Source organism: Topomyia yanbarensis, chromosome 3 (assembly GCF_030247195.1).
Source record: "Topomyia yanbarensis strain Yona2022 chromosome 3, ASM3024719v1, whole genome shotgun sequence".
Classification (NCBI taxonomy): domain Eukaryota; kingdom Metazoa; phylum Arthropoda; class Insecta; order Diptera; family Culicidae; genus Topomyia; species Topomyia yanbarensis.
In genome coordinates this window covers 275,280,428-275,352,516 of record NC_080672.1, presented here as the reverse complement: position 1 = coordinate 275,352,516, position 72,089 = coordinate 275,280,428, and the positions used below count along the sequence as shown (strand labels likewise).

Here is a 72,089-nt window from a genome sequence, read left to right as displayed (position 1 = left end):
AATACGCTGTATTTAAAATCTTTTTTGTAATTAAATAACAATGAATTTGACACGTAATTTTTAAATATCGGTGGTACTTAATGCACTTTATGGTACTTAATGGCACTTATAGTAACTAATTAAGTACGCGTTTTTGTACTGCGTCGTATTGAAGATTTAGTGCTTGTTCCTCGGCATATGTACTTTTTTTTTGTTTTCAGCGAAAGGGTCTATTCGGAAAAAGTCCCATTCGGCGATATGTTTTTCGGCGACATATGCTTCGCCAAAACGAAATAGAACATAATAGTAATCGGCGAAATAATCGGCCGCCATTATGAAATAAGGAAAACAATTCGTAAATCTCCGGTGCCAATTTTAATACAATAATAAATAAATCAAATGGTCGGTGATAAGTCAGTCGCAAAACATTAAAAAATGAGATAATGATATAACTGGATAAAGAATTTCTTCAGCTACATTCGACTTTTGCTAGATTTGAAATAGGAATCAATAAGCAAGAATTATGGCAAAAATAAATTTCCAATTACTATGTAAAGGATGCTTCGATCCAAACTTTAAACTCATTTTTCCAGAAATCAATAAATTGTCACTTAGTCCGGTCTGACTTAACACCGACTTCAAATTTTGGATTTATATTTACTTACATTTTAGATACATATTTGAAGCGTTTCATAATAGGGGACAATTTTTTGACCAAAATTAATTAATTCCAAAAATCGCTCAAACTTTTCTATTTTAATCATACAATAAATTCTTTTTTTGTAACATGTGAGGTATTACGATTATGATTTATGATTTATAAGTGAGGTATTAAATACAAATTTACAATAGTATTCCAATTCATTTATATTCAATCGAAAATTATGGGCGAAACCCAAACCTGTGTCCCAACTGGAGATTTCCCCCTACATATTCAATTAAGTGTGTACCACTAGTTTTACAGGAATGCCAGCAAATGTGGAATACGGTTCTATTTACTAATTATGATTACTGTAGAAAAATAGAGTAATTTAAACGAAATCTAACGATAAACATCATTGTGGGCATCTTGTGTGCATCCATATGTTAAACTTATTATGGAGAGTGCGACACAGATTCATCAATTATTCTGCCCGTTTACATTCTATGGATTGCGCATACCTTGAATGAAACATCTTTCCGCATGATTTTTTGTATCAAAATTCTAATTACAATAGAGCTTAAAGACACTCAACACCCTATATTGCATCACGATTATCAACAAAAAGCAATTTTGCTTTGTATCCCCACATCATCCAGTGGAATAATTCAAGTTTGGTTTTTTACGGTCTTGCTAAGTCTAACAATTGCGCCACTAACTGACACTGTTAAAGATTTCACATGTTCCATTCAACAAGGCTGATCTTGAACGAAGTGTTCGATAGTTGTTTGATGAATTCGTTGGCACTTTACATTAAAAATAGGCAAAACGAAACACGCCTGTGTGTGCGTACATACCCGAAATGACCTTGCGGACAGACATATCACAACTAAAGAGCGGCGCCTAGGAGCACACGAACCAGCATCATGCAGTGCCGCTTAGTACGTCGCATCTCCTCCGTGTCTTCAAGTTGCATGCGTAGAGGGATCGTTAGAAAGCGCACTATTTGGATGATGTAGCAGAATGCGATCGTGAGTAAGAACTACAACAAGAATAAATAGATGACATGATTAACTGAAAACCTTTTGCCATGTATCTACTCACAAAACTTCTTCACCATGAAGTCCATCACTTCGAAATCACTGTTTGACATGACAATCGATCCATTTCCGGTTTGGCCTTGAGCCGGAAACAACTGAACTGCTGTTGCTCCACCAAACGCCATCGTTGCGACAAACGTCGCTGCCATTATCTAAAACGAGACGATGATAACCGAACAAAACACAACCGTTGTACATTAATACTGCAAACAAAGTACATCCATCGAACAAATTTTAATTAAACAATGCTGTGAACCACACCTTGAATGAGAGCATTATGATGAACAAACACTGAATACGGTTTACGATCAACCAGATCAGAACAAACACATAAATGTAGTTTCACGAGCCTGCTTTGCCTAGATCACTTTAAGTCGAAGGTTTGCTACCGATCAGGTCTAACGGTGGCGAGTATATGCCCTGATGCCAATCGCAGCGTGGCTTTGTTTGCTCTGAACCGAGATGCATTTTTTTAATTCCACCGCACCGATCAACAGCCGTGCCAAAATACTCGCAAACGCAAAAGCAGTGCGATTCGAAAGGCACACACCGAGTCAATCGCGGTAGCGCAGCGGGGACGCTTCGAACACAGGCGACCTTGAACCACGATCCAACAGCGAGCGCACATCGTAGCGCCTCATGCCTTCAACACACCGGTTTCCAAATAACCTTGGCAAAGAGAGGCTCCGCGAGTAGGCCGAGAGAAACCAAAATCAAATGCATTTTGCGAGTAGATAGAGCAGAGCGGAGTCAGGCAGCTAGGACAGCACGGTGTGTCTTGTAGTGCTCTCGTTTGAAAATATATCGTTAAATGTACGAGGTCAGCTGCGTGTAAGACGTCAAAACCCTACAGAAAAACTAGCCCTACATTTAACAAAACGTCGAATAAAGTGGATCAGCGTAGGACGTATGTTAAACAAACTTTTCTGCGGGGCAGTGCAAAGCTGATGCAAAAATAGAAATTAAATGAATTTTTTTCAATTTGATGCAAATTTGTTATACATTCTCAGAGTGATCTGCCCCTAGCCTACAACGCCTAGACTTAGTTCACATATTACAGTTATATAGCCACAGACGCCATATTTTTCCGCGTCTGTAAAAATAAGGTGGATTATTAGGATAGTCGTTATTATGCGACGTACAAAGAGTAATTTCCAAAAATATAATAAAGTAAACCATACCAAATAAATGAAAAAGAAATATTTCCCAATTACATATTTGTAAAAATAAAGATTTTTGCTTTTACGTGCAAGGTATGACAGGCAATAAAAAATATCGAATGATTTTACATTGAATATTTCACTGATTTGAATTGAAATTACTTTGTCTTTTGTGTTTTGTAAGAGCGCTTGCTGGCTGTGTGTGTTCCAGAAAATTTGCATGCGGTGGGCTTCAGGAAGACTAAATTGTGCAATTTTAATATCTGATAGAGTTCAGAGAGACTCAAATTCGAACAACGTGGAGATCTGACAGCTCAGTACTGATCCTAAACAACATCCGTTTCCACCTGGCCTGGGTTGCTGCACTGAACTCAAAGCGGAACCTGACGAAGTTGACAAGCACGTTTCGCCTAATGGCTGTTCGTGTCGCGAGCGCGTAAAGAACGATATCGTCGGAGGGGGTATGCGTCATAGCCGTTTTTTTATTTTTAATTATAGAGGTTTTAACGGGTTAGAGGAATCTCTTTTGAAAATTTCTCTAACTCTATGTGCGTGGTTGTGAATCGAACCCAGGTGAGCTGCATACAAGGCAATCGAGTTTCCAACGACGCTATGCCCGTTCCCCTTTGCCAAAGTGATTCTGCATCACTCTGACTGAGGACGTGGCATGCTGTGAAATACATGAAATGCAAGGAGATTGGTTAGAGCGGACTCATTGGCTAAGTAGCAGCAATAGTAGAACAACGCGGAGGAAGGAAGGTGGACCCACCAACTCATTCCTTTGCCCGGAGTGTATGAACGTGCAAGAGACGCCGGAACACGGTTTTCGAATGCCCTAGGTTCGAAGAAGTTCGAAGGGGTACGCCCGGCGTTATAGTTGACAATATCGTCGAAGAGATGGTCACTATGAGCATATATGTGATGCGGTCAACAGAGTAGTGACGAGTATACTCTCCGAGCTACAGAGTAAGTGTCGAAGGGACCAACAATACACCGCCGCCGGCTTGAAAAGCGCCGGAAACAACAAATCGGGTAGAGAAAAATTCCGCCGCAAGGAAACTCTCCGCCAGAGTAGACTAGATCCATCGCCGGGACTAGTTGAGTAGTACGCGACGTAGCACCGGGTTCGGATCGTCGGGGCATCAGTGAACTGGACGTGAGGCTGCACCGAAATCGCTGGAACGACTTCGACACCCTACCGGATAGCTCATGAGTAAACTAGATCCACCACCGGGGACTAGATCGGGTCAAAGCGGGGGACAAGAGCTCACGAAAGCATGCATCGGTATCGGAATAAACCCCCACCAAGAAATGTACAATAGGGTAAATTCTAATTAGTTGGGAGCTAATTGGCTCACGAAAGAGACATCGGTATCGAGAGAAATTCCACCGCCGGGAAAGTCTCAGTTGGAGTAGGGTAGTTTCACAGCCGGGTAATATCCGAGTAGCTGGGAGCTAAATGGTTCAACAAAGCGGGCATCGGTGTCGAGACAATTTCCTCCGCCGGGAAACTCTCAGTCGGAGTAGGGTGAGTTCACCGCAGGGGATTATCCGAGTAGATCATGATAAGGGTGGGAGCTGAATAATTTACGGAAAAAGTAGCTAAATGGCTCAAGAAATCAGCAGCCACGACGAAATAATTGAAGACGGAAAACGAGACGCGAAATTCTCGTGAGCAAGAGAAAGAGGTGCGAAGAACGAGCAGGAGGCCTCACGAGGGAGGGAAGAATGAAAAAAAGAGTAAGGAGTGTTTTAGTGGTTGGACACGAATGTAAGTCGTGAGTCCCATAAAGTGCCAATACACTACTTGCCAGTCTTTTAAAGCTTTCCAAAACTAAAACTAACTAATAAACTAATGGGTGAAATCGGTTAACTCTAACCCCTTCCCAAAGAGCTTAAATATACGTAATAGTGATTACATTAGTGATACATTAGTGATTACCTCTCGCGAAAAAAGTGTACCCAATGCTCTGTGAACCCAGTTGGACTGACATTGGTTGCACGATTACGGGGCTGCTATTTTGGCGATAGGCGAGAGCTACTAGGGTCATTCGAATGCTGATTAGTGACTTTTTCCTGGTATCACTTTCAAAATGGAAGTGGGCTGCTTAAAATTATGTCACATTATACAGGCTGGCGGGCTCAAGTATTCTATTCCACTAGAACATTACCAGCCTGGGATAAATACCTAAGTATGTTGCCGCATGTGAATAACTAGAAAAAATTCATAGTGATTAATGTAGCGTGTCACCTGTTACCTTGCTGATCTAACCGAAATTTAACTCAGAAAAGATCATTACTTTTTAAAGACGCTTTTTAAAATACTGCTTATTATCTTTCGCCGGAAAAAAAAAACGTGAACGATCAAACATCTAATATCACGTCAAGCATTCTTAGTCTTCGCCCTCGATTACCGGTACATTGCATACATTGGAAGTTCTGCTTGGGTCTGTTGTCCATCGGACAAAAATCATTCACAAAATCAGTGATACGTTTCTATTTCACATATTCTAGCGAAACGAAGCCAAATCCTGCATGGATCTGTACACATTACCATAAAGCTCAATTCGACAAATCTATAGAACCGGTTTCACACTAGCAACCGGATCTTGTGACATCATTTCGGACGGTAAACAATTCGAAGAGATCGAAGCATTTGTGCTGACCAGCATAGACGAAGGCTTGGTCCGAAATCCAATGACTGTGTGGTCGAGAAAAGGGTGCTTAAACTATTTGAGCAAACATAGCGCCCTACTGATGGGCATTCATTCATATCGTCTGGCTGAAGCGTCACAGCAAACCACACTATTTTTATGCTTATTTACCTAACACGCGTCTAAAGTACCTTTGATGAGGAGCTAAATGTGTTGAGTAACCATCGTTAGTAGCTTGGAATGTGAGTCTAAGTGACCATCATCCATCATCATTGCTAATGGTGATGGATTGTGTCGTGGATTTGTCATGTGATAATATATGCGTTTATTAATTTTATTGCAACCACCCGAGCAAATTCTCATGGGTTCAAATACCATACAATCCCATAAAAATACCATGAATATGGTCCACGTCATATATCAAAGCCGTACAATGGTCTTAAATATCCGTAAATACACCATACTATTATGCTATATTCCTCCCTAAGGAGGAAAAATTGGGCAATCACCAGTCGAAATGCACCCATATCTTTGACACCATAATATGCTTTGTATAAGGAATCTTCCGGACAATGGTGTTAGTGGTTTCATGAGTTGAACCCATTGCAAACATTTTCATTACACGATACAGTGGTAAATTTGGACCAGGAGCATAAGGGAATACCAAGTGCCGTGGTGATGAAGAGGCGAAGTCAAAACGCAAACACCTGGATTAATTATAGTTAGGTTTTGTGCCCTTCGTGTATTAAGACGGTTTTAAACCAATTTTCTCCTTATATATAGCATTTGCTAATATTTTGCGGCCTGGAGCCTTTCAAAAGAAATAATGTTTTCATAGGCATATGACACTGAAATTTATTCCTTTCCAGTACAAAGTATGTAGAATTAATTAATAGAATAAATATTAATCAACAGAATTTGTGTTGTTTTATTTTCAATTTTGAGATTTTCCTATATTTACCTAGACCCGACCCTTACCCGATTTTTTGTAAGTTCACCCGAACCCGATTTTTCAAAGAAGACAAAACGAGATGTCGACCCCTACACGGGCTAAACCAACTCCGTTCACGCATTTTTTTAAATATTTGTAAATCCGTACCCACAACGAACCCGATTTTCAATAAATAAATTTAACCGTACGTATTTGAAGCGAAATCGAAGCGTATTTATTTATATGAACGAAAGGTAGAAATGCCAAAGATTCCCCTCGAGGTCGTACTACCAGTAAGGCCATAACTAATTAAACAAATGATACCCCCTTCATCAAAATCACTGAAAAAATCTGGGTAAAAATTATATTTTTTCTAATAATCAAAATAAAAAAATATATCACGTTTTATAAAACAACAATAACTTTCATATAATTTTGGATTTCGCCATTGAACACCATCACAGTAGTTTTGGAATTTACATTCCCTCATTATTATATGTATTAAGTATTGTCTCAGAGCAGGTTTTCATCCTATCGTCAGATACTATACGGGATTTGATTCGTAATTAGCCATCCTATGAGACGAATCATTTTTTTGCTTTGACCATTCTCGGGGGGATTAGACATCCGAATAAAATTGTCGATCCGGTCTAACATCAAACTAATATGATTATCGATAGACATTGTTTTACTATTCACAAAAGGAAATAGCCACCTGTGAATTATCAAACAGAGCGGCTTCTAAACGTAGCATTTTTAGAGTGATGTTCAACATCGCCCTCCCCTATCGTAGCATTTCGTCACAAACTTCAGAACGCCCCTCCCCCTATAATGACGTAGCTCCACAACTCCTACCCCTAAAGCTGAGTTGTATTGTTCGAAAATTAGCAAAGTATTTTTCAGTGTAATTAGGGTTAGTTGAAAGATTTAAAAATAAAAAAAATTGAAACAGCGCATGAGCCATGTCGTCACAACAGAACAAGAAAAATAATAATCATCTTGTGGATTTCAATGATCAGAAAATGTTTAGCTTCCGGGTATTGATTCATTAGTCTGGAAAATCTGACAGTTAGTTGCTAATCTTGCTTAAGTTCGGGTTTCGGGCGGTGGTCAGCTATTTTCGTCCGCGTCCCTTATCACCTATTTGATAAAGTGATACATCAACAGTGCTATCTTTGAAAATGAACTACCTTGGTTATACAACTAATTTTTTCGATCTTATTTTATTGCTAATAATTACGTAGTCTTCGTTTTATTATATTCAGGATTGCACATATTTTGTCGTATGTAATTATGTTCTTTGATTTGATGGCATTGTAATCCGCCGGTTGATGCTAATCGAGCTGACATTTCTTTGGCTGAGCAAACTAATTTCATTGTTTGTTTAGTGTTTATTTGATCAACTAAGAAACCAATCCACTGGACATTTAGTATGCATGGGGAATACGCATGGTCTTGTCTGAGTGAAATGATGATTGTTGATTCATGTATGAGGGTTGTGAATTGACAGTTCGCGAGAAGAATCGAAAGCTAGTTACTAATTATTTGTAGTCATATCAAAACGAAGAACTTGTTTTCTTATCATATTCATTGGCTTACTTCTAGTCCATTGAATCAATCAAATTAATTGTTCTCATTTTATTGAGTACTTTTATATGCTTTGCAATAGTACATGCACTATATTATTGATTGTCGTGTTAATCATATTTGAGTATAAAAATATTATAGCTTGATTATTAACGTAAAAAGTGACAGGTTAGTTCCTTTTCTTACCCATTGTCTTCAACCTTGTTCTAGTAATTAGCTTAAAATTAGCTTAATCGGTATATTGTATATTCGATATGAAAAGCTAGTCGTTTCAGGTATTTCGGCAGTGCTTATTATATACCGTATAAAAAGCGTTTCAATTAGCTTAACAACGCGTTCGAATAATGATAACATAACAGTCGGCCCGTGGCAAACGTCGAGATTCCATAACAACGTTTGTTACACTAACATTCCTTTCCTTCCCCGATGACTGTAAGGACGTGGCCGGCGCCGTTATTGGCATTTCAAAGTATAGAACTCTCAAAACGTGCACATTGAGAATGGATAGGGCCCATTCATTGATTTTCTGTGCAATTTCGCTTGTTCTGGTCAATAGGGCATCGCAAAAAAATTTTTTTTTTGAATTCTCAAAGCCGGGGGGTCTCATGTGACAAATGTCAAAGTGAACTCAGATACCAAATTTCACATCATTTGGACAATTTTAGACCCCCGCCCACTTCGCTTGAAATTTTTTGAAATTGGTGCTATGGGAAAATATGGAGGAAAAATACATTAAATGCTATAACTTTTGTAATAGCAATCAGAAAATTACAATTTATACCTCTTTTGAAAGGAAATAATCTTAGTATTTGAATGGAGATGTCTTTTATTCTAGAACAATACGGGAAAGTGGGGGTACTGGATCACTTTGGCCCCAAAATCCCCTATTTTTAATGATTTTTCTGCTCCGTGATGCAAATCATACATACACAGTTTTTCTAATGTAAAAAAATGTCAGAAATCGAACGGAACCTTTTTGATTTTAGTCCGAATACGAGAAGTTGGAGTTATAGGGCTTTTTGTCATTCATATTGAATTTTATCATTTTCTCATGCATATATCTCTATTATTCTTCATTCAATTTTCATAAAATGTAACTTGTTGAACGTGTAAAACTCTGAGGAATAAAACAAAAACAAAAACGTTAGAGGTAAAATTCAGAAACATCAAACTTTTTGAGATTTACTCTACAAATCTTTTTTTTCATTATTTGTCCTAATATCTCAACATTCTCCTATTTTCTAGGAATGAAACTTTTCTCATGTGATCCCTAAGCATATTTTACACTAAAAGTAGTAAATTAAATAAGAATTTTGTTGTTAAATGGAGTTAATATGTGCGATGTTATGATAAAAATGTGAAATCGACACTATATGTCAGATAATTTGATGTTCCTGAATTTTACCGGTAACGAATCTATTTTTGTTTTAATCCTAAGGATTTTCCACGTTCAACAAGGTATAGTTTATGAAAATTGAGTGAAGAATAGTAGAGCTATGTTGACGAGAAAATGTTGAAGTTTAATATGAATGACAAAAGGCCATTTAACCCCAACTTCTCGTATTCGGACAAAGGTCAAAAAGGCTCCGATCGATTTTTAAGATTTTCTCACATTGGAAAAACTACAAAATATGTATAATTTGCATCACGGAGCAGAAAAATCATTAAAAATAGGGGATTTTGGGGCCAAAATGACCCAGTACCCCACTTTCCGTATTTTTCTAGAATAAAAAATATCTCCATTCATATTCTGGCAGAAGTGAACACCCTTCAACTGCATCATATTTCACACCAAATGCTAGTTATGTTCAAGTACATTACTCAAGTAGAGTCATTCGCGGAACAATATGGAGCATAACGCTGAATGCGGCAACGTTAAAATTAGCATCCCCGCATATTTTACAGAAGTTCGCTTACATGACATATTCCTGCGCACCCCTGACATCGTGATTAAAAAATTCATGTCAAGTTACGGAGAAGTGGATTCCATCACAGATGATAATTGGAGAAACTTCTTTTCGGGACTTTCAAATAGTGTTCATGGGGTGAGAATGCGTCCGACCAAGCCAATCCTTTCATACGTGACCATTATAAGCAGATCAACTGAAAATAGGACTTTTAATCAGATAACACTAGTTACGCACCCAGGACAGATTGCTACGTGCCAATTCCTTGCGGAAAACTTTGCGCAGAAGCAGCTACGGTAAGTTCGTCTACTACAATCAAAAACACCACGCAATCATCTTATCCCGATCAGAATGAAATAACAAGATTATAACAGAATGCAATTTTCGTAACATATTGTATTATAAATTTGGTCTCGTTAGTAGTTAAAATAACAGAAAATTATAACAAGTAACAACGGGAGATATAGTTTTGAAATATTCTTGTTATGTGTTTCTGCTCGGGATGCTACACCACAAACGGCAGCAAACCTAATATCCATGAATCAGACAGGAATAAATATTCGCTCTACAACAACTACCGTCATCAGAGGTTATTTTACGTCACGGGGGCTACTTTACGCCAAAATTAAAGAATGATACTTGAGCTTCTAGTTCAAATTGAACGTTATATTTTGACAAAAACAAAACAAAAACAAAGCTGGTTCAACACAAATATATGAAACGGAAATAGGTTTAAGAATATCATTGCAAATAATAGTAGTAGGCGATGAAACTGAAATATAAAATATACGCAAAAAGCATTATAACTTATGTGGTTTTTGTTTGAGGCGAAACTGAGTTAGTTCCCGAATACAAATGTACAGTAACAAAACCATGATTTTCACTGTGACAGTACAGTAATTTTACAATAATTTAAAGTAAGTTTTAGTGTTATGCTACAATACAAAAACAATAAACTTTAACGTTTTGCCTTTCTCAATAGAAAGGTATTGCAATTGCTCTGAAAACCGACTTTTTAACGGAGGCCCGGTGGGCCGAGTGACATATACCATTCGATTCAGTTCGTCGAGTTCGGCTAATGTCTGTGTGTGTATGTATGTGTGTTTGTATGTGTGTGTGTATGTGCGTATGTGTGTGTATGTGACCAAAAATGTCACTCATTTTTCTCAGAGATGGCTGAACCGATTTTGACAAACTTAGTCTCAAATGAAAGTTCGTTCCCATAGGCTGCTATTGAATTTCTAATGGATCCGACTTCCGGTTCCGGAATTACAGGGTGATGAGTAAGAACACGCAGAAAATGTCGATTTTAATAAATTCTGCAATGAATGTATAAAGGTGAAAATTTTTCCAAAATATGACCACAACTGCTTCGATTTGTAGTATTAGGTCACTAACATCCATTCAAAGTCTATTTGGCCACATTGGCCACCATCATCGGTTCCGGAAGCCCCGGCGGAAGTATCTAAATTCAGAATAACAGTCACATCGGTTTCTCGGAGATGGCTAGACCGATTCGACTAAACTTGGCCTCAAATGAAAGGTATTGCGTCCCCGTAAATGGCTATTTAATTTCATCCCGATCCGACTTCCGGTTCCGGAGTTACAGGTTGTGGCGTGCGATCACATAGCAAATTGTGATTCAAACCGATACTCCGATGAAAGCAAAAAAGGTAAAAATTTCGCTAAAATGTCTCTCAAACAACTTAAATTTGCTGTTCTAGGTCACTGACGGCCAACCAAACTTTCGTTGACTACATTGACCACCATTAGGGCGTTGCAAAAAAAATTTTTTTTTTTGAATTTTCGAAGCCCCCCCCCCCTCTCATATTGTGACAAATGTCAAAGTAAGCTCAGATGCCAAATTTCACATTATTTGGACAATTTTAGATCCCCGCCCACCTGGCTTGAAATTTTTTGAAATTATGGAAAATATGGAGAAAAAATACATTAAATGCTATAACTTTTGAAGTAGCTATCAGATTACAATTTATACCTCTTTTGGAAGGAAATAATCTTAGTATTTGAATTGAGATATTTTTGTTTCTAGGAAAATACGGGAAAGTGGGATACTGGGTCATTTTGGCCCCAAAATCCCTTATTTTTTAATGATTTTTCTGCTCCGTGATGCAAATCATACATATTTTGTAGTTTTTCTAATGTGAAAAAAATCTCAAAAATTGATCGGGGCCTTTTTGAACTTTATCCGAATATGAGAAGTTGGGGTTATATGGCCTTTTGTCATTCATTTTAAACTTCATTTTCTCGTGAATATATCTCTATTATTATTCGCTCAATTTTCATAAACTATACCTTGTTGAACGTGGAAAATCCTTAGAATTATAACAAAAATAGATTCGTTACCGGTAAAATTCAGGAACATCAAATTATCTGACATATAGTGTCGATTTCACATTTTTATCATAAAATCGCACATATTAACTCCATTTAACAACAAAATTCTTATTTAATTTACTACTTTTAGTGTAAAATATGCTTAGAGATCACATGAGAAAAGTTTCATTCCTGGAAAAATAGGGGAAGTTGAGGTATTAGGACAAATAATGAAAAAAATGTGATTTGTAGAGTAAATATCAAAAAGTTAGATGTTTCTGGATTTTACCTTTAACGTTTTTATTTTTGTTTTATTCCTCAGAATTTTACACGTTCAACAAGTTACATTTTATGAAAATTGATTGAAGAATAATAGAGATATATGCATGAGAAAATGATAAATTTTAAAATGAATGACAAAAGGCCCTATAATCCCAACTTCTCGTATTCGGACTAAGGTCAAAAGGGTTCCGATCGTTTTCTGAGATTTTTTCATATTAGAAAAACTACAAAATATGTATGATCTGCATCACGGAGCAGAAAAATCATTAAAAATATGGGATTTTGGGTCCAAAATGACCCAGTACCCCACTTTCCCGTATTTTTCTAGAAACAAGAATACCTCCATTCACATACTAAAATTATTTCCTTTCAAAAGAGGTATAAATTGTAATTTTCTGATTTCTACTTCAAAAGTTATAGCATTTAATGTATTTTTCCTCCATTTTTTCCCATAGCACCAATTTCAAAAAATTTCAAGCGAAGTGGGCGGGGGTCTAAAATTGTCCAAATGATGTGAAATTTGGTATCTGAGCTTACTTTAACATTTGTCACAATATGAGAGGGGGGGGGGGGCTTTGAGAATTCAAAAAAAAAAAAAATTTTTTGCGATGCCCTACTGGTCAACCACAGAGTATCAATTACGAATTGTACGATCATCATGCTCATGCTCATGCTTAATCTTGCATGAGTTCGGTTTTCAATCAGTTTATTTGATACGGCTCCATGAGTTAGCTTGATTCAGTCGTTGGTCTTTTATAGTACGCAATGTATACAAAATAAAAAAAATTAAATAAATTGCATTTGCTGGATCCTGCTGATGCAGATCCTTTTTGCTCATGAGTGAGGCATTAATTGTATTGGCATTCAATTAGTGTGCCTTTTCTCACGTTATCGTGCACGTTCATGTAGCCATCACTACAAGTTTCTTGGCGCTTTATTGGAAATGGAAAAATCAAATAGGGTATTAACCCATTCATGCCCATGTTGTTTGTGGACAACAACGTTTTTAAGCAGCTATAGCTTTTGGTTTAGGCAAGAATTGCTCCAAAAAACAAGTAAGGCTAATAAATGTGACTATTACTTTTTATTTAAGCACTAAAAGTTAAAAGTATTAGCTCTAAAACTGAAGTTATTACAATTAGCCTGAGTGAATTCCGATGGAGCAGTGCTGCCAGGGACAGTTTACGTTGACGACTAAAAATGAAATCTTGATATATCTTCGTTATTTTGCAACATTATTGAAAACTGATAAAGCCTATCAATTTAGACCGTCTTCGACTACATTTTCCACGTAATTGGACTATTGTAATAATTCTAGGAAAATTGTATTAATCATTGGAAGGTAAAACTTGCGCAGCTTCTACCACTGCGATGGAAGCACCTATTTTTATTGATAAAGATTTTTCGTGTTTCTTCTCCGTTTTCAAGGAAAAATAGTTTTGGACCTCTGTTTGCACAAGAAAAAAGTTGGGCATGAAAGGGTTAAAGAACATTTAATTATTTTGCGCTTGACCCATAAAATTTAAGTCAAAAATCAATTTTTAGCTCAAAAGCGTCATTGATTGCACCGAAAAAATATTATTTTTCTAATTGTGCAAAAAAGAAGATAAGTCGAACACTAGATAACTTGAACGGTTTATACGATATTCATGGTACCGACTTTGAAGAATGGTATCGAGAAAAACGGTTTTGTGTACGATTTGCTTGCAGATAAAAACCGGTTTCGTTCAAAGTTGTTAATCTTCATTAACAATAGTCCGATCTGTCTGAGATTTCCAGAGACGTTTACCTACGTTTAAAATATGCTCATTTTAGAAAATGCAGAATAGTCGATTTTTTTATTTTAACTTGGTCTTTTACTTTGGGTTTTACGATCCTACATTGCGGTTTTGAATTCTTAAAACATTATTATTATAGATTGAAGAAGAAAGAAAATGATTTTTTCAGGAATTATCCCCAAAAAAGTTATGTAGCATGACATGACCCCTGTCGTCACAAGTCGTTATAAAATACCAAAGCCCCCCTTCCCCATGCAATACTACGTCATTTATGGATGGCCCATATGTGGTTCAATATTCAATATGCATAAGATCTGCTGAAAGGACATTAAATTTTAAAGTTTATTTCCGCCGCCATATGTTCGATTCATATGAACTTCATCAGCATTCTTTGAGGATAATAAACCATCCATTTGAGACTAACTTTGTGAAAATTGAATAATCGTTTTCCGAGAAGCCGAAGAGACCTTAATTCTGAAATATTGGAATAGTCGGGATGGACGCTGGATTCAAAAGGAATTTGACTGGGCATCAGCGATTAAGAATGCTGTAGGAAAGCCAATTCAAACAAAAGTACCATGAGCAGTTACCGCAGAGATAGATAGAGAGAAATCCATTATCGATGTATACTTTTGTAGCCTTGCAGTGACAGAAAAGATGAACTGAAGAGTATGCGTGGAGATATCCACGGCGACCATCAAGCGATCCAGCATTGGTGACAGTGGGTGAAGGTGGAAAACGGTGATCTGTTACAAGAACGTGTCCGTCGAAGAACTTAAATTCGAGAACATCCTCTTCAACCTAAATGCGAACCAGTTGACAGAAGCACTAACAAGAGCGTGCAATGCGACCATACCGAGGAATGGGGAACCGAAAAACGGTCGTCTGGTGTAACACGAGGATTGTCGATCTACGTAGAAGTTGCTTCCGAGCTTGAAAAAGAAGCCAGAGGGCTCGTAATGACACCGAAAGAGGGGAACGAGCTGCAAGAACCGCTCCCAACAAAGCAGTCAAGATAAGCAAGAAAACCTGCATTGAAGAACTTTTCCACAAAGCCAACTCGAATTCCCAAGAAGACGCCTTCAGATTTGCCATGCCAAAGATAAACGGCCCAGCTGCACCAACTGAAAGGTGCCAGGAGAAGATGAAGGTCTTCATCGAAAGGCTTTTCCCGCAGAAAGAACCAACGATCTGGCCGTTTTCAGTGAGGATGATTATGAAGGAGAAGCTCAAATTACCGACGAACAGCTGATCGAGATGGCAAAAGCCACGAAAGTGAAGAAGGACCCGGGATTGACCCCAAGCTTGGATCTGCAAACAGCGATACAGGAGAACCCGCATGTGCTCAGGATGTTCCGATGACTGGAAGCGACAGAAGCTGATGTTGCTGTCGATGCCGAGAAAACCTCTTTTAGCGTATATGTCAATATGTCTGTTGGTAAAGTCCGATAACTGTTAGAGAGAAAAATGCTGAATAGGCTAACCAAATACACGGAGCGTGAGAACAACCTGTCATGCAATTCGGCTTCCTTATAGGCAGATCTATAGTGGATGCCATCCGAACGGTTGTTGGAGCTGCGGAGAAAGCAGAGAGAGTATTACTTTTAAGGTAAACGCTATTCCGTGGCAATTACCTTAAAAGTGAAGAATACTTCAACAGTGCTAGCTCGGAAGCAATCGCCCATTGGCAGCACAGTATGAGCGTTCCTGAGAAACTCTGCAGGATATTAAAGAGATACTTTCAGTACCGAACACTGATCTACGTGACAGACAAGAGAGAAATGAGAATGTCAATTGGCGATTTACGTTGAAATCGCTCACAGATAGCGCTGGAAGCAAAGTGTTGCTAATTTGATTCTGTTCTGTCATAGTGCATATATTTTCTGTAAACATTGGTAAAAAATAACTTTTAAACACCAAATCACCGACCAATTTGTTGATAATTGTTTATGAAAAAGAAGGAAAACCATCATTTTAACAGATGGTGAGTAAACATCTTGCGAAAAGGGTGTAAAACATAGTGGTTTCTAATATTATTCGCAGAGCTATATGTATGCTGTTCCGAAATGTAATTTGTTGAGCACCGTAGCCGTCGCAACATCATTTCCCGTTCCTCCTAAATTAAGCTAAACCTTCATGAGATGGTGTAAATTCATGAAACTCCTACACCACCAGCACGCGCAAGCACGTTGGATTTATCGCTATGCTCGACATCACTACAGTTAGATTGCAGGTGGAAGGTGATCCCTGATCCCCACGGTAGCGATCATTTGCCTATCGTGATTTCAATTGCTAACGGTTCAAGACCATCGGAAACAATCAATGTCTCGTATGACCTCACACGGAACATTGATTGGAAGAGTTACGCGACCGCGATATCCGTTAAAATCGAATCCACTCAAGAACTTCCTCCGGAGGAAGAGTACAGGTTTTTGGCTGGCTTGATTCTCGACAGTGCGAATCAAGCTCAGACTAAACCAGTACCCAGCGCGAATACCCATGGACGGTCTCCCACCCTGTGGTGGGATAAAGAGTGCTCAGAGCTGTACGCGGAAAAGTCTACTGCATATAAGGCCTTCCGGGAAGACGGGTTACCCGCTAGCTATTTACAGTACGCGTCGTTAGAAAGGCGAATGAAGAGTTTAATGAAAGCCAAAAAACGCAGTTATTGGCGCCGGTTCGTCGACGGGTTAACGAGAGAAACAGCGATGAGCACTCTTTGGGGTACGGCTCGACGTATGCGTAAACGTAATAGTACCAACGAGAATGTGGAATATTCAAACCGTTGGATATTCGCTTTCGCCAAGAAGATCTGTCCGGACTCTGTCCCGGTACAGAAAACGTGCCGCGCCGCGTCTCCTCACGATACCGCGAACGAAACACCGTTTTCGATGGTGGAGTTCTCACTTGCTCTCTTATCATGCAACAATAACGCCCCAGGGTTAGACAGAATCAAATTCAACTTGCTGAAGAATCTGCCTGACACTGCAAAAAGGCGCTTGTTGAATTTATTTAACAAGTTTCTTGAGGGTAACATTGTCCCTCATGACTGGAGGCAAGTGAAGGTCATCGCCATCCAAAAACCAGGAAAACCAGCCTCCGACCACAACTCGTATCGGCCGATTGCAATGCTGTCCTGTATTCGGAAGTTGTTCGAGAAAATGATCTTGTATCGCCTCGACAATTGGGTTGAAGCAAATGGCTTACTGTCAGATACACAATTTGGCTTCCGCAAAGGCAAAGGGACGAACGATTGCCTTGCGTTGCTTTCTACAGAAATCCAAATGGCCTATGCTAACAAAGAGCAGATGGCATCAGTCTTCTTGGATATTAAGGGGGCTTTTGACTCAGTTTCTATCAACATTCTGTCAGAGAAGCTGCACCAGCATGGTCTTTCGCCAATTTTAAATAACTTTTTGCTAAACCTGTTGTCTGAAAAGCACATGCACTTTTCGCATGGCGATTTAACAACATTGCGATTTAGCTACATGGGTCTTCCCCAGGGCTCATGTCTAAGTCCCCTGCTCTACAATTTCTACGTGAATGACATTGACGATTGTCTTGCCAATTCATGCACGCTAAGGCAACTTGCAGACGACGGCGTGGTCTCTGTCACAGGGCCCAAAGCTGCCGACTTGCAAGGACCATTACAAAATACCTTGGACAATTTGTCTGCTTGGGCTCTTCAGCTGGGTATTGAGTTCTCCACGGAGAAAACCGAGTTGGTTGTTTTTTCTAGGAAGCGTGAGCCGGCGCAACTCCAGCTTCTATTAATGGGTGTAACGATCAATCAGGTTTTCACATTTAAATATCTCGGGGTATGGTTCGACTCTAAAGGTACCTGGGGATGTCACATTAGGTATCTGAAACAGAAATGCCAACAAAGGATCAATTTTCTCCGAACAATAACTGGAACATGGTGGGGTGCCCACCCAGGAGACCTGATCAGGTTATACCAAACAACGATATTGTCGGTGATGGAGTACGGGGGTTTCAGTTTCCGCTCCGCTGCGAACATACACTTCATCAAACTGGAGAGAATCCAGTATCGTTGCTTGCGCATTGCCTTGGGTTGCATGCACTCGACCCATACGATGAGTCTCGAAGTGCTAGCGGGCGTTCTTCCGCTAAAAATCGATTTTGGGAACTCTCATATCGATTGCTCATCCGATGCGACATTCTGAACCCGTTGGTGATTGAAAACTTCGAGAGGCTCGTCGAGCTTAATTCTCAAACCCGATTTATGGCCTTGTACTTCGACTACATGGCACAGAGCATTAATCCTTCTTCATATACTCCCAACCGTGTTCGTTTCCTAGATACTTCTGATTCTACTGTATTCTTCGACACATCCATGAAGGAAGAGATTCGTGGAATCCCGGACCATATACGCCCGCAAGTGATCCCCAATATATTTTATAATAAATTCCGAGAAGTCGACTGTGACAAAATGTTCTACACTGACGGATCAAATCTCGATGGGTCCACTGGCTTCGGTATCTTTAACAATGCTATCACCGCTTCATTCAAGCTCAATGATCCCGCTTCAGTTTACGTCGCAGAGTTAGCTGCAATTCAGTACACCCTTGGGATCATCGACACTCTGCCCACAGATCACTACTTCATCATTTCGGATAGCCTCAGCTCCATCGAGGCTCTTCGTGCGATGAAGCCCAAAAAGCAATTCCCATATTTCCTGGGGAAGATACGGGAGTCCTTGTGTACGTTATCTGAAAAATCTTATCAAATTACCTTTGTTTGGGTCCCCTCTCATTGCTCTATTCCGGGCAATGAAAAGGCCGACTCATTAGCAAAGGTGGGCGCATTAAATGGTGACATATATGAAAGAACAATCTGCTTCAACGAATTTTTTAGTATTTGTCGTCAGAGGACACTCAGCAGTTGGCAAACCTCGTGGAGCAATGGTGAACTTGGACGATGGCTACATTCCATTATCCCAAAGGTATCAACGAAGCCTTGGTTCAGGGGGATGGATGTGGGTCGGGATTTTATTCGTGTAATGTCCCGACTTATGTCCAACCACTACACCTTGGATGCGCATTTGCGGCGTATTGGGCTTGCGGAGAGTAGTCTGTGCGCTTGTGACGAGGGCTATCACGACATCGAGCACGTTGTCTGGGTATGCGTCGGGTATTTGGACGCCAGGTCTCATTTAAAGGATTCCCTTCGGGCCCGAGGTAGACCACCCAATGTCCCAGTCCGAGATATGCTGGCAAATCGTGATTTCCCCTATATGTCCCTTATTTATACTTTCATAAAAACGATAAATATCCCAATTTAGCCCCTCTCTTTTTATTTCTCGTTTTAGAAGTTTTCTCCTGCCTTTTGGGACCGATCAGCTCCAGACTGCAACTATGTAACCGCCGTCGCACTTACCACTACGGAAACTGAAGCGAGAGCGACTCGAGGTCCGATGACTTTTGAAGGATTCCCCGCGGGTCCGAAGAATACCATCCGCCAATCCGACCTACTAGACTGAGGCGCTAATTTGTCTCGCTGATCTCCCGTTTGCCCGAAAGTTGCAAGTTTTGCTCTTCTCTCCCGGTCACCATCTACGCTTTCTCTCCCCTGTCCTTGATACAACTGCTTCTACAGCCCCCTCTGAATATCTTGACCAAGCATAAGTCTCCGCTAAAAAAGTTCAAATTTGTATTCTGTATTCCTAGTTTTAAGATAGTTGTAATTTTACCTCTTTGTTAAAACTATTGTCCCCCATCTTGTAAATAGAATTGTATCCCTAGTTTTAAAACACCGGTGAATTTTCTCATAAACATTTGTTCCCCCTTTTGTGTACCAAACTACATTGTTAGTTTTAAGATAACTGTAAATATTTCCTAAAAAACTATTACTATTGAATTCCTTGTTTTAAAATTTTTCATAAAAAAAAATCTTTTGCTCCCTCTCTTGTATATAGAATCTTATTTCTAGTCTTAAGATAGCTGTAAAATTTTTCTTTTAAAAAAAAAAATATTTCACCATTGTAACCTCCTAGTTTTAAAATATCCAAAATGTAAAAACAAAAGAATTTGGCACCGCCAAGCTAACGCATTTGTGCCTATCAAATAAACGAAATGAATAAAAAAAAAAAAATCATGAAACTCTTCAGATCACGCGAGAAAAGAATATATCCGCCTAATAGGAAAGTGTCATCTTTGTATCATACACAGTCGATCCTTCTCTCTGATAGTCTTCACTTAATTCCCTACGTAGTCCAAAATATGAAGAAGTTTGACATTGGTACTAATTGGGTCTCGGCTTCGAGTTGGAATTTTATTTATGGAACGACTTTTTATAACCACAATAATACCCCGATTACATTTCGAAGAAATGTATAAGCCAAATAGTTGCAAATGGCTGTAATTTCAGAATAATTGCAAATAAAACTAAATTTTTTACTCGTTTCATTCATATTTTGGCAGTGGTAAGCTTTTTCCGAGAAGAAAATGAAGTTTTTGTTGTAAGCTACGACTCACTTGCGGGTGAAATAAAGCAAACTGTATCACTTTGCCAGTTCAGGAGCTGAATCGTAGATGTAGCATGACTAATTTTGGTTTTGCCGCAAATCGTCAATCACGGCAGGCATTCCCCAGGGCTCTATGCTCACATCATAAAACAGAGGCGGTATGGATTAGAAGTGGAAAGACAGCAATAGGCGAAAGTCGCGGTCGGAGAATATATCATCTCGACTCGAAGCGTGAAATTATGGTATTGGGAGTGATATTTGACAACCGTCTGAATTTCCAGTCGATGATGCTATGGGGAAGACAGTAAGAGCAACCACGGCTTTGGTCGAGGAGCCAGTGTAGTGGACGCCACGAACCATCTGGAATCGCCGGAGCGAAGCCCGTGAGCAGGCTAGTTCCACTACCAGGGACTAGATCGAATAGGTCGAGTGAAGCACCAACGGTTGGTCGAGTACTTGAAGAATTTCCAGTATCATTTTGTTGTAGAGATATTTATCAAGGCCAAATCACCTTGTATTCCATAGATAACATTTCCTGGACAAGATATGTTCTATTTTTTTAAGATATCAAGAGCTAGCATGTGGGAAACCAAATAGCTTAAAATTCTACCTCTAGGTAGCACCAGTGAACATGCTATTTTTTCAGTTCGCAGTATCTCAAAATCGAATCAGCCTCCCCACGAAGTAACGCTTTGATGCAGTTTCCTGTGGCAAAATAAAAGAAGAAAAGTAAGGACTGTTTCTAGTGGTTATGCACAAAAGTGAGTCCCACCCACATTCTCAGAGCGCAAAAAAATTGTCGAAAAACAACTACAAATTCGATTGTAAAGCTGACGTAGATTTAATTACGTTCCTCAGCATAGATATCACATGAAATGAAACAAATAAAATCTCAACAAATCATCATCTAGCTGGCGCCAAAATGGCTAGAAATTTTTTTCAGCGAGTTGGTCCGATTCCGTACACTACACAACAAATTCACCCTTGATGATTTATTGCACTATATTATATTTGCATAGGCCTATGAAAAAAATTCCAAGGGCCAAACATTTTCACGTAGCCACAAACCTTAGAAACATCAAAGGGTGAAATCAAGTATTTAGTCATACAACCAACATTCACAATATGTATACCGATTGATTCCCAACGCGATTTCCACTTACAGCGGAGTAGGGGAAAGAGGGTAACAGTGGAACTATGAAAACAATTCGTTTTCATAGTTTCACTGTTACCCTCTTTCCCCTACACCTACATAAATCTGTCTAGTGGATCACCGGTCGAGAATGACGAACAGTTTAACACCTGAACGGTGACATAATGAAATTAACACCTGGTGCCATTGATGACATTGAATCCGGCAACCCTGCGATACTTCGATAATTCGCTAGATTCTTAAGTGACAGTATTGAAACATCGAGATTTGAATAAACTTGATTTTGTATTTGATATTTTATACCACCCTCTAATTGCTGCAATCTATCTTCCAGCCACTAAGCGAGTGCACTTGAAATTTGTCGGGCATTTGCCTAATCAAACTTCGGCACGGTACTGACAAAGCACAGGTTGATGCTTTTCAGAGGTGAGAATAGGAACGAGAAAGATTATTACCATATAGTTTCTTGAAGATGAGATACTCGAAGCGTGAAATTGCTCTTTTGGGAATGGTCATTTTCGTTTTGCACAGATTGAACAATATCCCTAGCAGATCGGGTTGAGTTGATTTTGGTTCCACTAAACCAATGTTACTTAACCGAAAATGGTTCCGATCTAACATATATGCTTGATGAAATATATATAATTATTGAAACATGGTGGTGGGTTTTTGTAGCTCAAAATAATTTGCAGCAACCTTCGATTGAATAGGGGAACATGGGAAGAATTGACCAAGCGCGGAATTCTATTATTCTATTAAATTCTTGAAAAATTTTCAAATATATTACTATACTTGTTTCTGTCCCTTAAGGTAATTTTAAAAATTTGGAATGAAAAATCCATTATTTATAGAAAATATTTCGTAATTAATAAATTTGCATTAAATGATGTAATTTTTCATCAAACTTTGCATGGGCATGTCTACTCGACTAATAATTACCTTTAAAATACTCATACATTATTTTACTCTTTGTGAACTAGTGAAATTATTCTACATAAATAGGAACATTGAAATAGTTATTACTAAAATTTGCACAACATTGAATACAATTACTAATGTTGGGGAGACTTGACCAAGAGGGAAATAAGTTGAATAAAGATAAACATTTTCTAATATTTACTACGCTATAGTACCTACTGTTAATGTTAGTCTCATCACAAAAAAAAAATCTCACATCAAGCATCAGTCTATATCTTTTAGTACTAGTAAACAAAGTTAGCAGTAATATGGCTGATTACGTGACGTATGAATATGCAATGTAAGCAGTACAAGTACTTATAAGCAAATGCATTAAAAGCAGTCGAAATTTATGTAATGCAATTCTTTCATATTTTTACTGCTACATAAGGATCTCGACATTATGGAAAAAATGGTTACAGTATGTTTTATGTCATTATTTTTTGCTCTGATTTTTCAAAATTCTCTTGGTGTCCCAACCATTTCGCTCAGAAGATCGAAAGCCATTTTTGAAAGTTGTGCGAGCCTACCTAAATGCCTCCGACCCGTAAGTTGCTGATATGAACGAATTTATTTGACCCACGACCTCATCCAAGTCACTTGGAGACTCAATCGTTAGAAAATACCGTAAAACGGGGTATCTTTTATCACATGAGACATATCAATAACTGCTCTCTAACAAATTTTTTTTTTTTTGTTTATGTGTTGTACCGTCACCAGCAGACCCCTTGGCCCCAATGGTGGTTGCTTAAACTTATTACATTTTAGAATAGGCATTAGTTTGGCTTTTATCGAATTCCTCGTCAGGTTCAAGTCAAAAACCGTCGCCACACTGTTAAAAACACGCTGAACAACACTCTGGCGCCCATAGTTGGTTCTCCTGAACGGGACTCTCAGAAAAAAAGTTATTGAGTAGAGCTCAAACGCGAGCTTGAAGATCCAGGCGTCCGAGGATTGTAGGGTAATCCACCCTGACAGATAGTAAGTCCGAGACGAATAGGTCTCGAGAGCAGTCCCTCCGGATGCTTAGAGTATCGAGCTGTATTAACTGACAATGGTTTGCGTAGCTCGGCGGCTGAAATCTGTCTTGCCAAGGAATGCAAAGCGTATGAACCGGCGTTGGACGGCCTCGATTCTGTCAACGCCATTCTGGTAGTAGGGGTTCCAAACTGCAGAGCAATATTCTAATGTTGAGCGAACCAGCGCGCAATAGAGTGATTTTAAACAGTATACGGCTCTGAAATTTTTCGCTATTCGAAAGATGAACCCAAGCTGTCTTGGTGCCTTATCCACAATGGATGATTTATGTGGTTTGAACGTTACTGCCGAATTCATGATCACTCCGAGATCCTTGACGTGAGAGTGTCTTGGAATGCTCGAGTCGAAGAAATGGTAGTTAAACTGAATCGGATAGCGTTTCCGCGTGAATGTAACGATTGAGCATTTACTCGGGTTTAAAACCATTCTGTTTAGATCACACCACGCACTAAAGCTCTTCAATTCACTCTAAATCCCCTATTTGACGAAAAAATTTCATTTCGTCGGCGAAATAAAGGCGAGGTCCTTGTAATTTGATGTTGACGTCATTAAAGTAGATGAGGAATATCACTGGACCGAGATGGCTTCCTTGTGGGATGCCGTATGAAGCGAAGAATGGTGCAGATAGACAGTCCCTAATGCTGATTTGGAGTTTCCTTCCATCGAGGTAGGAACAAAACCAGCGCAGGAATTGTTAAAAAATACCAAGTTTGTCCAGCTTCGCTATTGCGATATCATGAATGGTTTTGTCGAAGGTCGCAGATAGATCCATGTAAATAGCATCGGTTTGCAATCCATCAGCGAGTTGCGATACATCACTTAAACACGAGATTCTCCGATAAGTTTTGGATAATAATTATTGTTATAGTTATAAGTTTTGGATAATAGGTATTGTTTGTTATAGTTATAATTCAATATTTTGAGAAACACATCGAAAACCTCATAAAAAATCATGCAGCAAATCAAAAAAAAAATCATGGACGGAAGGATTAAAAGTTATTTACATAAAAAGTTCAATAACTCTGTAACGGTTTCGATTTGATCCTATGTGTAGAACGATATGCTCCAAATATAATAGCTCTCGAGAGGTTCTTAACCATGATCAAACACCCTGTAGTTAATTGTAATATTGGATCTAGTGAAAACAGTAATTATCTGCGCCATGATTGGTCCTAACTATTTGATAGACTTAACGAGTGCTGCTAGGACTACCCCTTTGTTATCAAATTAACTGCCCCATACTTAAAAAAATCGCCAATTTGCGTTCTGACGTCGTAGCAGCTGCTGCATTTCATGTCAGCTCGAATTCTTTCACCGATAGGATTTCATTTCAATGATGCACTGGCGGAACCGAATAAACGGATTGTCCTCTCCGGCGTTCGCTTCTTTGTTGGGGGTAACCGTTGTTGTCTTGGAGATATTGGAGATACCGTCATCGGGGGTTACTTTACGCCACAAATAGAACGTTTTGTACATTACACTCAAGAACTACGATCACGCAACTTCAAATTTGAAACTGTTTGATGTTTTACATATGGCAAAAGTACCTCCAAAGTCAGTGAAAAGAACTTTTGGAAAATCAAGATTGAACATGGGATATAAAGAACTAAAAATTGGCGTAAAGTCGCCCCCACAGGGGTACTACTTTACGCCAAAAAGTTTTTTTGCTTGATTTATTGTCATAGATTATGATCGTCATTTATATGTGAATTCAAATGAATGTCGTGCTCGTAGAAATAAAAAGGTATGTTCAAGAACTGCGTACCACGCTTCCAATAATCTTGTTTTGGAGAGTCAATAAGTCCAACAATTAAAAACAACAATCCGAGAAAAAACGCTCTTCATAATATACTTTTTCATTGAGCCTTATGAAGTAGACAACCTTGTTTTAGTATTTTTCTAAAAGTACTTTTATTCCGGAGTAGTTGTATTCCGGAGTACAAAGGTTTTTCCAACAGAAATGCGAATAGTACTGTTATATTTAATGGTCAGGTCAGTTCATCCATCTTTAATGAGATATCCATCTCCAATATATTGATGACCGTTTTGTTTAGTAATGTTGTAACCATAAGTTCATTCGCCTACACTGCAGAACTATTCCCCGCTGCTTATTCTGTCATTCCACGACAAATTGCTTCCATACACATAGTTGAAATACTTCTAGAAACAATGGCGTTTTTATGTTTGCCTCCATTGCAACTATACTACTCAACTTGCAAATTGTCGATTGCTGTTATTTTTCAAAACAGTCAAACTAGTACGCTAATAAAAACCTGCTTTGAATTAGAATCAAATCCCAAAACAAGTGTAAATTTTTGATCAAATATACAGATTTTGCAATATAGACTTAAGTAAAGCTTGGCGTAAAGTAGCCCCAAATTTTAAATAAAATGGACATATGGTCACCAATTACCAAAAAATCAAAAATACGGACAAATAGTACAAACACAAATAATTGTTTTACATAGCCAGGTTAATTTCACGTAATCTATATCCTCTTATCTAATAATTTGACTAGTATATCACACTTTCACAAGAGATTTTAATGGCGATTTCGCTTGAACCTCAAACTGAGTCAGGTTCTAACCCCAACCGCTTTCAGTTCATACATTTTGACAGCAGTTGGGGTTAGGAACCCGGATTGAATTTTACAATAGCATTTACCCTACAAACAATCATAAAACAATAAATATTATAGTTATTACTGTTTCAACATTGTTCGATACCAAATTCTCATAGTAGATTTGCAATAAAATTTCATATAACAATAAATTTCACTGTTCAGCAAAAAAACTGATACAGTGCATTCACATTAAATTTTACTGTTTTCAAGAAAAAAATGCATGGAGAAAAATTGATTTTTTTAATGTTAAGATACATAACCACCCCCCTTTTTCACTGTAAAAGTATATTTTACATTGAAATTTACTGTAAAAACCTATTTTAATCCACCTAGCGGTGCAATTGTGCCTTTCTCAATCATGAAACACGAGAATGTGTGCGTTGTTCATATTCATTAAAAACTTTTAAATGCATATATTACATTTTATTATTATACATCACATGACAACTATATACAGGAAAATAAATCATTATTCGAGCTCTAAAAATTTAAAAAAGAAAAAAACAGCCACGGTAATATTGAACTGAAAAAAAAGGTGCGAAATCGGCAAAGTCCCAAAAAGTCGATTTTTATAAAAAAAAAATTTTCGAGGTAACATAAAATCTCGACGTTTCATGCATTTTAAAGATGTTTGGCATCAAAAATACGAATTCGATTTCTGAAATTTCATGGGGTCCCCCCTTTGAAAAAAAAAATTAGAGTTCCGGCTTATATGGGAATTTCATATGTGACCGGACAATTTAGTCTATATTTCCGGACCCATATAAGCGATCGGTACGAAATTTTATAGACATCTGTGGGGATATTATAGCTATCATTTGGGACCAAGTTTGTGAAAATCGGCCCAACCATTTCCGGGAAACTGATGTGAGTTCCTAAATTTTGAAAGATGGCCGTTTTTCCCGGGCACTTCCGGAACCGTCTATGGTGGTTAGGGCATTGCAAAAAAAATTTTTTTTTTGAATTCTCAAAGGCCCCCCCTCTCATATTGTGACAAAGGTGAAAGTAAGGTCAGATGCCAAATTTCACATCATTTGGACAAATTTGGACCCCCGCCCACTTCGCTTGAAATTTTTTGAAATTTGTGCTATGGGAAAATATGGAGGAAAAATACATTAAATGCTATAACTTTTGAAGTAGCAATCAGAAAATTACAATTTATACCTCTTTTGGAAGGAAATAATTTTAGTATGTGAATGGAGGTATTCTTGTTTCTAGAAAAATACGGGAAAGTGGGGTACTGGGTCATTTTGGACCCAAAATCCCATATTTTTAATGATTTTTCTGCTCCGTGATGCAGATCATACATATTTTGTAGTTTTTCTAATATGAAAAAATCTCAGAAAACGATCGGAACCCTTTTGACCTTAGTCCGAATACGAGAAGTTGGGATTATAGGGCCTTTTGTCATTCATTTTAAAATTTATCATTTTCTCATGCATATATCTCTATTATTCTTCAATCAATTTTCATAAAATGTAACTTGTTGAACGTGTAAAATTCTGAGGAATAAAACAAAAATAAAAACGTTAAAGGTAAAATCCAGAAACATCTAACTTTTTGATATTTACTCTACAAATCACATTTTTTTCATTATTTGTCCTAATACCTCAACTTCCCCTATTTTTCCAGGAATGAAACTTTTCTCATGTGATCTCTAAGCATATTTTACACTAAAAGTAGTAAATTAAATAAGAATTTTGTTGTTAAATGGAGTTAATATGTGCGATTTTATGATAAAAATGTGAAATCGACACTATATGTCAGATAATTTGATGTTCCTGAATTTTACCGGTAACGAATCTATTTTTGTTATAATTCTAAGGATTTTCCACGTTCAACAAGGTATAGTTTATGAAAATTGAGCGAATAATAATAGAGATATATTCACGAGAAAATGAAGTTTAAAATGAATGACAAAAGGCCATATAACCCCAACTTCTCATATTCGGATAAAGTTCAAAAAGGCCCCGATCAATTTTTGAGATTTTTTTCACATTAGAAAAACTACAAAATATGTATGATTTGCATCACGGAGCAGAAAAATCATTAAAAAATAAGGGATTTTGGGGCCAAAATGACCCAGTATCCCACTTTCCCGTATTTTCCTAGAAACAAAAATATCTCAATTCAAATACTAAGATTATTTCCTTCCAAAAGAGGTATAAATTGTAATCTGATAGCTACTTCAAAAGTTATAGCATTTAATGTATTTTTTCTCCATATTTTCCATAATTTCAAAAAATTTCAAGCCAGGTGGGCGGGGATCTAAAATTGTCCAAATAATGTGAAATTTGGCATCTGAGCTTACTTTGACATTTGTCACAATATGAGAGGGGGGGGGGGGGCTTCGAAAATTCAAAAAAAAAAATTTTTTTTGCAACGCCCTAATGGTGGTCAATGTAGTCAACGAAAGTTTGGTTGGCCGTCAGTGACCTAGAACAGCAAATTTAAGTTGTTTGAGAGACATTTTAGCGAAATTTTTACCTTTTTTGCTTTCATCGGAGTATCGGTTTGAATCACAATTTGCTATGTGATCGCACGCCACAACCTGTAACTCCGGAACCGGAAGTCGGATCGGGATGAAATTAAATAGCCATTTACGGGGACGCAATACCTTTCATTTGAGGCCAAGTTTAGTCGAATCGGTCTAGCCATCTCCGAGAAACCGATGTGACTGTTATTCTGAATTTAGATACTTCCGCCGGGGCTTCCGGAACCGATGATGGTGGCCAATGTGGCCAAATAGACTTTGAATGGATGTTAGTGACCTAATACTACAAATCGAAGCAGTTGTGGTCATATTTTGGAAAAATTTTCACCTTTATACATTCATTGCAGAATTTATTAAAATCGACATTTTCTGCGTGTTCTTACTCATCACCCTGTAATTCCGGAACCGGAAGTCGGATCCATTAGAAATTCAATAGCAGCCTATGGGAACGAACTTTCATTTGAGACTAAGTTTGTCAAAATCGGTTCAGCCATCTCTGAGAAAAATGAGTGACATTTTTGGTCACATACACACACATACGCACATACACACACACATACAAACACACATACATACACACACAGACATTAGCCGAACTCGACGAACTGAATCGAATGGTATATGTCACTCGGCCCACCGGGCCTCCGTTAAAAAGTCGGTTTTCAGAGCAATTGCAATACCTTTCTATTGAGAAAGGCAAAACGTTAAAGTTTATTGTTTTTGTATTGTAGCATAACACTAAAACTTACTTTAAATTATTGTAAAATTACTGTACTGTCACAGTGAAAATCATGGTTTTGTTACTGTACATTTGTATTCGGGAACTAACTCAGTTTCGCCTCAAACAAAAACCACATAAGTTATAATGCTTTTTGCGTATATTTTATATTTCAGTTTCATCGCCTACTACTATTATTTGCAATGATATTCTTAAACCTATTTCCGTTTCATATATTTGTGTTGAACCAGCTTTGTTTTTGTTTTGTTTTTGTCAAAATATAACGTTCAATTTGAACTAGAAGCTCAAGTATCATTCTTTAATTTTGGCGTAAAGTAGCCCCCGTGACGTAAAATAACCTCTGATGACGGTAGTTGTTGTAGAGCGAATATTTATTCCTGTCTGATTCATGGATATTAGGTTTGCTGCCGTTTGTGGTGTAGCATCCCGAGCAGAAACACATAACAAGAATATTTCAAAACTATATCTCCCGTTGTTACTTGTTATAATTTTCTGTTATTTTAACTACTAACGAGACCAAATTTATAATACAATATGTTACGAAAATTGCATTCTGTTATAATCTTGTTATTTCATTCTGATCGGGATAAGATGATTGCGTGGTGTTTTTGATTGTAGTAGACGAACTTACCGTAGCTGCTTCTGCGCAAAGTTTTCCGCAAGGAATTGGCACGTAGCAATCTGTCCTGGGTGCGTAACTAGTGTTATCTGATTAAAAGTCCTATTTTCAGTTGATCTGCTTATAATGGTCACGTATGAAAGGATTGGCTTGGTCGGACGCATTCTCACCCCATGAACACTATTTGAAAGTCCCGAAAAGAAGTTTCTCCAATTATCATCTGTGATGGAATCCACTTCTCCGTAACTTGACATGAATTTTTTAATCACGATGTCAGGGGTGCGCAGGAATATGTCATGTAAGCGAACTTCTGTAAAATATGCGGGGATGCTAATTTTAACGTTGCCGCATTCAGCGTTATGCTCCATATTGTTCCGCGAATGACTCTACTTGAGTAATGTACTTGAACATAACTAGCATTTGGTGTGAAATATGATGCAGTTGAAGGGTGTTCACTTCTGCCAGATTGACCTCCATTTGAACTTTGTTCCACTTTCCGAATAGCTGGTCTTACGAGATATTTTGAAAAGTCTATAGTAACACAGTTGGCCTGCAGTGGGGTTTGCTTTTGCTGTGATGCGATACTCAACACTGTTTCACACGGTAGGTAGAGGCAGAGCCGGAGCGTGCGGATGGTCGGGTTGTCCCTCGCCAAGGGCGCCAACCTTGGGGAGTCGCTAAAATCTTGGTCTGCTTCATAAAATAAGTGAGGTTAAGTCATAAAATAAATCAGGATAGGAGTATCGTTTCCAGGTACACACAAATTATTGTCCGAAAGTCGCACTGGTAAAGAAAGCCAAGGTAGACAGTGAAAAGGTGCAAAACTAAGACTCTACCAAAGGCGCCAGATAACTATACGCCACGGTCCTGTTAGTTCAGAAAAACAACGAACAAGACAAAGGGAGTGGAAATGCGGTCATGGGCAGTAAGCAGGCCACCTTTTTGAGCTATATTAATTATCATCGACTAAATAATTCCATGCCGTATCGTGAAAATTGAGGTCTGCTCAATGCCGGCAGGAGTTCCGCAATATCGCAAAGTTTCTGGTTCCCAAACTAGGTCCAATCCTGCATTACGTTGAATCTCTGATAAAAATATCACATGAGGTTTTCGGCGTTTCTTGAAACGTTGGAAACTGCTTGTTTCTTTTCAAATGTCTAAGACCTGGTGTTTTTTGCTTCGGATTTGGGGAAGAGCTTCCTCTTCCCGGTATATTGAGGGCCTCTCAAGAAAGAAAATTGACGGACTCTCAAGAGAGAAAACAAATATTGCTACTAAGATCTATTTGCTTGTAATTAGTGCAATACTGCATGCATGACGTTCTGCACAAACAACCGATGATGCTGACGATCCTTGTCGAAGAAAACGTAAAACAGTCTAACTAAAGACCACCCAAGACTAGTTTGAAGGGACACACCATTTTGTCCCGTCCGGTGCGATTGCCATATAATGCCTTCGCTCACTGGAGCAAGAGGTCTTTGAAACAGCCAATTCTGTCCTTCAGTAGATTCACGCGTGCCAAGTCCGAATCGATAACTACACCATCGATCTCAACTTTGTGTGCGGGTTTGTAAACACGTTAGTTCTATATAAAAGTCTTGTCGTCGTAACGTCACTTGTTTACTTTAGACAAAATATCACAATTTGAGCTAATTTAAGTGAATTTTCGAGATATCTTGCACAGTTCAATATTTCGGAATACTAAATCTATTATTTTGCTGGATATTTTCGGCTAATTTAAGACTAAGAGAAACGAAAGCAATGAAATTGAAAGACGGATAGGTATTCTAGAGCGAATCAGTTATAAACATAGAATTGAAAACTAGGACTAGGCAGGCTCATATGGAGATGATCGAAAGAAAATATAAAGGATCCTTTTTGTCTTCTGCTAGGTAGAATTTGGGTGTTGTCCAAGTCCACCGCATGGCCATTGATAGAACATAACTCATGATTTACTACCAACGCCGACAAAAAATTCTTCACCAGTCCTCGCATAGGACGTACATGCTTTCATTTCTCTTAGCCTTAAATTTGCCGAAAATAGCCAACAAAATCGTTACAGTAGAACCTTGCGGCAATTAAAACATAGCAACGTTTTGAGGAATATTAAAATTCTCTACCGACTATCTTTCATCCAAAATAGATCGCCAGTTCAATGTGTTTGATTTTAAATGGAAACATGGAGTCTTTGATAACGAATCTTGTTCGACATCTATTTTAGGATTATTTGGGCCATTTCAGTAGAGTTCATTTATGCACAGGCCTGACTCAAAGTGGAAACTGTAGAGTATGAAGGAAGGGACAGAAATCATGGGGGATATAATTTGAAAGACACTTAAAAGTATTGCACCTCGAAAAAAATTTCAAAATTCAAAATTCGAAAAAAACAAAATAATCAAAATATCAAATTACAATTAGAAACAAAATATCAAAACAATAGCACAAAAACTACAATGTACAAATGAATTGATATTACAACATCCTTATCGATTTAGATTATTTAATCAATCTGCAATAAGACAAGTTTGGAATCCAAGGCGTTTCTCGCGTATCAAACCGTGCCATCGTCGTAGCTTAGGAAAACCGCGTGGCTACCAAGTGACATAACTATCCCCTTCTAGGTGTGAGATCTGTATGTACGTTTAGCAAATTTCCATCTTTGTTTGTACACTTCAAAATTCATGTGTGATCTCCCGATACAGTAAGTATTGAATTTTGCAATCATCACACGTTGCATACTTCATTTAGTCAACGCTATTTTGCCTGCTACGGCCGATTCAAAAGACTCGCTTCACCGACGCTATTCTGCATAATCGAATGCAAGCCAATTTTCTGTTTGATAAATCGGACCAGGCACGTACGCGCAGTTCGCGGTTGATACTTGTTTGTCATGCGTATCGGCTGGACTGTGGTATATGTGTATGATCAAACAATTAGAATTCATGTAGTAATAAAAAGATGCGAGCTCTTTTCCACGAAACGAGTGAGATGACTGGGACCGAGAAATCTTCCGACAGAACCCCTCATATAAAAAGCTACATATACCGCGATTTTGGCCATTCATTCATACCAAGTGTAGACTTTACGTCGTACAATCCAACCAGTAGGGTTAAGTTTCAAAATGGTTATTTTCAAAGTGAGTTGTCTAGTCTTACTATTAGCGGTCAGTGAAGTGCTTAGCGATGATTTAGATAGCAGTAAAGAATCTGATTTGGAGGGTGCGGAAACCGCTTTTTTGGCAAAGAAAATATGTAAGATTTCCAAGCAACCCTGACACTAGAACCGATATTGAACACGTGTTTAATTATAGTGCTTCTGAAAGGACTGGGATTAGGTGGAGTTCTATTGGCATCGCAAAATTCTGGCTCTGGAAGTTCCGGTTTCAGTGGATTGGGTGGATTAGGAGGACTGGGGCAGTTAACCAGTCAATTCAGCAGTAAATTTAGCGGCCTGGGCGGAGGAAGTAGCAGTTATTCCGCTCCACCTCCTCCTCCACCACCGACTTACAGCAGCTACAGTTCCAATTACGTTTCTGTTCCTGCTCCACAGCCAACTTATGAAACCTACAGTGCGAATTACGTGGCCGCTCCAGTCCAAGCTCCTCCTCCACCACCACCACCACCATCCTACACGACCTACAGTGCTAACTACGTAGCCGCCCCAGCTCAAGCTCCTCCACCACCACCACCTCCACCACAACCCGCAGTAACTTATTCCGCTCCAGCACCAGCTCCAGTGCCGTACGCCGACGTTCCCGCTTCGGCTCCAGTTGCTACAGGATACAACGGAAACTTCCAACTGATTGGTATTTTGACACCTGTTCAACCAGTTCAAGCACCGGCACCGGTCAGCTATTCCAGTCAAGTTTCAACCGGTTACTATGGAGCATCAGGTTCCGTATCTTCCGGTCAGCCATGTGACAATTAACTGTTAGTAGTACCGCATCATAAAGTGTTCAAATCTACTTCGATTACCATGGGTAAAACCATTTTTCAGGGATACAAAAATGCTCGTAATGATTTATGATCTGATATTCTGTAACTAGACTTAGCTTAAAGAACTGACTCTTGAGACTATCTTCTAAAAAAACTATTTTCAACATTTATCAGCACAGCATCCGATTATATCGACCAAAGCGAATCATTGAAGTAAAATATATTTACCATCACCATTGGTGGAAACGAAACCAAATTAATGATTGTGTATTTATTCGACATTTCTGTTAACGAGGGTTGCGTGGTCAGTGTCATCTCTTATTCCATAACAGGCTAGCGAACGCGATAAAATATGTAAATTGATCAGTGGCTTTGTTCTTGAAATCCAACGAAAAGCGGGACGGCCACTTCATTATTATGGTAGCAGTACTGAAATAGAAGTTTGAAAAATAGTTCGTAGCGTGAATAAAACAGTACATTTATGTTCAACTGAACATTATACAATATTTAAATCAGGGAACATAAAAGTATAATTTGGAAAATGGATAGTATATTTTTCTGCGTTAACTGTGTTCACATAATTTGCGGCAGCTCAGATATCAAATTGAGAGGCACCGAATTAATGGAATATTTATGTAGTACAAATCTGCAAAAATGTACTTAATGTTGAGAATCGCCCAACATTAGCGATGTAACTCTCTGCTCTGACGATATGACGCATGAGTTGTTAAACAGGCTAGAGCTGTTGTTCTTCCGACGACTGAATCTCCAAGTGACTTGGAAGAGGTAGCGGATAAAACAAACTCACTCATAGTAGCAGCATACCAAGAGTCTTGTCTACTTCCAGTTATGCGTGCCTCTAGAGGAACACTTTGATGGAATACCAAACTTGTTCGACTCAAAAAGTAATGTAGATGATCTTGGAATCGCAGACGCAGGGATGGGTCGAAGGCATTTAAGTTGGCTCGCACAAATGTCTCAAGCCTCAACGAGACTAGTAGATTAAATAAGTTACTTTTGAAATCGAAAGACTTTCATGTCAGGTCGATTATTTATTTATTTATTTATTTATTTATTTATTTATTTATTTATTTATTTATTTATTTATTTATTTATTTATTTATTTTTTTATTTTTTTATTTATTTATTTATTTATTTAGTTATTTATTTATTTATTTATTTAATTATTTACTTATTTATTAATAATTCATGCGAAAAAATAGTCCTAATGAATAGTAGGAGTCAAGTCATAAAAATTGTAGACCGCGAAACTTTCTGTGCAAACTTGTGCGATGGTTCACCAAACTCGAACAGATCCTCGACCGTGGAGAAAGTTCGAATACATGCGGTTATTGGTTCGTTGTAGAAAAGTCGTACTGAGTCTAGTTTGTAGTAAGCCAGATGAGCGCAGAGAACGTTGCGAGACACGAAAATCTAAAAGGGACAGGATCTTTGGGGAGTCAACTTCAGCGTTAAGAAGCTTAGTCACGAATACTAGAACTGCTAAGGGGCCGTACACTAATTACGTAAGGCTTTTTTAGAACTTTTCAACCTCCCCCTCCCCCCAGGTAAGAGTTCGTAAGATTTTGGTTAACTCCCCCACCCCCCTACATAAGATCTTATCATGATTTGTGTAATTAAAAAATCATATTTCATAATTCATTAAATTATACGATAACGAAAACAATACTTATACAACTATTGTATATGTCCGATTGAAATGAAATATGCCGAATATAATCTTCAAGAAGAGTTGCATAACGAATCGAATGCTTGACTGCAGAGGAAATAAAAATTAATTCACCAACCAAAGCATTCATTTGTTATTATATGGACAATTTAACCCGTTCATGCCCATGTTGTTTGTGGACAACAACGTTTTTAAACAGCTATAACTTTTGATTGAGGCAAGATTTGCTCACAAAGCAAGTAAGGCTAATAAATGTGACTATTGACTTTCATTTGAATATTAACAGTTATAAGGATCAGCTCTAGAACTGAAGTTATTACAATTAATCTGATTGAACTGCGATGGAGCAGTCCTGCCAGGGACCGTTTAGGTTTACGATGGAAAATGAATTTTTCATATAACTTCGTTATGTTGCAATATTAGTGAAAACTGTTAAAACTTATCAATTTAGACTATTTTTGGCTACGTTTTCCACGCAGTTGGACTATTGTAAATACTCTAGGAGAATTGTACTGAGCATTGGAAGGTAAAAATTGAGCAGCTTCTAGCACTGCAAGAAAAGCACCTACGTTTATGAAAAAAGGTTTTTCGAGTTTCTTAACCCCATCGTTTTCAAGGAAAAATATAGTTTTGAAAGCCTACATGCACTAGAAAAAAAATGAGCCTTTAAAGGCTGAAGTTAGCATCTTCTACATTTTCAAGCATATGTGAACTGAGTATTCTATATCTGAGGCTCTTTTGCTCAATAATTCCCCTCAGAGCTAGCATAGAAACAAAATTCAGTTTGCTTCTTAAACCGAACATGTCCGTACCTGAATGCGCTGCGTCGGGAGAACGAATGACGAGGGAAACGAACCAAAAATTTCATTCATCGCGGCGGGCATGAATTGATGCTATGAATACAATAGCTTTATATCGGCTTTCTATTTGCTCTATAATGGCACTAAATTCACTTAGAGCAAGCGGTACTGCTATATTTCAGCTGTGCATTTATGCATTATTGATGCTTAATGGAGTTTCAATGCAATATTAGTGCAAATGTATAGCCAATATAGTGCAATTGCTTAATGCTTATGGTTACTTGGGAATAGTGAATACTCGAATGACGAAGATATAGTTCTTTACTTTCTCAACTGTGTTTTTGACACACACTTTCCAGGCTGTACGAAGCCATCACTGCCCCCTGAGTTCTTTTAAGATAGTTCTGATTCTTGCGAATTTGTTCGTAGAGTCGTGATAACCGAATCGATCAAATAGGCGATTGAAAGTTTTGCTCTGTATAAGTCTCTGGGAAAAGATGGAATCATTCCAGCTCTACTTTAAAGAGGATATGAACACATATTTTGAAAACAATCTTACTTGTAGTCTTGCAACACAATACATTCCATTAGCGTGGCGGAAAATAACTGTAAAATCATTCCCAAAGGTGAACGCGAGGAGCCAAAGAGCTTTAGATCGATCAGTCTGACCTCCTTCGTTCTCCAAGCAGTGGAACACTTAAGCACTATTTAAACGTAGTATGAATGACAGTATTTGTTACTCTTAGTGCGAGAACTTCCACGGAAAGACAGTCGAATGTGAATGCTATTGAGATTGACCGTGCATGAAGGTTTTCTGTTTACGGTTACAGAATTACTGTTTACACCTATCCGATCCGTTTCAGTGACGGTTCAGTACCGTACACGGACATCAACATTCTTTCCAACAGCTTTCATACTTGTCCGGCACAGGTACCGAACGGACAAGTGTGAACTCTTGCATATAAAATATATGGGAGATTATTGATGTACATGCACGATACTGAACCGTCACTGTATCGGATCGGATAGGTGTAAACAGTAATTCTGTAACCGTAAACAGAAAACTTTCATGCATGGTCAATAGCATTCACATTCGAATGGCTTTCCGTTGAAGTTCTCACACTGGGATAGCAACACATACTGTCATTCATACTACGTGAGTGCCGTGGCGCAAAATGCTGTCTTTTTGCTTTTGGCTTCGGTTCAGTCAGTGTGACTGAAATCCGTCACAGTCAGTTTTGAAAATTATTTTTGTTTGTCGGCAAGGAAATTCATATAAAAAACTTCTGCTCGATGCAATCCATGAATTTATACCACAGTTCAAATATGTTTTGAAGAAATTCGTTTAGCTTCTAATAGAAAATTATTTGAGACAAATCGTAATTCAATTTCCGTAGTTAATTTATTATGAGTTGGAAATACACGAATTATTGGCAAAAATGAAAAAAAATATTGGAAAGTTGCTATCTGATAGTGGTTCACTGTAGCTGTAAAAGTTTGTTGTAAATTCATTGGAAATTGCTCACAACCCGTCAAATGGTGGCGTTGGGAATATCTGAGAATTGTGTGAAATTTCGTACCTTTCGTGAAGTGACAATAGGTTTTTGGTTTTCTCAAAACAAAAGTAATCAACAACAGCTTCTTCAAACAAAACGAAATTATGGAGAGCAGGGAGTTAAAAAATGAAGGGGTAAAAAATGGAAAAATATTGGTTAAACCGAAAAATGTAAATCACTATCAAAAATAGAAATCCTAGAAAAATTTAAAATCGAAGTCATTAAAACAATGGAATAATTGAAAATTTCAAAAATGAACGAAATAAAAAATAGTAAAACTAGCAATAGATGAAAATACGATGAATAGAAAGTAAATAATAGAGAAAAACCACAAAAATTGTAAAAAAAGAAAATGAAAACACGAAGCTAGAAAAACTGACATAAATGAATAATATTGCACAAATAAAAGAAAAAAGCAACAAGAAATAATGAAAAAATAGACCTATCAACAATGAAGGAAAAAACACAAAAACGTAAACAAAGATCGATATGAAACGATATAAATCAAAACTTCAATGAATCGAGAATAATAATAATATTTAGGAGTGTAGTTTCTAAATCGATTTCCTTGTACGTAGCTCACCTGGGTTAGATTTCAACTCAGCGCATAGAGTGAGAGATTTCCCTAAAGAGATCAAAAATGAAAATATGGAGACATTTGGTTGTTGTGGATTGAACAAATTCGAAAGGAAATAAATAGATGGAAAACATGAAAAACTGGAAAAAATTCCAAATAGAGTGGTTCGAAAAAAAAAATGAAAATAAGAAAATGGAAAAATCGTAACAAATTAAAGATAATATAAAGAACTTGTGAAATTGATAACACAATCCAATAAAAGATTGAAAAAAATTAACAGCGCAATAGAGAAAAAAAAAACAAGACAGAACTTAAATGATGGACAAATCAAAATAACTGAATCTTTTTGAAGAGCATAACAAGAAATCACGAAGAAAAATACAGCAAAATAGACCCTATTTCACGCTCTTCTAAACTTTCTTCCTCTCCCTTGAGCACTATGGCTCTTTATATTGAATAATATACTTCACCTCCCAGTCGCTTGCTAACTAAATGCCGTTATAACAATTAAAAAATTGACTCAAAAGGTCGTTAACAAAAACTGTAAAATGTAAAATGTAGAACATAACGAACAGAAAAATAAATGGCAAAGTGGGTTAAATGTAGAAATAAAGAACATATGAAAAAAATTAAAAGAAACATTCAAAAAATAAAGAAAACAAATTAAAAATAAAACGCAGAAAACAGAATAAAAATTGGTACAATTGAACAAAATTGAAAAGTAGAATGTAGAACAAGTATAAAACTAGACAAATTTCAAAAAATCTTGCAGTTGGATCGTGCAGCATGCTGATTTCATAGAAAAGATTTGTTTTATTTTGGGATGTATTGCAGGAATGTTGCAATTTTGGAACAAGAAATCGTTCGTTCAGAAAGCGATAAAAATTAGGATCAAATCCTCACGCTGCTGAAGGTGCGAAGATTTTGGAACACATTGTTATCTTTATGATTTTCTGATGGATTTTGCATCACCAGACAAGAAAATTTCTGCTATTTGTGTTTTCGAGTCTTGGAGTCTGTTTACGGTGTTCGGGGCGGTTTAGGCGTTTTTGTGTTAATTTTTATTTTTGAGGTTCATCTTGTGTTTGAGAAGATACACCTTCCTTGGGCAGGCACACACTGGAATTCGAAGCCCAGCAAAACTCCACTGAGCTTTCAAAAACCAAAAGCCTCAACAAATCCTCAACTGACGAAAACACCGCTTACCTCTTTGGTAGGTTTTTACTGCCGGAACAGGTGATCCGTAGTGTTGTTCTTAGCCAATTGGCACAACCACTACACTACTTATCTAGGATGTTCGAAGAAAAAAGCTGACATTCAAAGTCAGCTTCCGCAGACGGCAGAGCAACCAACCACAGTATTACAAACGCATGCACAATTTTCCTGTTTAATGACATGTGTCATTATCTTTTTCTTCGCAAGTTGCGGATGATCAATTGGGGTCAGTGGCGTAGCCAGGGGGGTTTGGGGGTTAAACCCCCCCCCCCCAAAACAAAATTAATTGGATTGAAAAAAAATTGATGCTAACGAATTTAATTTAATATTCCACAAAATATTTTTGGAAAAATATTCTCTGATCACTACATTGAGAACTGTGTTTAAAGCGTCACTTTTAAACTTTTGGAAAATTGTGGGAAGGGGATCTTGTAACTTATCTCTTAGCCAAAATCCCATAGTTGTCAAATTACTTCAATGTAAAATAAAATAACTGTCTGAATTATTATGAGCTCATTTTTGGAAAGATGCTTCAAAATATAGATTAGAGACAATTTTTCGAATGGGAATCTAAATTTGAATAGGTTGATTACATATAAAACATAACCTTATTTACCGAAAACTTGCATACATTTCAACATTTTCTGAAAATGTATTTTTTTAGATTGTGTAGAGTTTAAACAACAATTCAATATGGTTAACAACAAGAATAACATTTCAGAAACTAGTTGAAAGCTGATGTAATTTTGTCTCTAGCAGGTCAGGATCGGTTTTATGAACATTGGATTTTTGTTGTATTATCAACTATATGAATAGCCTCTTAGCAGGATGCAATGAATGGCGTACTAAAATTTTGTGTGCTACGTACTGCAAGTTGTGAGGTTGACTAATGAAGAAAAGTAAAATTAATGCTCGATAAATTTTTAACGGTCACGATCACATTCATTCGAAACTGCCAAATTTCGATGTTAAGTAACATTGAAGGATTTCAAAACGTAAAACTGTTCATCTGCTGATAGAATAATTTTGACGGTTAATCCTCCTAGAAGTAATTATAGAGAAGAATTACTCTTAAAGCAAATTTGGGTCTAGACTTAATGTCTGCAGCAAAGTTTTCGAAAGTGCTATTTCAAACAACTTTGTCAAAGACATAAATATCCCACATATTCAGAGTATCGAAATATAGTAGTAGAAAACCTTTACAACAAGCTATTCTGAAATTACTGTATTTGATAAATCTCTTCTGCGGTAATTAAATAATAAATTCACATTGCGTTCAAGGTGTCTTTGAAGCTTACAAAAAAAAGGGAACTGGATATAAAACAAATTATTCCCAGATATTAAAAGGACTCAAAAACACAAAGAGTGATTCCATTTACAGGAGCTAGCATCAATTCGGCGCTAGCTTAGTCCGCTCACCAAGTTAGTGTCGGATTCTGATGATATGAAGTCGAAATGCAAGTTTCAGTTCCATCCATCCATAATTTAGTTATAGGTTTTGTGTTCTCAACTCGCAATGATTGTTTCAAACAATTTTATCCGCAGCGCAGAAAAAAATAGTTTTCACCTAAATTTTTCTTCACTAAGGAGAAATATAGCATGCCCAGTCCATTTAAATCCCTATATGTTGAATTCATGTAGCCTTCATATTTTCAACAAAATTGTTTGAAATGATATTATCAAAAACTTTGCTGAAGGCACCATGTCTCTTGATATTTTTGAAAAATTAATTCACCATAATTACCTCTATGAGAATTAATCACTAAAATTACTATATCAAAGCAGGCGCTGTTTTATGTTGATAACTTCCCGAAGTTGTCAAACCTTCAAAGTCAAGGATTATTATATTAGGTGATCTTGAACGTTGAAAATTTTTTAGATCATTTATCCCACTTTAAAAGATCGCAATTTTTGACTTCATTGACATATAATACAAGAAAATAATCTATAGAGGTTTGAAAACTGTTCCATGTTGATCCTTCTTGTTTATAGACTGGAATGACGTCTGTTAGACTACTTATGTTTTTGAGTTTTCAATAATTTATCAAACTCATTAAATTTTAAGATTTTTTCAAAAAATTTGCGATTTTCATCAAAACCCCCTCCAAACCAAATTGCTGGCTACGCCACTGATTGGGCTAAAGGCTTCGAATGACTTCAATCAATTAATATTTTTTTAATAATTTTAATGATTCCTAGCAACTAGCATAGATGTTTGGAAATTATAGTTTTTCGACTCGTTAAAATCATTTGTTTTTATTCTGGAGAAGGTATTATGTAGACCCCTAACCTACAACTTCTGGTTTAATGGTTGAAAACTAAATGCGTACAGGCACCAATTATGATCGACAACCAGGATTGAAATGAACCTTGGAGCGACGGTCAAGTGGAAAATGTATTTCATTTCACCAATGATAGACAATCGATCCTCAAATGAGCAAAATAAACATCGTAAGCTGTAGGTAATTAAGTTGTCTTTTATTTCACTATGTGCTACAAATTAATCACAACCCATAACTTTACTATTTATCACTAACTAGTTCTGCCTATATGCCACTGTAATTCACGGGTTCGTCGTTTTATTTCTCAAGGTCTCTGGAGCCATTTTAACAGTCAATAACGACTGATAATAAAATTCTTTTAATTCGCAACCTAATCGATCTGGCCGAATGAAATGTACAATTTTCAGGTTTATGACATTCTAAGCAACGGTGCACTTTTATAGCCACCAGTAGTAGGAGCTGTAATAGTAAGGATTCCAACGGTATCTCAGCGGATAGTAGTAAGCACCCGGGTAATAGTAGTAGTGAACCACCGATTCTGCCGTAGCCAGGTCTCCTTTCTGCGGTTGCTGGCTTTCCTCCGGCCGAATTGGTCCCTGTCCGGGTTGGAAGTTCACCTCCACGTCGGGTGGAATGTTGAATATTTTCGGCACTGGTTTCGGAGCGGATTCTTCGACTAGTGGTTTCTCCTCCTGTTCGGCTGATAATTCCTGAGGATAGGCACATGCTGCCACTAGGCATAGTATCAAAAGGATAAGTTTCTAGGGGAAAATGATTTGTAGTCGGTTAAGAATTTGGTAATCACTTCGCATATAATAAAATACCTTGTCAAAGATGACCATTTGGAAGCTGTAAACTCGAAATCTAGACTACTCGAATGCTTGGTTACAAATGCACAGTTTCTGCGATTGTACGTTACTGTATATCAGTTGTTTTGTCCATTGTTTTGTCACTTGTATTGCATTTAGATATTGTATGACCGTCTCGCGCCCATTGATGAATGTTTTTAGAAAATGAACGGAACACACAAGCGGCATCCGTTATTGTTAAATGGTCAATTTTTATTCCGATGCATTTATCTGATGCCGCTTATGGTGAAACACAGAGCGAGCATAACTTATTTTTGTAGTTAGATTTCCGAAACTAAACTTAGGAATTTTCAACTGTTGCAATTTCAAATATGAAAATAAAATGTGCGCTGTCTTAATGAATAGAATTGACGTAAACAACGTAGCAACGTATTTTTCTAACTGAAAACAGGATTTTGCATGTTTTGATATGAAATTTTAAATATTGTGTCTCATATGCTGTAAAACGCAGACTGAATGACCTAGTCGACAAACTCACATTTTGACATATAATCAAATGTAAATTTTTGTGAATTGGGACGCCTCTTTACAGTGCGTCTTGCAAGACGTAAAGGTCCAAGATTTTATTTGCTGTGTGGACTAGGTATATAGATTCTTAACCTTTTATAAGCCCCAGAGTTTGGGGCCACTATTGAATGTTATATGAATAGAAATACGGTGCCTTCACTTAGTTTAGAATATATTTACATTTATTTTGTAATAAAAACTGTTTTGAAAATATACTTGCTACCGCCCGTTATAAAACGTCGGTCTTCGTATTGTTTGATGTATTTCCAACGAGATCGGTACAAACATAAAGACAAATCGAGCTGGTTCAGAAATTCAGAAAGAAATTAATGTGGGTTACTTGTCATTACCTGATTAACAGTAAATAACCCATGGATTCTGAGGATAAGTTGAAAAATAAGACCACAGATTACAGACGTTCATTTATTCATTTTATTTTTTTCTTTGCCATTTTTACCACTCATAAACCAAATTTTCAGATTAAAAATAGTTATTTTTACAAAATTTCATCACCAACTCATAGTGTCTAGAGTATTTTTTTTTCAAAATCGAGCTAATTTTATTGTCCAAAAGGAAAACGCTGCATTTTTTTTCAAAACACTCTTAACCAATCTTACACTTTTCAGTGCATCTCAATAAAAAGTAATAAGAAGAGATGCCAGACTCCTAACAAGTTGATTTCATAAGATTGGAATGCTTCTCACTTCGTATTCCTGCGTTATGAACGAAACGAAAAGGTGGCATTATAGTTGCCACTGCCTTATAAAGGGTTAAACATAGTGTTACGTTTGATTTTAATTTTACATGACGTTGAATTTCATAAATCACGCAATTTTACTCCACACGCGACGTTTAATCTGAATGTTAATAAGTCACATTTTATGTCACTGCGCATTCAAAGTACATTTTTGGTTATATTTCGCAATATCGTGAATTATTGTTTGTTAAGTTGTGTCACATTTTAAATTAGGTCAACGATTAACTTAATATTTTTAATGTGTAGAGTATTTTCGTTATAGTTACAATACGCTATTTCTGAATACCAACATAATTTTTCCATACTCAAGCTTCGAATTTGGTGGTGCTGGTGGTAAGGTGGTCATCCGATCATCTTATGTTTAGATGTCCAACGAGGAAATATTCTCAGTACCAGTATAATAATAACACCCCAGCCCAGCAGCTGTCTCAAAAATGCCGGCAGTGAAAATTACACCTGTCTGAAAAATGCCGCACTGTCATTGCTGAAATAATGAGAAGAAATTATATCACAAGTTCATTACAGATTGACACGATGCTACACTCGCACAGTCGTAGCCTAATCCGGCAGCTTCCAATTAATGCTTAAGCCAGCTTAAATCACACGTCATTTTGCTTAACTTTCACAAGAGACGACGTCCGGGTTGAGACGTATTTTTAGAAGACATCATTATCTCAGCTATCAACTAACGGGCCGCCGGCCGCGTTCGCCGTTGAAAGTAATATCGCACCCTAAGCCCACGCTGCCTAATTAAATATTTATAAACTTTACCGGCGAAATTCTTGAACCGGGTGCGCAGACTGTGCCACCTGGTGAAGCTGCTTCGATAGGGTAGGATACTAGATATTTTTTATATTGTCAGGAAAACCTTACGATGTGGTACGATGGGTAAAGCGGATATCTTTGAGACCAGTCGTCGTGAATACAAGCCCCAGCCACGATAGATTCTCAGAGCCAGTTTGTTCTGAGTACTAAGCCTTCAAATGCACTGTTCGCCCATAATTGTTTGTTAAGTTTGATAACACAAAAGCTTAAAACTCCGTCATGGAATTCTAGTGCCAAGGCTTTGTTTTTATGCCTGCTAACCAATTACGATTGTTTGGATATTTTTGTGATCAACGAAAAAACCGTTGGCTTTACAACAGACCCTATTTTCATGAACATATTAAAACATGTTTTTCCAGTTTCTCCAATTTTCAGCAGATAAAACACGTGTTGTCGATTGTTCTTTTTGGATAGAACACGCATTTCTTCGGCCGTGACACTTGTCGATTTTTCAGCAATTCGCGACGCTCATATAAAAGGATTCAAGATTCTCCCCGCGCTCCCAGTTGACGCGTTATTCTCATCCGGGATTGTAGTGCTAGAATATATCTATCACAATGTTTAAGGTACAGTTAAAAAATACTTAGTGTAAAGTAGGAGTTTTTCAAATAGTACTATTTGAATTAGCTCGCGCTAATTTTCATTTTATCGCTGGAGCTCCGAGTAATTGTGTCCGATTTTAGTGTTATGAAGTGAAATTTAAACGGTCAATTTGAAAAAATAGAAGATTACCACTGCAGAAAACTCAGTACAAACGTTCACTAGTTAGTTCTGTCTTCACGTTAGCTTCCGCATGAAACATTTTTTTCTTCATGATCAGTATACTAGAAACATATGCTGTCGCTTGACATCAGTGTAGTTGTCAATGAGGTGTTATTTTAGTGCGTTCTCATTTCTATCTAACTTAGGTCAAACTTAAACGACGATTCAGTACTATTTAACTCGAGTGCGCCAGTTCTTAAAATTAAGCCTTTCAAAATATTCTGGCTTGAAAGAATTCACAAATCATATTCTGTTTGATCAATTGGCATGCACTGTAGCTCTCACTGGAAAAATTGCACCAACGCGAACACAGGGGAAATGAAATTGGCCCCAACAATTGCCTAGCAAGCAATGTTGAATCTTGCATTATGAAAAAAGAGGCAGGACATAGTGCTTTACGGATACATAATTTCTATCGGTAATTACCAAGGGATTTCACGGGGCACCTTTTAACCCTGGATGTTGTCTCGGAATTTTTGCACGTAAATACACTCACTGATAGCATGCCGATTGGGCAAGTCTTTGATTTTCGCAATGCCATTACCAAATCGATTTTCTGGACGTTCACAACGCCATGAACATTATTCATAAAAACCAAAGGTTGACTTGTGATTTTTTTCATAGATTTAGGAACATTATTCAGCGTTCGACTAAACGTCTTGAGCTGATTTATTACATCTTAAACATGATCTGGTATTCATTCTTGTGAATTAGTTCACAAAATCAGAACATATTTTCTCGTGGAGTATTTCACGAAACTCAGAATATTATTCATGAACCCTTTCAATCATCATGATCTATTTCATGATTCCTAAAATTTTTGTTACGATTCAATGTCCATGCTCGTGAAATAGTTAACAAAGTCATAAAATATTATACATGAATACGTAAACTGATTTATGATTCCAATCGAATTAATCACGACAGGCCATTCGTGCTCGTGAAATAGTTCACAAAATCGGAATATATTATTTATGTATGCGTGAACTGGTTCATAATTCAAATCGAATTAAACACGACTGTCAATTCGTGCTCGGGAAATAGTTCACAAAACCATAAAACATTAATAACCCTCTGCTGCCCAACCATGCCTTTTGGCGGTTTACGGGAAATTCGCTAAAGAATATTCGAAACACGATTGTATGTTATCGCCACTATGAAAACCTCTTTACAATATTCCCATTAATCATAGTAAAAGTCACTATGTTGAATACATTCAACGTTGAAATTAGAAAATTTGAGGAAAACGAGAAAAAACTATTTTGTGTATGGCAGTGTAATGTAGTCAAAAAATGTTAATGCTTTTTAAAAAAATTGGGCAGCAGAGGGTTAATGTATTTATGAACTAGGGCATGATTATTAGTATAAAAGTCACGTGTACCTGTGAAATAGTTGACAAAATCATGAAATCTTATTTTTGAAAACGTGCACTGGTTCATGATTCCTGGTACAAGTTATGTCTGACCATGCGTGCCCGTGAAAGAATAATAAAACATTGTTCATTTATTCGTGAACTAGTGCATGATTCACAATCTATCTTGAGTGTTTGTGACATTTAAAAGATATCACTAATCATTTTCAATTTCATGCAATTCTGCACATATTCATGAAATTTCGCGTGAGATATTTCACAAATTTAGAGTTTTTTCAGGAAATATCGTATACACTTTCGAACCGTTTTTTTAATCTCCAGATTTTATGCACCCCGATGTTATGAACCTTTCGTACCCGATTTTAGCAACCTTTCGGTTATTCATTCATACAATTCAGGCCTATAATCTTCAACAGCAATTCAGGCCTACAATTTCCAACTATATTTAATCAGAGTAGTGGGTCCTGCACTATTAGGTAGTAGCCGAAATGTAAGGTGACTAAATGAACTAGAATCACATTTTCCTTAAATTTAAAAAAATCAAGGATGTGTGTTTTCATGATATACTAACAAATTTTAACATATTATCAATGGAAAACATAACAATTGAAAGAGACGTCGTATGCAGTAGGAATTCTATAGCTAATAATATTGTTTTTATGTTATAGTTCATGGCGAACTGGAAACAAAATTTAAACCAGATACTATTTTGGTGGACTCTCTGTGATTACCGGTCCGGAGGATACAATTTAACGCATATTTGTCTCCAAGATAGTGATGTCTGTTCTCTACTTTACCTACCCCTACAAAACGATCTCCTGCCAGCGCGCTTGAGTCATCACTAAACTAGCTTCGAAATGAATCAGCTAACAAGATTCCTGTTCTCTTTTGATATCTCCTATGTCATCCAAGCGGATTGATCTATTCACTCGTAAGTAGGAACAACCAGTCCGAACCAACGAGAACGGGGTTTGCCGGTCGAAAGCCACAGAACCAGGCTCAAACTGTTCATCCCTATAAAAATACGTGTGCTTGTTCCAAACTCTTTGAAATCGGATTCGGTATATTGTTGGATGACGAAAAACCCCTAAAAGTATCAGATCTGTTTGTCCCATTGTTGAAATTTTACGCATAACTGTTCCACTAATAAAATAACCAAAAAAGTAAATATTAAGTTTGTGGAAAGAGAAAGTTTCATTAACTAAGAGATTGGTATGATATTAATAACTACAATAATGAGATCGATCCTGTAAAACTATTCATCACTGTCGTCGTTTCCAACAACTTAGTTGAAATAGTTTATACAAATTACGAACAAGAATCATACCAAAAACCACAGGAACAACCACGGTAAGCCAACCAAACATTAGAATGTAGCGCCATTTTTGGCACGAACTGGTTTTTTGAAAACAGAAATAGTTTAATGAATACGAGATTCATTATCCATAGTTTTAGAAACTTGGTCACTATTTTCGTAAATCGTTCAATTCACGAAGTTGATTTTCTGTTCATGAATTTAAGAACGGATTTTTTCCGTGTAGAAGATTATATTGAAGGCTCAACAAGAGGCTGGTGTGGGAGCAGGAGTCTGTGGTCCTTACTATAGCACAATGTTCTAGGTTCTACGCCGTTAGTCTTTCAAGCGGAGGTATATACAATTAAGACCTTTGCCAGAAAATTTCTACTTAGAAGCGACTTAAGGGGAAAGAAATTGATAATTTTGTCGCATAGCCAAGCTGCGTTAAGAAACCTGGGTACCTACATGTAACTGCGAGCCATAGCACCTGTATGGTAGTTGGAAAGTTCTGATGGAAATCTAAGCTCACTTTAATATGGATGCCAGGATACATCGTTTCATAGGTTCTGAGCCAAGCTTTGAATGTGGACTTAGAAACCTTAAGGAAAAGCTTAAGGATTGCGATCAAAATATGAAGGACAAAAACTTTAATGCCCTATACCTCCTTCTCAAACAAAACTATTTGTTCAATACTCGAGGAGGAAAACCAAAAAAATTCTCGATTAACGTTAACCGTTGTGTTAAGGCAATAACTGATTTATTAACAGGTCATTGATCTCATTCAGTTTACTTGTGAAAGACTCAAGATAATGTCTGCAGGGAATAGGTAGGTGCTTCTCTTGCAGTGCTAGAAGCTGTGAAATTTTTACCTTCCAATGCACACTACAATTCTTCTAGAATATTCACAATATTCCAATGGCTTGGAAAACGTAGCTAAAAATAGTCTAAATTGGTAAGTTTTATCAGTTTTCACTAATATTACATCATAACGAATTTATATGAAAAATTCATTTTTCGTCGTCAACGTAAACTGTCCCTGGCAGCACTGCTCCATCGGAATTCAATCAGACTAATTGCAATAACTGTTTAAAAACATTGTTGTCCACAAACAACATGGGCATGAATGGGTTAAAACAGACGAAATCATGTAATATTTGTCATAATCGATTCAACAGAAAGTAAAACTATCTATAAAACGATTGATCATCTTACATATCAAGGGGGCTTCCAGATAAACTAAATATAAGAAATATACCCTGAAGAGAATAACTTCTATGTCATAAAAATTTCGGAGATCTGACAGCAATTTTTAATGAGAAATTAATCCAAATATAATCCAACTCTATCAATTTGAAGTACAAATAAAATTGAATACTTACCTATAAATAATCGTGAAACTTTTTGATCGTTATTGTTATTTAATAACATGGATTTATAAGGGTTGAAAATTTATGAAAATGTCTATAATAGTTTTTCAATATCATCTATTTACAGCTTATTTGTGTATTGGTGTTGCTCTCGGGAATCGCTGCTGATCCAACGTTCTCAAAAATTCACAAAAAACTGGAACTACTGAGTGGATTATTCAACAAACAAGCGCCACCACCAGCAGCAGCACCTGCTCCCGGTCCAAGTTTCTATGCCCAACCACCACCACCACTACCACCAGCACCAGTCGCCTACTATCCTGCTCAGCCGGTCTACTATGCTCCTCCTCCACAACCCAGCTATCACCAGCCTCAACAGCCTCTTCCAGTTGTTGAAGATGTTCGTTCCCTGCCAGGTATAAACCCCAAAGTCTGAAATGGAAGAACATGCATCATTACTTCCTGCTTTCTTTCCAGTGCCAGTGCAACAAACAGTTTATCTAGCCCCTCAACCGGAACCAAACCATGTACCCACCTATCAAGCACCTGCCCAGGAAATTATTTACGAAGCTCCAGCACCAGCCCCTGAAGTAGCCTACCAAGCTCCAGTCGCCTACGCGGCCCCAGCACCGGCACCGATTGCACTACCCCCAGCACCGGCACCGATTCCATATGCTGCCCCACCACCAGCTCAATCCAACAGCCTTTTCATTCCTCGCGGAATTGAGATCACCAAGCGGATCATTGGATACTAAGTATCTGTTCATGTAACTGAATAAACCAAAATGTTCAAAAATAGTTCATTTAATATTTAAATAGAAGATTGAAAAACTGAATAAACTTGAAATTGAAATAAGTGGAAACATTTGCATTTAACTTTTCTGGTAACAAGTTCCGGCTAAGCAATGGACATTGAAGCAATGCGTCGTTTTTGCTGAGTAAAGCCATGTCAAGTGATCCTCGAATTTTTCGCAAAATCACCGATCTTCATGAGGTATAATTTATTGTATAGGGATTATGGTGATTAGCTTTTGGTATAAATATTTCGTTACAATTCCTTTTTTTCTTTAAGATATTAACCCTTAAACTTTATTGCATGATAAAATTGAAAATTTTGTATCTCAAAAACTACTGAAGATAATTCAATGAATTTTTGCACACTTATGGAATGATATTTGCACTATCTTATAAAAATGTTTTTGGTTTATAATTGTGTAAATAACGGTACTTTGCATCTATTTAAAGTTTTCAGTTGTATTTCTTCTTGTGTTCTTCACGCTAAAAATTTTCAAAACTTATGTCAAATTATGCGAAAATCTTTTACCTTCAATAATCTGTATTTATAATTTTTCATTTTTGTTCCTATCGAGAGTTATAGAGGATTTTGTAACTGTGCGCTGTTTCAACGCATGGCTCATTTTGATGCAACCCGCGAGAACGTACCTATTGGCAATGCCGCACGTCGCAACGTCCTAATGCGCATCGCTTTGAAGGAGCGTATCTCATGTTCAAAAATGGCATCTCTGAGATTAAAGCAAAAAGACAAGCTTTTCTTTATGGATAATTGAAAGTGAATTTTTTCTGAGTAATTTGCATGCTCTTTAGCGTTATTATATTGTTCAAGAGTTATTTAATTTTCTGTCACTCAATACCTCGGACAAGTGCGCTCGGTTATTGCCAGCCGATGAGCAAAGTTGAGCAGTGGGCATGCGTTAGCATATTTTTCACAAATTGACATACTTCACCACGTTTTATTTTCACTTGGTTCTGTCTAAGAGGTAGATTGTGAATCTTTTCTTAAATCCACATAGCGCCTTTTCAGCCATGCGTCATCGGGTCGTGCGTTAAATTACGCGCTCATTTAATTTGCATCAGTGCGAGTGAGAAAACGTTTTGACGTTTGTTTTTGTTTCGATCGCACTTGGGTGTTTCCCATATAGAGAGAACTGGACGAAATGCTATATTATCTCAAGATATACAATATTTGCTCAAAAAAACATTCGATTGATTTATGTTATAAATATGGGTCGATCACACGAATGATGTATTCCGTTAAAAAAGATTCATAAATATGTTCGTCGTATCTTGTTTTTATGGCATCCATGTGGAGTGATAAATTTAAAAATTATATTGGTCAACACATGTGTAGCATAGTCGTAATGGGCGCAAAAAATACAACGAAAATAAATATGGACATGAACAAAACACAATTTTCCTTAAATTTTCGATTTTACATCCAATGTTTATAGTAATGGGTTCCTCTATAACGCGTTTAAAATATAGGAAAATTTACGCGTTTAATTTTTCTTCTTATAGTGTTTGCCAAAGTAATGGAACTGGAATATTCGATGACTCAACAGGTACATGCGGAAAACTGTAACGAGGATTTTGAAATAAAGATCGTTGATGAATAATTGAAATTCGACAAAAATAAATAATATCGTACCAGAACTTGGAGAACCACCAATCAACAGAATTAACAGAAGCAATAGTGATAAAAAAACCCCAACATCGATGCGATTGAACAACAGATTTTACGTAAACTTTTTTCAAAAGACACATCGTTGTTCACTCGGTGAAAATAAAAACGTGAAATAAAATGCTGTTGGCATAAGATTTTTCACTTTCATATAGTAATGTTGTAGACTAAAAAAGAATTTGGATATAACGTAGATGTATTTTGACTAACAAAAGTGTTTTTAAAGATGTTAATCGTTAGTAGCGTTAAATTATAATAATAAAAAATATATTTAACAACTATAATTTTCGTTGTGCACTTCAGTCAAAAAAATTTAACGCATCTCAAAATATCCGGAAAAAAATTACCTTCGATAATTCGTATTGAAAAGTTTGCCCTTTTGCGCTAATCGAGAGATATGGTTTCTTTTAGTCATGCGATGCGCACTTCCTACACGATGCGCTTTCTGACGTAGTGACGTGCGACGTTGCCAATATGAACGTTCTCGCGGGCTGCATCAAAGTGGGCCGTGCGTTGAAACAGCGCACTGTTACAAAATCCTCCATAACTCTCGATAGGAACAAAAATGAAAAATTATAAATACAGATTATTGAAGGTGAAAGATTGCCGCATAACTTAACATTAAATTTTTAGCGTGAAGAACACAAGAAAAAATACAATTGAAAATTTTAAATAGATGCAAAGTACCGTTATTCACGCAATTATAAAGTAAAAATATTTTTATAAGATAGTGCAAATATCATTCCATAAGTATGCAAAAATTCATTGAATTATCTTCAGTAGTTTTTGAGATATAAAATTTTCAATTTTATCATGCAATAAAGTTTAAGGGTTAATATCTTAAAGAAAAAAAGGAATTGTAACGAAATATTAATACCAAAAGCTATTCACCATAATCCCTATACAATAAAATATACCTTAAGAAGATCGGTGATTTTGCGAAAAAATCGAGGATCACTTGACATGGCTTTACTCGCTGTTTTCTTGCCTGCTTAGCCTTAACTTGAACTACGGTTTCGGTGATTTACTTTTAACTGTTCAATAAATTCCAGCAAAAAATTGCAATATAGTTGGCAATGCCCGGTAAACACAATCAGAAGTTTTACTACTGATAACAGACGTTTAGGCTCGATTCGAATCGTGTGAATAAAATTCCGAATAAATTTCTGAAACACGTTTGGCAAACGTTTGTAGGTGGCTCAGTGATCGGTGCAATGAAGATGGAATGCAACTGTCAAACACGTGAGGCGAACAGTTGCGTAGATGGCAATAGTGAAGCACTGTTTTCCATTAAATCGTTTGTTACAATTATCTAACAACTTGCGCTAATACTTTCAATCGGCGGTGGTACTTGAATTGAATCAAAATGGCAATCAAAATTATTCATTATTTCGAAATATTTTTAATGAATATTTTTATTTTTTTATTTCCACCATAAATCTTTTCACGTCCCCTAGGGGTCTGCGAACTAGAGCACTCTAGTTAGAGTGTGGACGAGAAGCCATGACGTATCCAAACGAACATGAAATTTGACGTATTCACAATAGAAATAGGTCAGATTTCTGCTCGTTTCGATACGTCAAACGTGTCTTGGCCGCACTCTAGCTAGAGTGCTCTACTGCGAACCCCAGGTTGAGAATCACTGGTATACAACATTGAAAAAGCCTTTCCTCATATTTTACCATAGTGAGTAAAGCCATGTCAAGTGATCCTCGAATTTTTCGCAAAATCACCGATCTTCATGAGGGATATTTTATTGTATAGGGATTATGGGGAATAGCTTTTGGTATAAATATTTCGTTACAATTCCTTTTTGCCTTTCTCATATAAAGAAAGGCTATGCAATCACTGTAAAAATCGACTTTTTAACCGAGGCCCGGAGGGCCGAGTATCATACACCATACGATTCAGTTCGTCGAGATCGGCAAATGTCTGTGTGTGTGTATGTATGTGTGTGTGTATGTGTGTGTGTATGTGTGTGTGTGTCATTTAAACTCACACAATTTTCTCAGAGATGGCTGAACCGATTTTCGCAAACTTAGTTTCATCTGAAAGGTATAACGCTCCCATAAGCTGCTATTGAATTTTTAGTTGATCCGACTTCCGGTTCCGGAGTTACGGGTTGAAGAGTGCGGTCACACAGCAAATTCCCATATAAACTGGTACCACCATAATGTTCAAATGATGTAAAACATATTAAAATTGATGTAACATTACTCTAGTTTGCGGGTCTGGATCACTAATGATCAATCAAAGCAGCTTTGACCACATTGGCCACCTATGACGGTTCATGACGCCCTCGGGGAACCCGCCAAGTTCCTAAGCTAATATCACACCCATTCCACAACGAATTCACTACCGATTTTTACGAACTTAATTTCAAATGAAAGATACAGTAATGCCATTGACTGCTGCTGAATTTCATTCGGTTCTGACTCTTGCTTCCGGAGTTACAGGGGTGTTAGTAAGGATACACTGGAATTTCCCATATAAATCGGTACAATCGTAATACCTCAGAGGCTAAAAACTATTGAAATGGTCACCAAATTACTTCTAATCGTAGATCTAGATCACCGATTGCCAATCAAACATTCTTTGAATATATTGTCCACTATCGACGATTCCGGAAGTCCGGAATTCCGGGCATATTCCACAATTAAAGTCACATCGGTTCATCGGTGATGACTGAACCGATTTTCTCAAACCAAGTCTCAAATGGAAGGCAAAATATGCAGCTGAGTATTGCGTAGCCGCCCCTTCCCCCCCCCCCTCCCCACCTTGCCCTTACACCTCCCTCCTTCATCACTCCCCTCTTCTTGGATCACCCTCATGCCCAGATTTCCTTCATCCACCCCGTATACCGAAATAAGATGAAGGATTTCTGACGCATCCTCCACACCCACTCTACTAAACCCCCATTCCCTACACGTTCAAACGCATTCCACCAACCTTTGCAAATTATAATCACATGAAGATAACATTGAACTCATGCTTATTAAGCTAATTAAATATTATTCTTTTGCCTTTCTTATATAGAAAGGTTATGCAATTGCTCCAAAAAGCGACTTTCTAACCGAGGCCCGGAGGGCCGAGTCTCATATAACATTCGACTCAGTTCGCCGAGATCGCAAAATATCTGTGTGTATGTATGTGTGTATGTGTATGTGTGTATGTATGTGTGTGTATGTGCGGATTTGTTAACAAAATGTCCACATCGGTTACTCGGAGATGGCTGAACCGATTTTTACAAACTAAGATTCAAATGAAAGGTATAATATTCCCATAGGTTGCTATTGAATTTCATTTTCAACCGACACCTTGTTCTGAATTACGAGTTGAAGAGTATGGTTACAAAACAAAATTTGTTGATTTTTCCAAATCAGTTTCTCGGAATTTTCTGAACCGATTTTGACAAACTTAATTTTAAATGAAAGGTCCATCAGCTGCTGTTGAATTTTGTGTGGATCCGAGTTCTGGTTCCTGAATTACAGGGTGATACGTACGATCACGCAGCAAATCCCGATTCTAACGAATTCTGCGATGAATGTAAAAAGGTGAATTTTTTTCCAAAATGTAAACACAACTGTTGAATTTGTAGATCTAGGTCCCCAACAGTCATTCAAAGTCTCTTTGGCCACACTGGCCACCATCGACGGATCCGGAAGCATCCAAAGTCAGAATAACGGTTATATCGGTTTCTCGAAAATGGCTAGATTTGCTCAACTTAGTCTCAAATGAAAGGTGTTGCGTCCCCAGAAACGGATATTAAATTCCATCTCCATCCGACTTCCAGCACCGGAGTTACGGGTTGTGGAGGTCGATCACATAGAACACTCCGATTCAAACCGATACCGCGATGAATGCAAAAAGGTGCTCTTATATATACTTACCAAGTGTAATAAGAATGAAAGACATTTCCATAAAGTTATATTGTACGAACCAGCTATTAAATCATAGTTTGGAGAAATGAGAAAGGCACAATTGCACCTCTAGGTGGATTAAAACAGGTTTTTCTTTAAGATATTAATCCTAAACTTTATTGTATGGTAAAATTCAAAATTTTATATCTCAAAAACTACTGCAGACAATTTAATGAATTTTTGCACACTTATGGAATGATATTTGCACTATCTTATAAAAATATTTTTACTTAATAATTGTGTGAATAACGGTACTTTGCATCTATTTAAAATTTTCAATTGCATTTTTTCTAGATTTCTTCACGCTAAAAATTTTCAAAACGTATGTCAAATTATGCGGCAATCTTTCACCTTCAATAATCTGTATTGATAATTTTTCATTTTTGTTTCTATCGAGAGTTATGGAGGATTTTTTGCGCTCTTTCAACGCACGGCCCACTTTGATGCAGCCCGCGAGAACGTTCATATTGGCAACGTCGCACGTCGCTTCGTCAAAATGCGCATCGCGTGGGAAGTGCGCATCGCGTGACAAAATTTTTATCATAAATTTTTTTTTTTTTGAAAAATGACACATTTTTTTCAGTGTATATTTTTTTCGGACAGAAGTATTAATTCCCTGTAACTCGTTCTTAGATAGTTTTGCTGTATAAAATACAGTAATCGAACAAAAAAAATTTGAAATTTATGCACGTAGAAACGTTTACGCCCTTTTGAAAAATTACTCTTGTATCAAAATATTCCAATTGCCAGAGAATATCATGGAGATTCATACAGCGAACACACCTGCAAAGTTTTGTTCGAATCGACGATGGTCATACTTTGCGGTTGGCCGGTTTCTCATGGAATCCCTATATGTAGAACGCTGTCAAACTCCATATGTTGGTATAGGGTTGCCAGGGGGCTGGTTTTTTTGTCAGTTTATAAACTGTAGTGCCGCAAAAAGCAACGCGGTACTAAATTCATCGCAACGGCATGCTCTCAACTAGTACTGAGTGTCGTAACTCTCAAGTTGTGGTGTGCAAAGCAGTACACAGTGCACTGCATAATTTAAATATATTTGACGGCTACTGCTATCGTCTCCGCTCCGACGTTTGACCAGAGAATAAGCTCGCCCGAGAAATGCTGAAAGTTATACAACCGAGGATGATTTTTTTATTCATTTCGTTTATTTGATACCCACAAATGCGTTAGCTTGGCGGTGCCAAATTCTTTTGTTTTTACATTTTGGATATCTTAAAAGTAGGAGGTTACAATGTTGAAATATTTTTTTTATAAAAGAGAAAAAATTACAGCTATCGTAAGACTAGAAATAAGATTCTATATACAAGAGTGGGGCAAAATATCCGAGGATGATGTCATCGGCAAAATCAATACAGCCAATCAAAGCCATCGAAAGGAAAGACCTGCCGTTGTCCCCACCCCCAGCGGTTGCATGCCTGGATGCTACTGCTGTTCTTTACGGGCCGAAGTTCGACGGGAGAATGAACTGGCTCGAGGAATGCTATTCCTTTAAACCTTGAGCGTTTTTTCAAAACAACATATCTACAATGAGTGACTCTCTTTGTTTACTTTCTCTTTCGATTTTTACGGCGTCACTATAGCACTTTTCACTTATTTTACAGTACAGATCGAAAGACGGTGGTTTTGACTAGCATATTATGCAAAGAGTTTAGGGATAAATGTTAAAGCGACCGAATTATTAACAGAAGAGAAAATAAACAAAGAGAGTCATTCATTGTAGATATGTTGTTTTGAATAGAAGGTCTAGAAATAGTCGAGGATGACGTCATTCATAGAAGCGTAGTGTGCTGAGTGCTCAAATCTGTCGTACGAGATGCTATAGGCACGATGTTACTTGTCTGGCAAAAGAGCAACAACTAATTCAAACAGGCACGCACACATTTTCGTGTTCGTTTGAATCACTAACCCGGTCAAACCATTCGGAATTTGATTCGGAATCCTGAATGGAGTCATTATGGATTCCTAATCAAATGCAACAACCGATTCTGAGTCGGAATCGGTTGTTGCATTTGATTTGGAATCCATAATGACTCTATTCAGAAATCCGAACCGGTTCCGGAATGAGTTTAACTGGGAAGGTGCTCCCTATCGTCGGCTCTACCGGGGATAGATTGACTGATGTATGGGAGTTTTCACGTTTTCCGAGATCTATTCATTTGTGTTTGTTTTTCAATATTGTGCTATTGAAATGCAAAAACACTATAGCAATAAAACATAATTTCAGTTAACTCCGAATTGTTTGGTGATAACCAGACGGAAATCTGTTCATAAATAACAAAGTTATTAGCGTTCAAAATAGTGACGCAAAAACGTGACATCGTTTGATTTTAGATTTTAGAATGACACCCTGCCCCAGACAGTGCAGTAAGCCATTTTCAATGTTAAAAACCCCTTCATTGAAAAATTATCTCAAAAACTCAACGTAGAGGTTAGGTATTTTTAACATAGAATGTGTTTGAAATGAATCGGTCAAGTAGTTTTTGAATGGCAGTTAACACCGCAAATCGTGTTTTTCCAGAGACGTTCCACAAAAAGCTTCATTACCGAGTCGCTTGTAGATATTTTTGCATGAAAAAATTGCAGGATGTTTTTGAAATGATGTAGTATAATGTACAAAGTTTTGATCAATTCGCTGCACCCATCTTTCTAAAAAAATTGGCAAAAAACTGTTATGCTGAAACCTTTACACCCTCCCCCCTAATAACTCTTTTTATTCTTCTGTTTAAATCAACTAATCAGCAAACAATTGGTTTTGTTATTTTTTCATCGAATGCGTTTCAGTGTACTGACCATGGCTATTGTCTGCTCTTTTCTTGTTAGAAATCTTTTCGAGCGAAAATCATTCATCATCATCAATTTAAATTTTGATTGGCAAGAAATTTCAGATCATTATTTTTCAGTTTTGTAACTGTTCATTTACTACCAAAAAATGTCAAAATTGGGCTTCCCAAAATCCAGAATCCTTAAGACAAGTACCACTAAAATTCTTCCAGCAAAGAAGTATCTTTGAATCTTCAAAGTATATATTTCATCGAACAACGATTGAACAATTGAAAAGAAAAATTTCCAATTGTATTAACCTTCTTTAGGTGTTGGGGTCAATATGATCCAAAATGAACTTTCAAAATGCGATAACTCTTTAAGTTTTGCACCTAGAAGTGTGGAGTTTCTTAACTTTTCCTCTTTCATGGAGAGCAACGATTTTCAATAGAGTTTAAAATTGTCGGACATTCTTGAGGTTACGAATAAGGTGTTAGCGGGTCATATTGACCCCGATTGTGACCTTAATTTTAAGACACATTTTCAGTCATATATATTAATATGAACTTGTATACAAATTGTTAAAGTTTCAATTTTCAGTTTCTGGTAAATATTATCGTTTTTGACCAGGTTGGCCAGCGAGAATCGGTACCGAATGGGGTCACGTTTGGCATGCATGTATGCAGAACCGTCATCATAAATCAAAAGTTTATTGTTAGAATACTAGAAATAAACACAACCAAAACAAAAAAAATAATGTATGTATCAGTTTTGTCCGTGATTGGACCGATCTTGGATGTTCCGCATTACGCTTCCAATGCTGATTCCTGCGATATTTGAGTATTTCTTATAATACTGAACAAGTGACAATGTAGTCAATCAATGAAACTGATCCCAAAGTTTTGTAATATTCTTGAAAGCTTATATAAAATCCCATCTAAAATCATATTGATACTCTTATTCAAATACTGGATTCAACGTGAAAATCCGGAACATCCGAAGAACTGTCTAATTCATGAATCTACTTCAAGAACTCTGCGGTTTTTTGGAAAACATTTATTCACGTTGCATTGGCATAAATTTCTAGTTTCGAGTGAAAAAATTACCGTATTGGTCACATAATGACCATCCGAAAAATCTGGAACATTCGCTGAACTGATCAATTCAAAAATCTGGTTGTAGAACCATGGGTTTTTTGTGTTTCTTGAATTCTCATTTGAGCGAGTTCGTAATTATTACCTACTCATGTTTTTTGGCTACATAATCATCTTCCGGAAGATCTGGAACATCTGTGGAACTGGCTAATTCATGAACCTTGTCTTAGAGTTTTTAGATTTTTTGATAGCAGCTGCGCGGGTGTTTTTCCGGACAGTCATTAAGTGGCAAATTTTCCAGTTATAACTACGAATTTATGCCAGTGCAACAAATATTTTCGAAAAAAACTTCAGAGCTCTAAAACTATATTCATGAATTTACCAATTATACGGATGTTCCGGATCTTCTGGATGATTTTCACGTAGAATCCAGGACCAATAGTTGAGTCATTTTAGACGAAATTTTATATAAACTTTCAAGCTTTTTACAAATTTTTGGGATCAGTTTCTTTAAATAACTACATTGTCGCTTGTTCAATATTGTGAGACATACAATTATTCCGAGAGAATCGGCATAGGAATCGAAATCCGGAACGTCCAAGATCGGTCGTATCATATACAAATTTTGTACACTCAGGTTTTTTTTTTACGCGGGGGATACGAGCCGCGTAAATGAAAACCGCGTAAATTTCAAAATCCGCGTAAATGAAAACCGCGTAAATTTCAAAATCCGCGTAAATGAAAACCGCGTAAATTTCAAAATCCGCGTAAATGAAAACCGCGTAAATTTCAAAATCCGCGTAAATGAAAACCGCGTAAATTTCAAAATCCGCGTAAATGAAGACCACTTAAATTGAAGAATCTGCGATAAGGGGAACCTCATTGATGGATACCGCGTAAATTTCAAAATCCGCGTAAATGAAAACCGCGTAAACTTCAAAATCCGCGTAAATGAAAACCGCGTAAATTTCAAAATCCGCGTAAAAAAAAACCGCGTAAAAAAATACCGCGCAAAAAAAACCGCGTAAAAAAAACTTGAGTGTATATACATTCTTATTTTTGTTTTGTTATAAGTATTTGGTCAATAAACCTGTGATGTATGATGACTGTTCTACAGACTACTATGTATGCCAAACATGACCCCCATTCAGCACGGATTCTCACTAGCCAACGTGGTCAAAAACGGAAATATTTACCATAAACTGAAAATTGAAACTCTAATACACATTTTGGGTACAAGTTTATATAAATTTGAATGAAAATGTGTCTTAAAACTGCGTTCGAAATCGAGGTCAATATGACTCGCTAGCAGCTTATTCGTTACAAAAAGTTAACACCTAAAGAAGGTAAACTAAGAATTTTCGTAGAAAGTAGATCTGTATTTCATAGCGTGCAGTGAGATACTTTTGATGGGGTATAGTGGAGACGTGAATCTCGAACAACATATTTTTACGCATCGTCATTGTTCAGTGAAATAAAATAGCCTAACACTATGCAATTGTGCTGACAGTTTATCTGTTATCCATGTTGAATGGAGTCTCACTGCACTATGGTCCCAAATCCGTATTTAGGAAGACAAAACAGTTTGCGCCCAAACAGGTGGTATTAGAGAGTAGATACAGAACACTAGATTAGGATTGTCGCTGGCATCAGTGGTAGGAACATCATTGTTTTGATCCCGGGATATACCTGTCAAATGGGCCAAATAAAAAAAAGCAAAAAAATAATCCTATATCGTCGTTTCATAGCGACGAATCATTTTTGTTCCTTTTAGCCACCAACACAATGGTCATTATTGGCTGATGTATTCTCACTAATTAGAATGCACAAATTATCTAAACCTGTACTGAATTTTGACGAATTTTCATTTCCTTGTGCGGTATATACAAACTCTTTCATTTCATAACAATAACAGTCGAAAATTTACACCGAGAAAATTCGTTATATTGAATATATTGATTTCACACATAATTTTTTGCAATTTGTAGTAGCAGATAAAAATTATCTGTCACGCATAGATATCATGGGAAAATTAATGAAATTATAGTAGTATGCCACATAGAAATTTGTTACATAGCAGATATCACATCATTTTTCTGTTTGCCTCTCGTTTATTCTGTTGCAAATTTTATGCATTGGACGTTTTCGGTCTTGAATGCATAAAAATCACAGCAGAATAAACGAGACTGAAATGAAAAATAGGCAAACTCAATTTGAAGTTCAACTAAACGGTTTGTGGTTAAAAGCCATATTTTTCTGCCTGTACCAAAAGCGCTGACCAAAGACTTTCACTAAAGAGACTTTCGATACTTTGACAGATATATACCGGAAGCAAAACAAACATGTTCCGAGGCACAAACAATGGGAACACTAGCGACAATCCTAATCTAGTGTTCTGTATCTACTTATTAGAGATATAGTGTCTTTGGCAAACTTTATAGTACTTTTTAGCCGATTTTTTATATTAGTTTCGTTACGGTCGTCCTTGTGGTTAGGGTGTTCAAAGTATCAGCTTTTTAGATATGTAAATTTTAGTTACATAATGTTCTACAAAGTAATGAAACAATTAAATGTAAACAACATTGCTGGACAAACTATATGACTGTCTCTAATGGTTCTTGTATTATGATTTTTTAATTATTTAAGGTAGAGTGGCTCTTGAAAAATTAAGTTTCTTTTAATATCTTTTTATGTGTTGATTTCTCGTCCAAGAAATTTGTGGAGCATTGGAAGACGTACATTTTTGCCGAAGCAACGAAGTTTATATCTCTTGAGTTTTCACAGTTACAAGCGATTTTCAAAACAAAAATGGTTTTCTTAAAAGATATAGATCTTCGAAGATTGCAAATAGATTTTCAATCTGTCAATTTCATTTGAAAGATCGAAACTTTCTTAGTCTTGAGTGAAAAAACTATGAGAGTGGATTTTATTTTTAAAAATGGCTTATTTTTCAACAAAAATCGTTCTTAACTTTTCAAATAAATGAGATAGTAACTTTATTCCTTCAGCAAAAATATGCACCATATTAAGGATCGCGAACAAAGTATTTACGATAATGCAATGTACCGCTTTTTCTGTTCTGTTTTTTAGAATATAATTATTCGAAGACAAGATGTTGTTTTAGTATTCCCAATTCCCAAAACTAATTCTTCCAATTAAAAGAAAATAAACGTTCTAAAATAAAATTCGATAATATAAAATTATTATGCAATATTAATTCCCAAAAGGGAATATTGGATTAAACCAATATCCGCATTAAGGGTAAAAAAATTAAACCTAACTTACATTAAGTTTAATATTTTTGTGCTTCAAATTCATCTCAGTAACTAGCACCAACTGGGTGTCTAGTTAGACGGTGTTTCTAAACTAGTACACAGATACTTAGACGTTCACATATGTCGTATGAATTGTTTGGTTTTCTTTGTGTCTAACTAGTGCAAACTTGGGTACTAGTTTAGATACACCGTCTAACTAGACACCCAGTTGATGCTAGCTACTGACGAGATGACTTCGAAACACAAAAATACTAAACTTAATAAAATTATTGATTATAATCAAATATTGTGAGTATAATTCAAAAGTTTAAAATGGTCTGAGGCGATTTTTATTCATAGCAGCCATTAAAATTAATTATGGAAGAAGGCTTGTAGAATTATATTATTTATTTCTAATTAAATTAAATAACCTTCATATTTACAGAGCATAGTAGACGCATACCTAATGTCAATAAGACTCAAAATTTTGAAAAGCACCTAAAATATAAAAAGTTGATTTTCCAGTACCCAAGCAACCAAAAGTTTGTATAAGGGAATTTCATAAGCTTCTCGTTTTAAGTAATTTTGCTATACGTTTTATTTTCTAATAGCGGCTTAAGAAGCTTTCATGATTAATTAAAGCTTAAGCAAATTGAAAGTTCGCTAAGAACTTTATGTGAACTAAGAAGTGTGCTTTTTAAGTATTTTCCGAACTTATGGTTGCTTGGGTAGTTTCCGGTTTAACGAAATATATAATACGAATGACCAGTTGTTTCTTGTTACATTAGTAAAATAAAACCTGCCAAATGTCGCCGATTTCGTATTTTAAACAATTTTGAAAATAATAGGCAATTTTTAACCAATTTTATATTTTTCAGGATATGGAAGAACTGTTACAATAGTAACAAACCTATTTTAATCCACCTAGCGGTGCAATTGTGCTTTTCTCAATCATGAATCACGAGAATGTGTGCGTTGTTTATATTCATTAAAAACTTTTAAATGCATATATTACATTTTATTATTATACATCACATGACAACTATATACAGGAAAATCAATCATTATTCGAGTTCTAAAATTTTGAAAAAGAAAAAACAGCCATGGTAATATTGAACTGAAAAACCTGTTTTAATCCACCTAGAGGTGCAATTGTGCCTTTCTCATTTCTCCAAACTATGATTTAATAGCTGGTTCGTACAATATAACTTTATGGAAATGTCTTTCATTCTTATTACACTTGGTAAGTATATATAAGAGCACCTTTTTGCATTCATCGCGGTATCGGTTTGAATCGGAGTGTTCTATGTGATCGACCTCCACAACCCGTAACTCCGGTGCTGGAAGTCGGATGGAGATGGAATTTAATATCCGTTTCTGGGGACGCAACACCTTTCATTTGAGACTAAGTTGAGCAAATCTAGCCATTTTCGAGAAACCGATATAACCGTTATTCTGACTTTGGATGCTTCCGGATCCGTCGATGGTGGCCAGTGTGGCCAAAGAGACTTTGAATGACTGTTGGGGACCTAGATCTACAAATTCAACAGTTGTGTTTACATTTTGGAAAAAAATTCACCTTTTTACATTCATCGCAGAATTCGTTAGAATCGGGATTTGCTGCGTGATCGTACGTATCACCCTGTAATTCAGGAACCAGAACTCGGATCCACACAAAATTCAACAGCAGCTGATGGACCTTTCATTTAAAATTAAGTTTGTCAAAATCGGTTCAGAAAATTCCGAGAAACTGATTTGGAAAAATCAACAAATTTTGTTTTGTAACCATACTCTTCAACTCGTAATTCAGAACAAGGTGTCGGTTGAAAATGAAATTCAATAGCAACCTATGGGAATATTATACCTTTCATTTGAATCTTAGTTTGTAAAAATCGGTTCAGCCATCTCCGAGTAACCGATGTGGACATTTTGTTAACAAATCCGCACATACACACACATACATACACACATACACATACACACATACATACACACAGATATTTTGCGATCTCGGCGAACTGAGTCGAATGTTATATGAGACTCGGCCCTCCGGGCCTCGGTTAGAAAGTCGCTTTTTGGAGCAATTGCATAACCTTTCTATATAAGAAAGGCAAAAGAATAATATTTAATTAGCTTAATAAGCATGAGTTCAATGTTATCTTCATGTGATTATAATTTGCAAAGGTTGGTGGAATGCGTTTGAACGTGTAGGGAATGGGGGTTTAGTAGAGTGGGTGTGGAGGATGCGTCAGAAATCCTTCATCTTATTTCGGTATACGGGGTGGATGAAGGAAATCTGGGCATGAGGGTGATCCAAGAAGAGGGGAGTGATGAAGGAGGGAGGTGTAAGGGCAAGGTGGGGAGGGGGGGGGGGAAGGGGCGGCTACGCAATACTCAGCTGCATATTTTGCCTTCCATTTGAGACTTGGTTTGAGAAAATCGGTTCAGTCATCACCGATGAACCGATGTGACTTTAATTGTGGAATATGCCCGGAATTCCGGACTTCCGGAATCGTCGATAGTGGACAATATATTCAAAGAATGTTTGATTGGCAATCAGTGATCTAGATCTACGATTAGAAGTAATTTGGTGACCATTTCAATAGTTTTTAGCCTCTGAGGTATTACGATTGTACCGATTTATATGGGAAATTCCAGTGTATCCTTACTAACACCCCTGTAACTCCGGAAGCAAGAGTCAGAACCGAATGAAATTCAGCAGCAGTCAATGGCATTACTGTATCTTTCATTTGAAATTAAGTTCGTAAAAATCGGTAGTGAATTCGTTGTGGAATGGGTGTGATATTAGCTTAGGAACTTGGCGGGTTCCCCGAGGGCGTCATGAACCGTCATAGGTGGCCAATGTGGTCAAAGCTGCTTTGATTGATCATTAGTGATCCAGACCCGCAAACTAGAGTAATGTTACATCAATTTTAATATGTTTTACATCATTTGAACATTATGGTGGTACCAGTTTATATGGGAATTTGCTGTGTGACCGCACTCTTCAACCCGTAACTCCGGAACCGGAAGTCGGATCAACTAAAAATTCAATAGCAGCTTATGGGAGCGTTATACCTTTCAGATGAAACTAAGTTTGCGAAAATCGGTTCAGCCATCTCTGAGAAAATTGTGTGAGTTTAAATGACACACACACACATACACACACACATACACACACATACATACACACACACAGACATTTGCCGATCTCGACGAACTGAATCGTATGGTGTATGATACTCGGCCCTCCGGGCCTCGGTTAAAAAGTCGATTTTTACAGTGATTGCATAGCCTTTCTTTATATGAGAAAGGCAAAAAGGTGCGAAATCGGCAAAGTCCCAAAAAGTCGATTTTTATAAAAAAAAATTTTTCGAGATAACATAAAATCTCGACGTTTCATGCATTTTAAAGATGTTTGGCATCAAAAATACGAATTCGATTTCTGAAATTTCATGGGGTCCTCCCTTTGAAAAAAAATTAGAGTTCCGACTTATATGGGAATTTCATATATGACCGGACGATTTAGTCTATATTTCTGGACCCATATAAGCGATCCGTACGAAATTTTATAGACATCTGTGGGGATATTATAGCTATCATTTGGGACTAAGTTTGTGAAAATCGGCCAAACCATTTCCGGGAAACTGATGTGAGTTCGTCAATTTTGAAAGATGGCCGCTTTTCCCGGGCACTTCCGGAACCATTTATCGTGGTCAATGTAGTCAACGAAAGTTTGGTTGGCCGTCGGTGACCTAGAACAGCAAATTTAAGTTGTTTGAGAGACATTTTAGCGAAATTTTTACCTTTTTTGCTTTCATCGGAGTATCGGTTTGAATCACAATTTGCTATGTGATCGCACGCCACAGCCTGTAACTCCGGAACAGGAAGTCGGATCGGGATGAAATTAAATAGCGATTTACGGGGACGCAATACCTTTCATTTGAGACCAAGTTAAGCCGAATCGGTCTAGCCATCTCCGAGAAACCGATGTGACTGTTATTTCTGAATTTAGATACTTCCGCCGGGGCTTCCGGAACCGATGATGGTGGCCAATGTGGCCAAAGAGACTTTGAATGGTTGTTAATGACCTAGTACTACAAATCGAAGCAGTTGTGGTCACATTTTGGAAAAATTTTCACCATTATACATTCATTGCAGAATTTCTTAAAATCGACATTTTCTGCGTGATCGTACTCATCACCCTGTAATTCCGGAACCGGAAGTCGGATCCATTAGAAATTCAATAGCAGCCTATGGGAACGTTGCACCTTTCATTTGGGACTAAGTTTGTAAAAATCGGTTCATCCATCTCTGAGAAAAATGAGTGAGATTGTGTTCGCGTACACACACACAGACGCACATACACACACACATACATACACACATACATACACACACAGACATTTGCCGAACTCGACGAACTGAATCGAATGGTATATGTCACTCGGCCCTCCGGGCCTCCGTTAAAACGTCGCAATTGCAATACCTTGCAATTGCAATACCTTTCTATTGAGAAAGGCAAAAAACACATCTTCGTGATTAGGGGAATATTTCTTTAACATGCAAAAATGTTTACTAAATTCTTAAATTTGATTACATTCATACTTTTGAAAAATACTGCACAAAGTAGTGTAACCAAACTTAAAATTTCCTAGACGAACTAACTTTCATTTCTCAAAAGAGCTGGCGCCGACGATGGGCTTCTGAGAATGCTGCTGCTTAGTGTTTGATAAAGAAAGTCACAAAAAGTCCATTTTAAGCGTAAAAAACTCCCCAATTAACACAAAAACATATCTCAAATCAAAAACGTACTCCTTCGCAGACTTGGTATTTTTGTAGAAGCTTATCCAAAGGGACGAGACTTCCGGGATTGGGCGGAATAGTACCGGATTTCAAAACCTTGTCCCGAATGGTAGAACGTCCCCTAAAGTGTCCCGTATTTACCAAAATTCTGATTTTATTCCAACATTGTACAAAACACTCGCTATGTGGGGAATGTGCAAATTTAGCTAATTTAATCGGATTGTCACGGTGCCCTTTCCGACATCAAATATGATGAATCTTTACGAAAAGTTCCGTACACCTTTCATTTCAGTACCATCCACATTATTTTAATTATTCATCTATTTTATCTAAAAATACGAATCTAACAACTAGAAAAGTAAAAAAAAAACTTTTCTTCCCTTCAAACCCTTCAATACATTTTTTATTATGTTACGAGTGTTTTGTTAAGCAAAACACTTTCAAAATAATTTGGATCAGGTTTATTGTATTGAAAGCTACACTATGCGATGTGTAGAACAGTTCGTCGCTGTTGTGCTATCTTATGACAAACTGTAAACTGAGTTAGATATGCCACATTACTTGCCTAAAAAATCTCTTCAAAGTGGCGTTTTCAGAATGTTTGCATTCTGCTTGGTTACTGATATATAACGAGAAACGTGCTGAGAAATTCTGCGATTTTCGCCTAAAATAACTGCGTCTGGGGATTGGCACAAGTTCTTTTGATGTATTAGATGGTTTTCTATGTAAACTGTCTGAGAAACACAGTGGCATTATCATTTTCAAAATAAAAATACACGAATGGAAAGAAAAATACAATTTAATTTTTAAACTGGAAATACAGCATATTTGGCAACATTGTAGCCAAAAATTACAATTTTTTCTAGATTCCCTGTCTTATTTCCTTTAAAATGCATCTAGCCGATTATTTATAGACCAAATTAAGCCAAAGATAATTGATGCTTAATTTGTATGGAAAAATTTTCATGCATGATTATGACACGTCAAACAAATTTTGTCATCAATACACAACTATGACACGTGTGAATGCTTTTCTCGAAATGTGCTAAATGGCGCTTGTCATAAGATAGCACAACAGCGACGAGTTGTAGAACCGTTGTACTGCTTCGTTCACCAGAAAACGCCTGCAGATATACTTAGATACGCACCGTTGGCGATTTTGGTTAAACAAGAATTGAATCATGCCGAACAGAACTATGCAAGGGAATCGATATACCCACCTAGGGGAAGTGTTTCTAAAATGGATATAAACAAAACGAAGTCTGTACGCAATGTTGCAGGCAATTAATTCAATTTTTTAAAGCTTAATCTTTAGGCGCTTAAATTTATAACACGAGCGGTCGCGTCGTGTAAAATTTACGGATAATATCTCAACCCTATGGAGTCCGATTTTCAAAACAAAGAAAAAACTAAGGACTGCTTGAAGTGTCGGTTATGTGCCCGCGTAGTTCCAAATAAATAATTCGTTGAACAATATGCAGTACAACTGAAGCTCAAAAAAAATATTACAAAATTAAACGTTGTACTGAAATTTCATATATTTTGCAAATAACTTTAAATGGATTATTAAAATTTATTGTTGTTTTTTCTAGACGGTAACTAACAATAAGTTAAATCGATTGGTAAATAAAAATGAGCATATAATCATATTGAGTTGAAAGATATTTGAAAAAATTGTATTTTGCAGGTTTTATTTATAAATATGAATGCATGAATTTGAAGGATTTAGAATATCGATAATGGATAATCTATTCTTCGTTTAGCCATCAGTGATCTAGACTTACAAATCGAAGTAATTTGATGTCCATTTCGATAGATTTGAACTTCTGAGGTATTACGATTTTACCGGTTTATATGGAACATTCCTATGAGACCGCAGTAACCAACATCTTAATCGTCAGATCTTAATGATTCAGTAGCTGCCAATGGGAGTATTGTATCTTCCATTTTAAATCAAGTTGAAGAAATAGATATGACAATAACTCGGAAACTCGGCAGGTTCCTCGGGGGCATCAAGAACCGTCACAAAGGTGCTAATGTCGCCAAAGCTTTGATTGGGCATTAGTGATCAAGTCCCGCGAATCTTAGTAATGTTGCATCCAGTTCAATATGAGTTGCTTTATTTAGACATCAAGGTGGTGCCAGTTTATATGGGAAATTTCTGTGTGACCGCTCTATTCAACCCGTAACTCCGGAGCTAGAATTCAGATCAACTAAAAATTCAATGTCAGCTGATGAGAGCGTTCGAACTAAGTTTGTGCAAATTGGTTTAGCCATCGCTGAGAAACTTGTGTGGAGCTGCATTTTTCGCTACACTGCACTGAAGATCAGTCAGTCTGCCATCTCTCGCTTTATCGTTCAAATCCATTTCGTGCTGTTGACGATCGAATGTTCTTGTTTGTTAACTATTTATATTGGTCGCTATTGTGTATCCGTCCAATTCGGCGTTCGCTTCTTTATTGCTGGTTGACGGAGGAATTGGCCGCATTTGTTGTTGAGTGAATATTTTTTCCTGGCGGGTCCGTAGATATTGGTTTTACAAACATTTGTGATGTAGCATAAGATGATGAAGTGTTATTTTTTATTATAGTAGGTGGGCTTTGTTTAGCTGCTTCTGGGTAAGACCATCGTAGAAAAATAAATAAATCAACCTCTATAACGTTGCTGCATTCGGCGGTATGCTGTATTCAATGATTCTCAATCTGGGGTCCGCGGATCCCTAGAGGGCCGCGAAGTTATTGCTGGGGGTCCACGAAGAAAAATATATTTTCCGAGTGCAGATTGGAATTTCAATTCTTGTTTCCTAGCAAACTGTAAATAACATATTAATAGCATACAAAATCGATATTCAACCGTGGGGGTCCGCAGCAACCCAGGGCAATTTCTAAGGGGTCCGTGGTACGAAAAAGGTTGAGAACCGCTGCTGTATATTATTTGGCGAAACAAATGACTCTATTTGGTCAATATTTTTGAACATAATCAACACTTGGTGTGAAATAGTTTTTTAAGGCATCTAAGCTGGTAGCATTCATTTTTAGAGTCACTAAGAACTTTATCAACATACATTGTTTAAAAGCACTCTATTGTGCTTTGGTCCGGTTACAGTCGAATACGGCAATGTTGTCTTAACACCTTATTACCAAACGATATTCAACGCATTGAAGCCATTCAGCGCAAATTTGCTCGTTTCGCACTTCATCCACTCCCACGGACGGACCCACTGAACCTACCAAGCTACATAGATCGCTGTAAGCTTATTGACCTCGATCTCCTGTCTGTACGCCGAGTTTCCTGTCATGGCTAAACTTCTCAACGTTGCTATTACGGACGTCGCACGCCTATGCTTGTTACTAGCCAGTTGCTTTAGGCGTTCACACCTTGTTCGGATTAATCACAAACCTTTTTTATAGCAGCCGTATTCGCGCAGCTTAAAACTGCAAGCATTATTTAATCATTAAATATTCAATCATTTAGTTCAGAATAAT

At 37.1% G+C, this 72,089-nt stretch overlaps 3 protein-coding genes and 1 long non-coding RNA gene across 4 annotated transcripts in view; 2 read left to right on the top strand and 2 right to left on the bottom strand.

Moving 5' to 3' along the window:
- The window catches only part of LOC131688593 (uncharacterized), a 9,430-nt gene extending 7,043 nt beyond the window's left edge, over nt 1-2,387 (bottom strand). The window contains exons 1-3 of the long non-coding RNA XR_009305257.1: nt 1,981-2,387; nt 1,724-1,871; nt 1,477-1,661 (exon numbers count right to left, since the gene is read on the bottom strand). This is a non-coding gene — a long non-coding RNA (uncharacterized LOC131688593). The remainder of the gene's footprint in view (nt 1-1,476; nt 1,662-1,723; nt 1,872-1,980) is intronic.
- Nucleotides 2,388-33,453: 31,066 nt separating this feature from the next.
- LOC131688590 (uncharacterized) lies at nt 33,454-34,650 on the top strand. The gene is made up of 2 exons (XM_058972945.1): nt 33,454-33,710; nt 33,770-34,650. Exons 1-2 carry the CDS (start codon nt 33,581-33,583, stop codon nt 34,384-34,386), a joined length of 747 nt encoding a protein of 248 aa, XP_058828928.1. The 5' UTR covers nt 33,454-33,580; the 3' UTR covers nt 34,387-34,650.
- Nucleotides 34,651-42,689: 8,039 nt separating this feature from the next.
- LOC131688592 (uncharacterized) lies at nt 42,690-43,484 on the bottom strand. Its single transcript, XM_058972948.1, has 2 exons — nt 43,339-43,484; nt 42,690-43,275 (listed from the first exon to the last, which is right to left on the bottom strand). Exons 1-2 carry the CDS (start codon nt 43,354-43,356, stop codon nt 42,952-42,954), a joined length of 342 nt encoding a protein of 113 aa, XP_058828931.1. The 5' UTR covers nt 43,357-43,484; the 3' UTR covers nt 42,690-42,951.
- Nucleotides 43,485-45,937: 2,453 nt separating this feature from the next.
- Nucleotides 45,938-51,066, top strand: LOC131688591 (uncharacterized). Its single transcript, XM_058972947.1, has 3 exons — nt 45,938-46,038; nt 50,398-50,686; nt 50,748-51,066. The coding sequence occupies exons 1-3, from the start codon at nt 46,030-46,032 to the stop codon at nt 51,023-51,025; spliced, it is 576 nt and encodes a 191-aa protein (XP_058828930.1). The 5' UTR covers nt 45,938-46,029; the 3' UTR covers nt 51,026-51,066.
- Nucleotides 51,067-72,089: the final 21,023 nt, after the last annotated feature.

Bases quoted from the DNA above. Each gene is read 5' to 3' on its own strand.
- LOC131688590 (XM_058972945.1), top strand. From the start codon at position 33,581: ATGGTTATTTTCAAAGTGAGTTGTCTAGTCTTACTATTAGCGGTCAGT. The intron at 33,711-33,769 runs GTAAGATTTCCA...GTTTAATTATAG, and splicing joins TTTTTTGGCAAAGAAAATAT to TGCTTCTGAAAGGACTGGGA.
- LOC131688591 (XM_058972947.1), top strand. The intron at 50,687-50,747 runs GTATAAACCCCA...CTTTCTTTCCAG, and splicing joins AGATGTTCGTTCCCTGCCAG to TGCCAGTGCAACAAACAGTT.